The following is a 71,084-nucleotide window of genomic DNA, read 5'->3' as shown; positions in this document are numbered from 1 at the left end:
TGTACAAATTCCCCACTGTGAAAGAGAGAAAGGAAGAGGGAATCTATGCTTGTCCTTGCAACTTTCTGCTCAGTTTATGACCTGTTTAGCATAGTATTTCTTGCTCCTTTTTGCTGTTATTTTAACTGCTATGCTATTGAAATCTTTCAGAGTGACTAAATTGTGCATCAAGGAATCACTGATTGTTAATCCTTTCAAGGTGACTACTGTTATTTCTAGAATGTAGTTCTTATACTGCCATAGGAAAAGCTGTGTGAGAGTGAATGGAATTTCATTGGAATGCTGTATATGGAGATAAACTGTTAGCCTCACTCTCTTATGAAATAGGAACTACTTTAGTATTGTTTTTTGGGGAATATGTTAGAGAATTTTCTTACTCTTGACCCTTGGAAGATATTTAAGTTATACTGCATTAGAAATCTGAGTGTTATACAGTTATCTGTGTAGAATATATTTCCTTATTTAGAATTTCTAAATATATGAGTTCTATAAGGACTAATATATTCTTTTTCTATAAATTTAGACATTTGATGTCTTCCTAGTATGGCATAATGTCATGACTGACTCATTAAACCTTTGATTTTATATGGTATTTATTAGCTATTTTATTAGGAGTATTATATTTCTAGCCACTAAGTATGTATTTTGGATTAATAAAGAAGCTAGGAACTAGGTAAATTCCTTATTTCTAGTTTTTATAGAAATACATCCCTTTAGTTTTTTTAAGAGTAAAGGCAATCTTAACAATGATCTGTATTTTGAAAGTTCTAAAAGCATATTCAAGATCTTTGAATATAAACTCATTATGTAATTTTTAAAAAATGCACAGTCTTGCTAAAATTTGCAGACACATATACTGTATTTTTTAAGTGTTTGACCATTTTGCTATAAAGAATTACATATGCATCACAATTACTATGTTAAAATTCTACTTTTAAATGTATCTCAATGGTTTATAGTGCTTCTTTTGTTCTTTGGAAAAATAAAATAAAAGATTTATAAAATTTACTCAAGTTCATAGTTTATTGTACTGTTACAGAAATGTCATTTCTCCTTAATCTACATTGCACTTGTGCTTGCTAAGTCACTTCAGTCATGTCTGACTTTTTGAGACCCTTTGGACTGTAGCCTGCCAGGCTTCTCTGTCCGTGGGATTCTCCAGGCAAGAATACTGGAGTGGTTGCCATGCCCTCCTCCAAGGGTTGTCCCAACCCAGGGATCAAACCTGCATCTCCTGTGTCTCCTGCCTTGCAGGTGGATTCTTTACCTGCCAAGCCACTGGGGAAGTTCCCAGTTCTACATTACCAAATTGTAAAAATTAACCATGCTCCTCTCTAACTAGCAGACAGGATCCTCATTTCCCAATGTCCTTGTGTTAGTTCAACCTATCTCCAAGCTCACTTCCCTTCCAGTTCCTCCTTCACAGCACCAACAACTTTTGGGCTCTTTAGAAAACACAAATATGTAAGACTTCCTTACCTTAAATCCATTACTGACTCCCTATTTCCTAAACATGAAATACAAGTTCAAAGCATGACAAATCAGGTTCTGTCTTATGACTCCTGATTACTACTTCAAAGTCATTTTTCCATAGCATAATTGCAGTCAAGAATTTAGTTTCCCTATTGGGCATGTTCCTTCCAGGTCTATGACTTTGGTAGGACCTCTATCTGGAAAGGCCTTCATATTTTTCTGTCTATGGAAGGAAGCTTATTCACCCTTCAACGCTCTATTCAAACAATACTTCCTTCATGAAGTTTTCCTTGGTACTACCAGCAGAATTTATGGTTTCCATTTTGATGTTCCCATAGTGTCTTCTAAGTATTTGAATTCACGGGAATAGTCAATATTGCATTGCTTTTAGTAGCTTAAAAGGATTTTTACCCTACTCTACTAGAGTTCTCCCAGAGCATCTGCCACATTTCATTCATCTCTATATCTTCAATACCTGATACAGATTGACTTAATTAAGCTATCTTGAAACTCAGGTTGTAGATAGTATTCTAAAATCAATCACCTGGCTCATTGTAAATGCTGAATAAATTATAATTCCTTTACCCTTTTTCCTTTCTTGTCTACGTATAATCCAACAAGAGATTTGGTAAGCATAGTCCCTGCAACCTACACAGAACCCTCCCTTTCACCTGACGAACTCCCATCCTTCTTGCAAAGGCAGTTTACCTGTCCCTTACGGCCTCTCTGACCCTTCTGTCTCACTAGATTATATCCTGTCATATGACTGTTCTTTTCCTTCATAACATTTTGTCACCAACATGACTGTAGAGCCTATGGAGACTATGCACATGTGGTCATTTATTTAGTGTCTATTCCAACTTCACTGTAAACTTCATAAGGGGAGGACTATATTTATCATATTCACTTCTGTTCTTAAGACAGTGATTAACACATAGTAACACATAGGGCTTAAACAGGTTAGTGACCTAAGCAAATCCCACTGTCTCACTGGTATTGAAATAGCAATTTAACGTAAATAGCTCATTCTGGGGAAAAGCAAGAAAACAAAAGGAGAGCAACTGATCCGATTAGTATACATACACACAAACTCCAATTGGATTAATTTGTTATACATGCTTACATTAACATGTATGTACATTTAATAGTGTATACTAATATATTACTAACATACCCATATTTCACCTAAGTAATTCTATATCTTTTCATCTCTTTCCACATATATACAATATCAATTAGATTAACAGATGTTCTATGATTACATATGAATGTATCTATACAATAGAGAGAGTGTCTGTAAGAGACACGCAGAGATACAAAGATATGATAGCACCTAGAGTAGATTCAAAGAAATGAGTTTGCTGACATTTTTTTCAGCAATATAAAAATGTACAAAATACCTCAAATTAAAAAAAAATTAAATTTCTGTAGTATTTTATTGCTCTCTCAAATAGCATTTTTTTCCTTTGAACCCATGAATTATATTGTTATCCTAAGGAAACGCTAAAAACTCAAACCAAGTTACTATAAAATTTCGAATTATAAATTTCAGTGTTTTAAACAATCCCTCATTTATTATATCAGCTCCAAAATACTCATTAGGTGCTTGATAATGGCCAATGAAAGTGTTTTAAATGCCTTTTGAATGGATAAAACACAAGCTACGTGAAGAAATAAACATTACTAATTATTTCTTTATCATAATTCAAGACCTTTTTTCCCCAGAAGCAAGATTTAAAAGTTTAGTTTGCTTTATAGATCATAGACTAACACCTCATTGCAATGTTCTTGAAGTTGTATTTGTTATGGGCATGCCGTAACTGGCCATTCTACAAATAAAATTGATCACAGTGTATTACCAAAGTATAATCTACACAAGAACCTCAGTGACAGCTGCTACTCATCAACCCTGCTGCTACTATTGATCCTGCCACCAGCAAAATCAAAGACAAAGACAATCAAAGACACTAACAAAATCAAAAACAACATGTGCACATGCTAAGTCGCTTAGTCGCTTCCGACTCTTTGCAATCCTGTGGACTAGAGCCCTCCAGGCTCCTCTGTCCATTGGATTCTCCAGGCAAGAATACTGGAACAGATCCAGGGGAAATTAATCTCATATATGTCTTCCAAGGATATACCTTATATTTTCCTCCAAGTCTCTACATACTGTGTTCACTCTGTTATCCCTCTGAAATTCACTTTCATATATGAAATCACTGGGAATTGAACAAATGCTCAGCTAAAATGTACTGTATGTTACTCCCCCAATCCAGACAATTTTCAGTGTACAATCAATGCTCTTCATTCTACCAGATTTTCTTGTTTGCCTCTGGGTGTGTCACATTCACATAATCCTTCAATTCCTGAAGATATGACAAGATCTATGATAAAATATGACTAGTAGTTTAGTTTTTCTATCATAGTTTTAATTCTTGCATAAGGAAAAGAGTTGTTGTGGTTAATTCTCATGTTGTTCATAACTTCTAACTCTTTCCTGGATGTTACAAACTGAGAAATTTACCAGGCAGCAGAAACATCTGGGGATTTCAACTTGCTTCACTGACTAAGTCACGGAAGACAAGCAGCACTCATGTGATTCTGATTTTGACTGATGGTCCTTCGTGGCTTTTAGTCAGCAAAATTAATAATATATCCCTGAGAAGGATTGCTCATACTTCAAATATGTAGAGTGAAATAATGACACATAAAAAGAGTTTAGTTTCAAAACTTTGCTTCTACAGAGCCTATAGATTCCAATTTCTTAAATATTGAGAAATTGGAAGAACATCCCCCACCCTCTGAAAAATCCATTTTCTTAATGGATGTGTTTCCACTACCACAGAAATGTATGATGATTATTTCTGACCCACTTCTCAGGTTTGACAAAGAGAAAAATAGTTGATTTGATTCACTCCCAGTAAGAGGACCACTGATATTTCTTTGTAGTTTGTGATGAAGAGCAAAGTCAAAACAATTGCATCTCAAGTCTAGTTTGTATTTTTAGCTATGTGACTTTGGCAATTTATTTAACCTCTGCAGCCCTCAGTCTTCTCATCTGTAAAATCAGTACAATAATATCTATCTCTCAGGCAATAAAGACTAACCTGGAACAAAGTAGTTTTTTGATAAATGTTAGTTCCTTTCTCAAGTCTCCTAATTCAAATTCCTCTTTAAATGAGAAAACTGAAAGCTCAATTTTTAATTTTTTTTTCATATTTATTGCTATTCTTTCTACCTGTGTGTGAATTATTAATTTTTAGTGCTTCTAAGAATTTTTTTTCCCCACCAGTCTTTCTCAGAAAGCCTCTGAAAACAATGCTACATATTTCCTGTCAATGATGTGACATTAAAAAAATGTATGATGTTATTTCCCTTCTATAAGCATTCATCCGTAGTGAATGTTTATCCATGTTTATCATTGACAAATCAATGAAACATCAGTATTGACATTTATGGATAATCTTGTTTCATACCAAACCTTGTACGGGATCCTTATGATACCAGGATTACGAAGATGAGAAACTCTCAAACTTAGTTAAAGTCCTTTGGCAGCAAAGATCCTGTTTTCTCTGACAGAGCTTCTCTTGAAAGTTGCGTGAAAAGGAACTAGATTTTTTTAAAGAGAAAAGTAGCATCTTAGGTGGCATTGCCTAGAATCAAACTCTGCGAGGAGATCTGCCTGCAGGAAATGTATTGAAGACTGCTCTAAAAATTAACATATCTCAGGAAGTAAGGAAGCAGCAGTGGGTAGATGGAGAACTGCTGCTGTAACAGAAGATTCAGGGGGGAGCTTATGAGAAGTTCTGGAGCTGGGATGGCCTTGTAGAGTTATTCTGAATTGTGGCAGGAAGACAGACTGCTGAATCCCCCCATTGGCCAGCCATTTGGTGTGGGCTACCTGCGGCGAGTGGCCATAGCTTTAGGCAAGACAATGCACTCAGGTGGTGAGATGAACCCAGAGACGATGTTTGTTCAGTGCTATCTGGAGCTGCCACAGATATGGAAAAAAGCCATGGTGCGCCATTCAGAGGATCCTGAAAAGGCATGCTGGAGGTACTTTATGAGGAAGGAGCAGGAGGAGGAGGTGAAAGGAGAGGGAATGGGAAGGGGAGGAGAGTGGAAGGCTCTTGTCCTTTTTCTTTGTTTTTTGGCTGTGCTGGGTCTTCCCTGAGGTGCACTGGCTTCTCTTGTTGAAACACACGGACTCAGTAGTTCCAGCATGTGGGCTTAGTTATCCCTTGGCATCTGGGCTCCTAACTCCTCCATCAGGAATTGAACTCAAGTTCCCTGCATTGGAAGGTGGATTCCACCAAGGAAGTTGCATTCTTGTCTTTTATTTCCTTGTCTCTCCTTCCTCTCCCTTTCCTACTCTTCTCTTCTCTCCTTTCTCCTGCCCCCTTCCCTCCTTCTTCCTTCATTTCTTCCTGAGAAATATCATGATACTACTTATAGGAGGAGAAACAGGAAGACCCAGGTGCTGAAGCAGAAATGTCAGTCAGTCGCCAGGACGAACCACCTCCCAGGTGAATGAGGCCATTTTGGACTTTTCAGCCCTTCCGGTTGCTCTCTGACCACCCCCACTCAAGTGTACTCAGGCAAGATGAAAGCAGAAGCACTTCTTATTGTTGTTGTTCAGTCCCTAGGTCATGTCAGACTCTGGATCCCATGGACTGAAGCGTTCCAGGTTTTGCTGTCCTCCACTAATCTCCTGGACTTTGCTCAAGTTCACGTCCATCGAGTTGGTGTAGCATGCAAGCATGCGCCATCGTGTCAGGCTCTGCAATGCTATGGACTGTAGCTTGCCAGGTTCCTCTGTCCATTGGATTTTTCAGGTAAAAATACTGGATTGGGTTGCCATCTTCCTCCAGGGGATCTTCCCAACCAAGGGATTGAACCCACATCTCTGTGTCTCCTGCACTGAGCAGGCAGAGTCTTTACCAACTGCACCACCTGGGAAGCCATTGAGTTAGTGATGCTATCTAACCATCTTATCCTCTGCCACCCCCTTCCTCTTTTGTCTTTCCCAGCATCTTTTGTCTTTCTCTCTTTCTTCCACAGTCTTTCCCAGCAGCAGGTTCTTTTCCAATGAGTTAGCTCTTTGACCTCTCATTAGCACACAGCATTATCAGAAATGCCCGACTTGTGGTAAGCCACTAAGTTTGCGAATGGCTGGTTATGCAGCAAAAGAGGATTGGAAAATGATCATCATGCATCTAATGTTCAATAAATGGCAGCAATCAACATCATTAAAAATCCACATGCCCCCAGAACTTTGCAATGTTCTTGTGTAATAGCACCCAGGAAGATATTCTGCCCCCAACTTTTTCACCCTCCCCTCCTACCCCATGCCTCACCACCTCTGGGTAGGATATAGCCTCAATTAAACTAGTGCCAGAGTATTTGAAGTCAAGGCTTCCCTGGTGGCTCAGTGGTTAAAAAAAAAAAAAATCCACTTGCCAGTGTAGGAGATGTGGGTTTGATTCCTGGGCTAGGAAGATCCCCTGGAGAAGGAAATGGCAACCCACTGTAGTATTCTTGCCTGGAAAGTCCCACGGAGAGAGGAGCCTGTTAAGCTATAGTCCATGCGGTTGCAAAAGAGTCAGACCTAACTTAGTTGACTAAAACAACGACATTTGAGGTCTGGATCACTTTTGTTCACTTAAAGTTATACAGAAAACATATTAGATTTCAGCACTTATAGGAAATATTTTGTTGGCTAGTATTTCAACTTATTGATTAAAGTGCTTTAACAGACTGACTCTCCATTTTATCATTTCTAGGATCTTCTGTATCAATTGTTTGATTATTAATTTGTAGGTGATAGCTTATTCCCTTCATACTTGGGAGATATCAGTTTAAAACAGTCTACATAAAGCAGAATTGACATACATCTTAATTTTAAAGGCTAATGTTTCTCCAGTGTCTTTAGATACTTTCTTTTAAAATGGCTAACAGATAAGTTCTGTTTTGAGTCCTAGAAAGCTTGCTAATTTCCTGAATGACACTGCTATTTATAATGCAATGACTTAAAGGAAAAAGAGATAAAGTAAGTTTACCACACACACACACACACACACACACACACACACAAAACCAGGGTGACAAAGTAAGTTTCATAAAAAGCTGTCAAGTTATTTTTAAACACAAGAACCTCTGACACTAATTTTCTGGCATTCTTTTAAATTGTAACTTTGTATAAGCTAATTTCTTTTGCTTAAACAACTGATTTAAAATATTTTTTTACCCATTTCTGTACAGTCCACTTATTAGTGTCAGTATTATGTTTCTCTTCATGGAAATCAAAAAAGTTATGCACACGACAGTAAGGACAGTTAGCAATAATAGCAGTAGGAGTGTATAGTAGTAGTAGTAAATTAGTATTTACATCCCATTGCTTTGCACAAATATTTGAGATCTCATTTTTTGCCTGGCACATAGCAGATACTTAATATTTATTGAATAAATGAAAACTAGCAAAGAGCATTTTACCTCAAACACTGACTAATACCCTTGTGAAATATTAGTGACTCAAGAAATATGTTCATCCTGCCTCACAAACCTTGCTGACGATGTGTCTTTTGTGACAAAATACACTTGTTGATTACGACAATGAGTTGATGATCCTCTGCTACGTGCTACCTCTTTCCTGGTGTCAACTAACTTAAGCCGCATTGTTAGCTCAGAAGACATTCCATATAGTTTCCCCCAAAGGATTAGGAACTTGTGACTAATTGAAGTGAACCAGGAAGGAAATGTGGTTAGTATCTGTAAGAGGGGGAAAAGAAAAAAAGAAAATGAAGTCGCTCAGTTGTGTCTGACTCTTTGCGACCCCAGGAACCATAGCCCACCAGGCTCCTCCATCCATGGGATTCTCCAGGCAAGAATACTGGAGTGAGTTGCCATTTCCTCCTTTAGGGGATCTTCCCTACCCAGGGATCAAATCCAGATATCCCGTACTTCAGGCAGACTCTTTACCCTCTGAGCCAACAGGGAAACACTAAAGCTAATAAGAAGAGTAAACAGCATGTGTTGTAGAGGGAAGAGGTGAGAAGGACAGCAAAAGAGAGATTATGAATAATGCCAAAACCTTTTATGTCTTACTCTGGAAATGGTTTTGAATTTACATTTGAATACAGATCTGATTTGTGAGTCACTGCAGACACATTGATGCGTGAGCCTCTCTTGACTGTACTATAGAAATACATTGTTAAGTAATTCATTGAAAACATACTTCCTTGCTGGTGCTTTAACAGTTTAGATCGGATAATGAATCCTCTTAGAAGCATTATACTCTGTGTTCTCTGTTGCTTTGTGTTTATTTTTAATTCACAGTATTTGTGGATATTGCAACATTTTAATCACAATAATGGGGAAAGGTTATGCAGTCATCACTCAGGAAGAACTAGAAGGAAATTCATTCCCCTGGTCCTGTTTCCTGTTGAAATTCTCTCTGTAATTCCTTCACATGGTCCCTCTTAGAAGAATACTTATTTTCAGTTTAAGATTTTCCTTGAGTTTACCTGCTAGACTATGAATTTTGGGGTTGGAAAGGGGGGAAATCATGTTAATTTAATATGTTCTACATCTAGACTGCAAGTTATAAGACGAAAACTATTAGGGTGGAGAAAAATAAGGAATACATTGTAAAGCAGGAACTAAGAACTTTAAGTAGACATAGTCAGGAACTGATAAACAGGAAAAAATGACTTAAAATTTTTTTTAAAAGTTGGAAAAATTATTTACACAGTCATTCTTATGATAAAAGGTAATTTTATACACTTAACATTTTAAGAGTTTCTTCTAGAATTTTGAAAGTATAAATAAATAAGCAAAAAGGAAAATAGGAAGCTTGAATATTGTGTAAGATTTGTACAAAGCTGTAAGAGGAAGATGACCTGTGTCTGGGGGCCCATCCTTTCTTCCCAGCCTCCCAAATCACTTTTTTATACCACTTGCACTTTGGGTTCATGTGAAGTCTAGTTTGAGAATTGTGAATGATTAGAAAGGAAAGAGAAACTTTCCTTTAATGAGAATAGTTGATTTATTCACTAACGCTGTTTAGCTATGACCTACTGTACATTGCATTATCCTACACACTACAGGCAGGATACATGAGGCATTCAAAGAAATCTTCCACATGCCTCTGCATTCAAAAGTGGATAGAGCTCCAACTAATAAAAAAATTAAAAAAAAAAAAATAAAAAAAAAAAGTGGATAGAGAAGGGTCAGTCAGTGCTCACGAGTCACACACATTCAGATTATGTAATCACTGTTCTACTTGTGCGTTTTAGTTAATGCTACTGTGAATTAAAAAATAAGTAAGCCCTAATGCCCAAAGCATATTAAAAGCAGAGGTAGTAAAATAACCCCTTAACTGATACCTTTCCCTTAGTTTCTAGGAAGGACTGTGTTTTCTGGGAGTGAAAGTGAAAGCCACTCAGTCATGTCTGACTCTTTGTAACCCCATGGACTATACAGTCCATGGAATTCTCCAGGTCAGAATACAGAAGTGGATAGCCATGCCCTTCTCCAGGGGATCTTCCTGACCCAGGAATTGAACCAGGGTCTCCTGCACTGCAGGCAAATTCTTTACCAGCTGAGTTACCAGGGAAGCCCAAGTTTTCTGGGAGTGTCTCTGTTAATCACCTCTTGGAGCTAGATGTAGTGCTGTCCCCCAGAATGCTGGAGGAGGGGTAAGAGAAAAGGTGAAGGGAAGGGCTCCTGGCTAACGTTTCCATATCTTGAAGACAGTTTTAGGTTGTAACCGTAGATATATATGTTCATTTTTGTAAAGTACCTATGTTTATTGTGGACAAGGTTCATTATTTTGCAACAACTAAGATTTTTAGATGTCCTGAGGTGACAGTGTATGATAAAAAGTAGAGCTAATGAATTAACCAATTTGTAAATATCTTTGTTTCTTGCCTGTAGAATTACCATGGACAGAGGAGCCTGGTGGGCTGCAGTCCATGTGGTCACAGAGTCAGACACAACTCAGCGACTAAACAACAAAATATATATGTATATATATTTATATATATTAAATATATAATGTATATTATATATAATGTATAATTATATATATAATGTATATTATATATACATATATATAGGCTTCCCTGGTAGCTCAGCTGGTAAAGAATCACCTGCAATGCAGAAGACCTGGGTTTGATCCCAGGGTGGGAAAGATCCCCTGAAGGAGGGAATGGCTTCCCACCCCAGTATTCTGGCCTGGAGAATTTCATGGACTGTATAGTTCATGGGATCACAAAGAATCGGACATGACTGAGTGACTTTCATTTCATATATATATATATATATATGTATGTATGTATGTATATATATACACACACACATGTTAAGTTGCTTTAGTCATGTCCGACTCTGTTGGACCCCCATAGATTGTAGCCTGCCAGGCTCCACTGCCTATGGTGAATCTCCAGGAAAGAATACTGGAGTGGGTTGCCATGCCCTCCTCCAGGGGATCTTCCTGACCCAGGGATTGAACCCCTGTCTGTTACACCTCCTGCATTGGCAGGCAGATTCTTTACCACTAGCGCCACCCGGGAAGCCCACGTATATATACATATAAATATAAATATATATATATATTTGGGATGCCATGAGGCATGCAAGATCTTCCTTGACCAGGGATTGAACCCTTGGCCCCTACGTTTGGAGAGCAGAATCTTAACCTCTGGGCCACCAGGGAAGTCCAAATACTGTTGCTATAATTGATAAAAATAAATCATCTTGGATACGGAATGGTTAAACCATCTCTGAGAAATATACGTCAGGACTTGTTCATTAGGTTGGCAGCAGATGAGCATTAGGAAGTATAAAAGGAGGGATGTATATGGGTGTGTCATACTTGTATTTAGATGCTAACCACTGATGCATGTACATATCTAGGCTGTATCACAGGAACATTTTGTTAAGAAATTCAATGGAAACATACTTCCTCGCTAATACTTTAATAGTTTAGCTTGGATAATGAATCCTCTTAGAAGCATTATACTTCGTGTACTCTGTTGCTCTATGCCCCATTTTTAATCGAGCACTAAGGGAATGTAGTGTTTTAATCATAACGCTACCAATATCTTTATCTAGAGAGCTGTTGCCATTTTTGTCTCTTATGAAATATTTGTTGCCAAGGCAGGATTACATTATTTTTTCTTGCATTGAGCTGGTATAGTATATTCTTGGCTATCAAAATACTCACATAGCTGTGGGATAGTGAAAGTGGGTAAGTATTCATGACGTGTGAGAAAGGATGATACATAACTGCATGATCTTATTTACATAAAAATGGATACTTAGTATCAAATGGTAAACTGCTTGTGATTATGGCTTGTGTTTTTCAGTTTCCTCTTATGCACATGTTAACTTTTAAGAAATGTGTGGACCTAACAGAAGCAGAAGATATTAAGAAGAGGTGGCAAGAATACACAGAAGAACTATACAAAAAAGATCTTCATGACCCAGATAACCATGATGGAGTGATCACTCATCTAGAGCCAGGCATCCTGGAATGCAAAGCCAAGTGGGCCTCAGGAAGCATCACTATGAACAAAGCTAGTGGAGGTGATGGAATTTCAGTTGAGCTATTTTGAATCCTAAAAGACGATGCTGTGAAAGTGGTGCACTCAATGTGCCAGCAAACTTGGAAAACTCAGCAGTGGCCACAGGACTGGAAAAGGTCAATATTCTTTCCAATCGCAAAGAAAGGCAATGCCAAAGAATGCTCAGACTACCACACAACTGCACTCATCTCACAGACTAGCAAAGTAATATTCAAAATTCTCCAAGCCAGGCTTCAGCAGTACGGGAACTGTGAACTTCCAGGTGTTCAAGCTGGATTTAGAAAAGTCAGAGGAACAAGATCAAATTGCCAACATCTGTTGGATCATCAAAAAAGCAAGAGAGTTCCAGAAAAACATTTACTTCTGCTTCATTGACTACGCTAAATACTTTGACTGTGTGGATCACAACAAACTGTGTAAAATTCTTAAAGAGATGGGAATACCAGACCACCTGACCTGCCTCCTGAGAAATCTATATGAAAGTCAAGAAGCAACAGTTAGAACTGTACATGGAACAACAGACTAGTTCCAAAACAGGAAAGGAGTACATCAAGACTGTATATTGTCACCCTGCTTATTTAACTTATATGCAGAGTACATCATGAGAAATGCTGGGCTGGATGAAGCCCAAGCTGGAGTCAAGATTGGCGGAAGAAATATCAATAACCTCAGATATGCAGATGACACCACCCTTATGGCAGAAAGCGAAGAAGAACTAAAGAGCCTCTTGATGAAAGTAAAAGAAGAGAGTAAAAAAGCTGGCTTAAAACTCAACATTCAAAAAATGAAAATCACGGCATCCGGTCCCATCACTTCATAGCAAATAGATGGGGAAAGAAAGGAAACAGTGAGAAACTTTATTTTCTTGGGCTCCAAAATCACTGCAGATAGTGCCTGCAGCAATGAAATTAAAAGACGCTTGCTCCTTGGAAGAAAAGCCATGACCAAATTAGACAGCATATTAAAAAGCAGAGACATTACTTTGCCAACGAAGGTCTGTCTAGTCAAAGCTGTGGTTTTTCCAGTAGTCATGTATGGATGTGAGAGTTGGGCCATAAAGAAAGCTCAGAGCCAAATAATTGATGTTTTTTAACTGTGGTGTTGGAGAAAACTCCTGAGAGTCCCTTGGACAGCAAGGAGATCCAACCAGTCCATCCTAAAGGAAATCAGTCCTGAATATTCACTGGAAGGACTGATGCTGAAGCTGAAGCTGAAGCTCCAATACTTTGGCCACCTGATGGGAGGAACTGACTCTTTGGAAAAGACCCTGATGCTGTGAAAGATTGAAGGTGGGAGGAGAAGGGGACGACAGAGGATGAGATAATTGGATGGCATCACCGATTGAATGGACATGAGTTTGAGTAAACTCCAGGAGTTGGTGATGGACAGGGAGGCCTTGCGTGCTACAATCTATGGGGTCGAAAAGAGTCAGGCACAACTGAGGGACTGAACTGAACTGAACTTTTAAGAAATGTCATTTTTTAAAATCTTGGGAAAAAAAAAACCCAAAACCAAAAGCCAGTATATGATATAGGGGCCTCCTTCTGTACACCTGCCAGGCTTTGTCCATATCACGTGGGGTTTGAAATCAAGACCCTTAATTAGAGTTTGAGACTTTAATAAAGATCTTAGTGCAATCCATAAGTGCAAAACTGGAACACCTACAAGGTTGCCAGTAGGACAAGTTTGGATGACAATTGCCTATCTATAGGATATTATGCAGACATTGAAAAGAATGGAGAAAAATGACATTGAAGTAACATGAAAGGATGCTGAAGACATAGTTTTAAAGAAAAAAAGCTGTATAATAAGTCCACTTGTATAAAAAATGATCTATGTCTATCTCTCTTTATATATGTATATCTTTATGTATTATATATGTGGTTCTATGGATATGTGTATATATAAATGTAGATAGAATAGAAAACTAATGCCAAATTTTTACCAGTCATTACCATTGGAGACCCAGAATGTGGAGCAATGATGAAGAGGAACTTGCATGTTTTATCTGCAGTTTATAAATCTTTTACAGTGAATTGTTTCATACATTTCTCTGTTAGATTAATAATAAAAGGAAAAATAAAACTATTGGGTCTTATTTTCTAAAGTGGACTCAGATGACAGAAAAAAGTAAAAAGTAGTTTATTTTATAATACAGAGGAGGATGAGTTTGCTTCTAGTTTCTGGATGAAATTGTAAAAGATAATACATTTGGAAGACAGAAAGGAGTCCATAAACTAATACATGAAGTTAAGTTTTGATGATAATTGGCTCCTATTTTATTCACATACTCCAAACGAATCCCAGCACTTATCAACAACCAAGATAGGAACATCTGCTTTCCTTGGCAACTGGAAAGGGAAGATAACTCTCTCTTCCAAGGGCCACACATTTATGCTTTCAGATACAGCTAAAATGTCTATAAGGCCTCTAAATTGCATTATAGGAAAGGCAGGGCATATTACATAATTATTCAAAGAAAATATATGTAATATTTCAGTCTAGTTCTTGCCTAAACATGTGAAAGGCAGATGGATATTGAGAAAAGGGGAGCGAGCATGTGCAGGGATGAAGCAAATGAAATTTAGCAGGAATTTGACTTGCCTGGCATTTATCTGGGTTGGGCACAAGTTGACCACTCTTACACTTGTGTTACCACACACCCTCACTTCCCCCATCCCTATCCTTCTTCTCCTTACTGGCCTTGAGGCAGGGTGTATAAAAGACATCAGGCGACTGTGAAAACCACTTAGCTGTAGACTCCTGAGCAGCAGTTCACCCTCCTGGGAACAGCTCTAACTCAAGTCTTTTCCACCATGAGCCTCAGACCTGACGCCACCTCCTCATATACCGCGCCCAGCCCACTTCCTGGCCTACAGGTGTTGCTACTGATGTCACTGCTTCTGACGATGCTGGTTCCCTCCACCACTGGAAAACGTAAGAGAAACTTTAGGGAGAGGTGAATAGTAGACTCTCTGCTTCTCCTAACCTGAGGCTGCTTCTGCTGCAGCTGTGTCTGGGGGAGAGACTGCCTTGGTGCCCCTGGGACTAGAGAAGGGCACTATATGAATAATTACAAATGGAGACGCTGTACTTTGTGGGCACTTGACCTGTGCCAGGAATTCTGCTAGGTGCTTTAGTAAAGGGTGACAGGTCGATCGTATTCACAAATGGCCTTGTGAGGGAGGTACTCATCAATAGCTAAGATCTAGGAGATAATCATGACCACTAATAGAATCATATCTTCTGCCCTAGTTAGCGGTAAGGCGAGATTGCTACATATTGAACTTCGCTGCTTGTGTGTGAAGACCACCTCTGGCATTCATCCCAGTAACATCCAAAGTTTGGAGGTCAACAGGGCAGGACCCCACTGTGCCAAAGTCGAAGTAATGTGAGTCTCTGCTTCTCTAGTATTGCCTCCCTAAGGAAGCCCTCCACCTCCCTCCCTACCACCACTGCTGGATCCCTTCTGATGCTGTGCCAGGATGCTCACAGATAATTCTACTCTCTCTTGCAGAGCCACGCTGAAGAATGGGAAGAAAATCTGCCTGGATCCGGAAGCCCCCAGAATCAAGAAAATAGTCCAGAAAATATTGGAAGATGGTGGGTCAGCTGCTTAATCTTTTTCATTTTCTGTCAAACCTTTTTATCTCCCAAGAAGAACAGAAGTTGAAATCTTGGCTTTCTAGAGTTCTTATTTATCCAGAATACCTAGTCATACTGTATTAAACTTTGGATATGTTTTCCATTCTGTCTCAAAAAGTCACAATTTGCTCTGAGATGGCTGGTTAATAGATGACAGGGAGAAGATAAAAGTAAGCATGGCTGTAAGACAGTCTCAAGGATATATTGTATAACAGGAGGAATATAACCAATATTTTGTAATAACTGTAAATGGAACGTAACCTTTCAAAATAGTGTAAATATTTTAAAAATTAATAAAAAAAAGAAAGTAACCAAGGCTTGTTTCAAAATACAATATATGATTTACTCCCTTACTCTTGGCTAAATGTGGTAATGTGTTTAGCATTTCTTTCTTTAAAAGTTTCTTTCCAAATACATTTGTCTTAACTTATCGTGCTCCACTGTACTGATAGACTAGACATGACCACGAGGATTCCATAATGGTCAGTGATATTAGAAACCATACAGAGCCCAGCATGGAGCACTTGCTCAATAAATGTTTATTAATACATTTAGGGATTTAATAGATTTTTCACGGTGTTAGTCCTAGGGTGTCTTGTTTCAAAACATCATCTGAAAGATTTTTCCTGTGTTTACTTTAGCCTTCAAACCCTAATAATAATAAAATTGTAGAATGTGAGTCTTGTGAGCAGTGGTTATTTACTTTAAAGTAGACACATTTAATACCAGTAGAGCAAACAATAAGTGATGGCATATGATATCATATATATCTTCAATGATACAGTATTTTTAATAATAACAACAGATTCTCCTTGGTGTTGAAGATTTTACCCCAACATGTTTGTACATTTTTGCTTACTTAATATCTACATGGTTACATTTTTTGTATTAGAATCAGCCTTGCAAATAAGGACAAAAGAGAATTTAAACTTTACCAGACTACTAATTATTATCTTATAGTCAACAGAATTTCTTTCACTCTAATCCCTTAAAATATACCCATAATATTCTTACAGAAGTATTAACATAAAATCAAACTTATTATTGCTTTGTTGTCATATATTATTACTTTTAACAGAATTATTAGGGGAAAAGCCTTAATTATCTTTTTATTTCTTAGAAACTTTGGTATTTAACAATATGGACAACAAAATTCACTAGTTGATGATTTGTACTGTTTTTAATGTACTATAGGAATAGCTAAACTTTATTAATAACTATTGATATTATTATATTAATAACAATATTAATATACTAGAGAAAATAATTGTTCTGCATGCATTATAATTAAATGGTTGTAAAGAATTAAATTCTTACAAGATAGCTATGATGTGGTTAAGAGCACATCCTCTAAAGAGAGAAAAACTGGGTAACTTAGTCCACCACTTACGAGCAGTGTAACTTTGGTCAGGTTGCATAAACTGTGCCTTATTTCTTCATTTCTAAAATGGCATAATAATATTGCTTATCTTATGGAGTTGATGTGAAAATTAAGAGCTAATAAATTCAAAGTGCTGAAAATAATCCATGTCACACAATAATCCATAGGCCAATGTTAGTATTTATTATTATTATAATTAGCATCCCCAGTGCTACAAGGAGAAGGCAATGGCACCCCACTCTGGTACTCTTGCCTGGAAAATCCCACGGACGGAGGAGCCTGGTGGCCTGCAGGCCATGGGGTCACTAAGAGTTGGACATGACTGAGCGACTTCACTTTCACTTTTCACTTTCATGCATTGAAGAAGGAAATGGCAACCCACTCTGTGTTCTTGCCTGGAGAATCCCAGGGACGGGGGAGCCTGGTGGGCTCCCGTCTATGGGGTCGCACAGAGTCGGACATGACTGAAGCGACTTAGCAGCAGCAGCAACAGCAGTGCTACGGAGAAGAAAATCGAAGTTCAGAGAAATTAGGAAATTTGCCTCAGAATCAAATAACTAAGTAGGTGACAGGGGGATGATTTGAAACTGTGCTAGTAACTACAACATCTTATCACTTTGCTTGATTTTTCTTTCTCTAATGAAGAGATTATATTATGTTTCACATAATGTTATTGATACAGAAAATAAGACTTGATACATAAATAGCATACTAAACATCCTATGATGATTATAGGAGACATCAGTTCATCTACCCCAACCTGCACATAGTTTAAGGAGCGCTCATGTATGACGCATTTAGTTCACAATCTATGCATTATTAGGTTTCTTTTTATTATGTTCTCATCATTATAGATTTAATGTCTTGAATGTTTTGTGTACAAAATAAACACATTTATGAAGTAATAAGTAAGTAACTTATTAAGTAATAGTTAACAAATAATACACGTAAATAAACATATAATAAATAAAGCACTCAGGGTCATCAGTTCTTCACCAATAATTTAAAATAGCTCAGCATCTCATTCATCTCATTCATTTCTCTAGGATCTCCTACTGAAATCCAGGAAGGCCACCTCCTGAGACATGACATAGTTTTTACACTATGCTAATACCTCCTTCATTATGCATATGTCTTTTACTTTTGTGTGCACATATTGAATTATTCTATTTAGATGCAGAGAGAGAATGAATTGACTAACACTACTCCATGGGTTTCTTTACACTGCAAATATTGAAATCTGAGGGTCAGATTGTACAAATCCAGTATGTTGCCCACCCATACGCTAAACCACTCTTCTATCCATTCCCTCTGTGCTAACTCAAATGGCATCTCAAGTTGCAGTTCCGTAAATACATATGACTTACACCACACGCTGTACTGGCCATTGTGAAGATGCTGGGTAGTCAGACTATAAGTCATGGAGAATTGCCCTTGAAGAGATAACTGTCTGGTGGGAGATGCAGACAGGCTGACAAATAATTACAACCACATGAGTATAGAGGTATGCTCCTACTGCACAAAGAAACAGGCAGTTGAACATGTCAAAGCCTCATCATTATCATTTTCAACATTCATCATCTTCACTAATGTAGTGCTTTATATTGAGTCCCTACCAGGGAGCTGGAGAAGCCAATGGCAACCCACTCTAGTATGCTTGCCTGGAGAATCCCATGGACAGAGGAGCCTGGTGGACTACAGTCCAGGGGGTCTCAAAGAGTTTGACATGACTGAGCGACTAACACTTTACTTTTCCTTTTAGCAGGGAGTTAGAATAGTGATAGACAATACTATCTCACAGCTCATGGAGCTTTTCATTTAGGAAGAAAAACCATTTTAAATACATTTATATATATATGCATGTCTTGTGTGAGTATCATGTGCGTGAGTTTATATGAGCTGTGGCAAACAGGAGAAGCAGTGGGTCTACATGACAACAAAAGGGAACATGAGTTGCTTTAGCTGTCAGGGAAGATGCCTAGGGGGAGGTAAGATTTCAGCTGACACCAGAAATATGAGTAGGACTTAGCTAGATGAAAGGACAGGTGGTGAGAGGTAAGAAAGCACATTCCAGGTCTAGGAATTCAACCGCACATCCCTGCAGAGGTCAGGTCCTGCCGAGCCTTAAGAGGTCCGCTTGGTCCATGCAGTGGGCTTCCAAGGCCCTTCACCACAGTTAATCAGTATGACAGAGAGTCTCTGGCTTTGAGATGAGGGTGTATTTTTCCCTAATCAAAACCAAACTCATTCTTTCTAAGGGAAGCGAAGATGGTCTTGAGGCAGGAGATAGAAGGGCCCCAGAGCAAAGAGCTAGAGTCTGTTTTCTATGGACTGATACCCCAAGACAGAAATAGCAAGAACACTGAAGGGAGGAGGCTGGGCCCTGCCCACATAGAAGATGAGAGGCCACATATTTCTCATTCTTTAAGTCAGGAGCACTCTCTGAACTCAGTTCAGTTCAGTCGCTCAGTCGTGTCTTTGCAGCCCCATGGACTGCAGCACGCCAGGCTTCCCTGTCCATCACCAACTCCCGGAGCTTGCTTAAACTCATGTCGTTGAGTCGGTGATGCCACCCAACTGTCTCCTCCTCTGTCATCTGCTTCTCCTCCTGCCTTCAATCTTTCCCAGCATCAGGGTCTTTTCAAATGAGTCGTTCTTTGCATCAAATGGCCAAAGTATTGGACCTTCAGCTTCAACATCAGTCCTTCCAATGAATATTCAGGACTGATTTCCTTTAGGATGAACTGGTTTGATCTCCTTGCTGCCGAACGGACTTTCAAGAGTCTTCTCCAATACCACAATTCAAAAGTATCAATTCTTTGGTGCTCAGCTTTCTTTATGGTCCAACTTTCACATCCATACATGACTACTGGAAAAACCATAGCTTTGACTAGACAGACCTTTGTCGGCAGAGTAATGTCTCTGCTTTTTAATATGCTGTCTAAGTCGGTCATAGCTTTTCTTCCAAGGAGCAAGCGTCTTTTAATTTCATTGCTGCAGGCACTATCTGCAGTGATTTTGGAGCCCAAGAAAATAAAGTCTCTCACTGTTTCCATTTTCTTCCCCATCTATTTGCCATGAAGTGATGGGACTGGATGCCGTGATTTTCATTTTTTGAATGTTGAATTTTTTAAGCCAGCTTTTTCACTCTCCTCTTTTATTTTCATCAAGAGGCCTTTTAGTTCCACTCCTCTTTCTGTCATAAGGGTAGTGTCATGTGCATGTCTGAGATTATTGATATTTCTCCCGGCAATCTTGATCCCAGCTTGTGTTTCATCTAGTCTGGCATTTCTCATGATGTACTCTGCATATAAGTTAAATAAGCAGTGTGACAACATACAGCTTTGACGAACTCCTTCCCCAATTTGAAACCAGTCTGTTGTTCTATGTCCGGTTCTAACTGTTGCTTCTTGACCTGTATACAGATGTCCCAAGCAGCAAGTAAGGTGGTCTGATATTCCCATCTCTTGAAGAATTTTCCACAGTTTGTTGTGATCCACACAGTCAAAGTCTTTAGCGTAGTCAATGAAGTAGAAATAGATGTTTTTCTGGAATTCTCTTGCTTTTTCTATGATCCAATGGATATTGGCAATTTGATCTCTGGTTCCTCTGCCTTTTCTAAATCCAGCTTGTACAGCTGGGAGTTTTCAGTTCTCATACTGTTGAAACCTCACTTGGAGAATTTTGAGCATTACTTTGCTAGCATGTGAAATGAGCTCAATTGTGCAGTAGTCTGAACATTCTTTGGGATTGCCTTTCTTTAGGATTGGAAAGAAAACTGACCTCTTCCTGTCCTGTGGCCCCTGCTGAGTTTTCCAAATTTGCTGGTGTATTGAGTACAGCAATCTCACAACATCATCTTCTAGGATTTGAAATAGCTCAACTGGAATTCCATCACCTCCACTAGCTTTGTTCGTATTGATGCTTCCTAAGGCCCATTTGACTTCACATTCCAGGATGTCTAACTCTAGGTGAGTGGTCACAGCATCATGGCTCTCTGGGTCATGAAGATCTTATTTTGTATAATTCTATGTATTCTTGCTACCTCTTCTTAATATCTTCTGCTTTTGTTAGGTCCATACCGTTTCTGTCCTTTATTGTATCCATCTTTGCATGAAATGTCCCCTTGGTATCTCTAATTTTCATGAAAAGATCTCTTATCTTTCCCATTCTATTGTTTTCCTCTATTTCTTTGCGTTGTTCACTTAGGAAGTTTTTCTTATCTCTCCTTGCTGTTCTTTGGAACTCTGCATTCAGATGGATATATCTTTCCTTTTCTCCTTTGCCTTTCACTTCTCTTCTTTTGTCAGCTATTTGTAAGTCTTCCTCAAACAACTATTTTGCCTTTTTGCATTTCTTTTTCTTGAGGATGATTTTGATCACCGCCTCCTGGACAATGTTATGAACCTCCATCCATAGTTCTTCAGACACTGTGTCTAATCCCTTGAATCTATTTGTTACTTCCATTGTATAATCATAAGAGATTTGATTTAGGTCATACCTGAATGGTCTGGTGGTTTTCCCTACTTTCTTCAATTTCAGTCTGAATTTTGCAATAAGGAGTTCATGATCTGAGCCACAGTCATATACAGAAAGGCTCCTTGGAAGTCAAAAAGGGAGGAGGTGCCCTTCCATATTAAGTGATGCTAACTACCCATAGACATCTTCAGCAGAATCCATCTTGGTTAAGTGATGCATGCATACACTTGGGAGGATTCTGAGATATACCAAATACAGACTCTGAACCAGGAAAATAAAAATGATTGGCCAAAAGAAAACTGGAAGAAATGCCCTGTGTAAGTGATTTAAACTACCATGAGAGCAAGACTCTCTCATTGAGTCCATCTGTGTGTCTATCCACACATTCTCTACTCTTTTTTTTTCCTCCTAAGAAACACTTCACTTGTTTCACTACTTTTCTTCTTTGTGGAAATTTTTTTGTGCAAAGCTGAAAAGCCAGTGCCTTGTCACTGACCACCTGTCTAGTGGCTAATATTTGGTGCTCTCCCCACCACCACCAGACATTAATCTCTGGCCGGGAACTGAAACCCTACTTCTGAGGCCAGCAGAGATCAGTCCACATTGATCCCTGAACGTTTTTGTGCAGGATTCTGGTGCATCTTTTCCACAGTGAGCTCCCAGAGGCTCTGTGTCCTCCTGAGATCACCACTGTTCCTGCCAATGGTGCAGCCCACCTCACCCTGTCCCCTGGTGGCAGCAGGGGCTGGAAGACCTGATCTCTCTCCTTGGTCTCTCTTCCAGGGTGAGCAAAATGAAGAAATACCTGGGCAGTAAAGTTCTTACAGAAAGAATGCATCCAAATATTCATGTTACAATTCTTCTTAGAATGAGAGGACTTATGAGGACAACAGATTTTGCTTCCTAGGATGTGTTGGTTGATGGTTGATAGAGCTGGGGAGATCCCATTCAAGAGACTGAGGAAGCTTTCCACATTCACCTAACTTCTGGAACCAAGTCCTCACCTAGAGACCCAAGTCAACTTTTTAGCAGCAGAACAAAACGCACATCTTGAAGACACACAGCTGCCAGTTTCAACTCAATGGTCATCCACAAGAAACAGAAGTGAAGGAGCAGTTCTTGAGGCAGTGAGGAGGCAGTTGGGAGAAGGAAACAGAAACTGCTGCTCACAAATTGTGAAACAGTGACTGCAGAGTGAGTCTACTATTGCACATAACAAAGACAACAGACACTTTTAGGGACTTCCCTGGTGATCCAGCAGTTAAGAATCCACCTGCCAATGCAGGGGGTTACAGGTTCGACCCATGATCCAGGAAGATTCCACATGCTGCAGGGCAACTACCCACAACGCACTGCAACTACTCAAGCCCCTGTGTCTAGGGCTGGTGCTTTCCAACAAGAGAAGCCACTGTAATGAGAGGTTCCCCCAGACCTGCAAGGAAGAGTAGCCCCTGCTTGCAATTGGCGAAAGCCCCTACATAGCAAGGGAAGATCTAGCACAGCCAATAAATAAATGAATAATAAAGACATTTTTATAAGGTTGAAGTACTGTTTCTAACTGTACCAATGGATGTGAATTCAAGGTGGGGGTTGGATCCTGCCACCAGCTCCCAGTAAGACTGCGGATCTCTGGGTTTTTTTCTTTTTTTCTCCCCTAATCTTGTCTGCCCAGAGCCCAGTTCTGCAGAAGTGTCCGTTTCCGCACCGCGGTTCCCCATCCTCCACCCCAAGCTTCCGAAGAAGCGGACGGACGGCGGGGATAAAATGGGTCTGGAGAGGGTGGGGAACCACGAGTCTGCGGAGCCCCAGTCCTGCTGCCCGCGCGCTGGCTCTCGGCTCCGGCGGGCACTCCTGAGAGCGATGAACCCGGCAGTCGGATCCCGCGCCTCCCGCCCGCGGTCCAGCCCGGGGCTGCTTCTCCTGGGGCTGCTGCTCCTGCCGGCCATCGCCCTCGCCCAAGGTGAGCGCTGACGGAAGCAGGGCGGGGAGAGGTCGGGGCTGCAGAGAGGCCGGGAAGTCCCGGGAACGGAGTCCGTAATCTCCGGACCCCAGCTAGGATTTCCCGAGCGTTCGCTCCGTGTGCCGGCGCGGTGCCACCTGCTGCCGGCTGCGCTTGATCACCTAGCCGGCAATGCTCTTTCAGAGGGATGTGGTTTGTGGATGAGGAAATGAAGGTCCAAGGCAGTGAGAAGATCCCCGAGGTCTCTCTGACTATTCACAGAGTCGTCATTCCCTGCCACCTTTGTCCCGCCCCCAGTGGACTCTGAAGGTGGAGAGGAGGATCTGCAATGCGTGTGCCTGAAGACCACTTCGGGGATTCACCCCAGGCACATCTCCAGCCTGGAAGTGATCGGGGCCGGGCTTCACTGCCCCAGCCCCCAACTGATGTGAGTCCTGGAATTTGCTGCTTTCGTGCCCACCCTCTGCTCCCCCCTTGCCCACCATCCCTCTAAGCCCTGCCGCCTCCCCGCCAGCCTAATTCTAAATCCAAACCCCGAGGACTGAAACGCACCCCTCTTCTTTCTCTGGCAGAGCTACGCTGAAGACGGGGAGGAAAATTTGCCTGGACCAACAGAATCCTCTGTATAAGAAAATCATCAAGAGGCTTTTGAAGAGTTAGCTGCCTAAATCTCTACTTTTGCTATAGAAAATGTTCTTTTTTTAAAAATTTTCAATCTACTTTTGGAAAACAAATCATCTGATGTTTTTATTATCCTTGAAACTCTACAAAAATAAAAGCAATGAAGTTTTGATAGTCAGTATGCCTCAATAAAGCAAAGAAATAACGTTGACATATCACAATTTCATATGAAGAAAAATCTCCAGAATTTTAAGCAAAAATATATTTTGAAAAGATTTGGTTTAATAAAAACTGGTTTTACTTAATATATGTTGGCTGATATAATTTGCATATTTCTGTGATTATATTTCTTAATAACTACTTATTTGCTTATTAATGTCACATTAACTTTACCAATAAATAATAATTGCACTTAAACTTTCTGGGCTGCACGTCTAAAAAAAATTAAATATCGTGGACTCTGCTTTTATCTCCTTAAAATTTAAACTGCACCCGAGGATAGAAAATTGATAAAAATGAAACTAGAATTCCCTACTACTTAATGGAAATATATTCCAGAGCATGACATTAAAATATTTTACTCATTATTGGTCCTTTGATAATGTTGACATTTCACAAAAATGAAATGCTAAAAACAGTTCTTGGGGTCTTCCCTCGGAACCCAGTGGTTAAAACTCCACACTTCCAATGCAGGAGGCACTAGTTCAACCCTGGGTCAGGAAACTAAGATCCCACCTGTCGTGGGGCATGGCCCAAAAAAAGAAAATCAGTTCTTGTGCTCATGTTAATACTCGTAATAAATCCCACATCTGGCAAGCTTACAGAACTGGTTCTTATTACACTCCATTTAGATACCACGAGTTTTGCTCTGAGCAGGAAAATGTTTTTAATAGACATTTTCCTAAATATTCGCAGGTTCAGCAAAACCTTACTTGCAGTTTGTCACTGGCCCATGAGTCATATTGGAGGTATTGAGGTTGTGTGTTAAACAGTTGTGGAAATTAAGAGAGATACAGATGGTATTTTCATTTATTCTTTGAGAAGACACTACTATACTAAGGGAAGAAAAGATGGTGTTGAAAGATGGGTGCATTACCTTGCACCCATGTATGCAATATAATGGGTGCATTACAGAAGCAAGTTACCTTGCTTCTGTAACAAAGTACCAAAAAGACTCTAGTTTAAACAACACGGATTTGTTATCATACAGTTCTAGATGTCACAAGCCAAAAATGGGGCTTACAGGCTAATGGGAAAGTGTCCTCAGAGCTAAATTCCTTCTGGAGGTTCTAGGCAACAATCCATTTCCTCGACTTTCTCAGCTTCAAGAAGACACCTACATTCCACAACTCCTGGCACCTACCTCTGTCTTCAAACTACATCACTCGAACTTCTGCTTTTATTGTCCCCTCTGACCCTTCTACTTACACCCTGCTTGCCTCTTGAAAGGACCCTGTGAAATATTTTTTTTTTTTGCTCTATAAGGTGACATGTTCACAAGGTTCTAGATGTTAGGATATGGAAATCCTACCATAATGGGCAAGGAAGCAGCATTGGTTGAAGCAGGAGAAAGCTACAGACCTTTACCCATGACCTAATGCCATTTCAGCCTAAGGTGGCAGGCAGTGTTTGAGCTAAGAGGCAGGCTTAGACCGCTAAGAGAAAATGGAGAATGCCCCATTCAGTCTTCTTGAGGTGGGGGAAGTGAGGAGGCTTTGAAATATCAAACTCCTTAAACAGACCCTGGGCTTCCTAGGTGGCGCAAGGGGTAAAGAACCCACCTGCCAATTCAGGAGAAGCAAGAGACTTGGGTTCAATCCCTGGGTTGGGAAGATCCCCTGGAGGAGGGCATGGCAACCCACTCCATATTCTTGCCCGGAGAAGCCTATGGACAGAGGAGCCTGGCAGGCTACCGGCTCGCAAAGAGTCAGACACGACTGAAGCAATTTAGCACAAATAGATACTGTTTACAGAGGTTTATAAAGTATTTCAGAGAATCCTCTAAATTTCCATATCCACTTTGCATGCTAGGTAATATTATTCCCATTGTAGAGTTGTGGTAATAGTCTCAGAAAGACTGAGTCTCTCAAGACGACTTTGCTGAAGGCTGAGCAGGTCAGACTTCCAACTCTGTGCTCTTGCTTTCTGGTGGGCTGCCTCTCACAGAAGCATATTTTTCTGAGAGGAACTGACCCCAAAACCAGCTCTTGGAGGTGGTATAGGTATTTGACAAGGGGAAAAAGGAAGAATGAAATGTCACAAGATGACAAAATAAAAAGACACATGACCATTAGGTCCTCAGCATGTTTATCATTCGGCAGAACTAGAGTCTCCACAGGGAGACTAGTTTCACTAGTCTCTTCCAACTAGTTTCACTCATTTGGTGCTTTTCACTTTTGGTCCACCTTGTACACCTTCACCCAAATTATCTTCAAGGTCCAAAGTCCTTAGCATGGTCCACAAGGATGTGCTATACTCATTTCCCCTCTATGCCTTAGTTTCCTCATTTATGAAATGGGGATGAATGTCAATTCATAGATTATTGTGGGGACTAAATAGATGATGTATGTGAACACTTGGCATAACTCCTCTTATATAGTCTGTACTTAAAAATTAGCAACTATTATAAATAACTATAATTATTTCTCTCAATATTGATCTTAACACACAATTCCAGTCAGCTTGGAGTGCTGAGTAAGGCATTTAACAGAGTGATTCTTGGTGATAATTATCAAAAACAAACAAACAAAACAGTTGTAAGAGCAACATGTTTCTCAAGCTAAATGAACTTTGGGAGAGAATACACTGCAAATGAGGTGTTCATGGTAAAATACTTTTTTTTTTGCCTGTTTTTCTTTTACTGCCTGCTTCAAAAAACATATATAGTTGGATTCAGTAATTCCTAAGTATGACTCAAAGGGCCAAAGGACCAAAACAAATTTTACAAAGGCCTCCAGTGCTGGGGCCTTGTAAATCCTCCCTTCAGAATTATCATGGCTAACCAGCCTGAGAATACTTTCAAGCTGCCGCCTTTATCAGCAATGGTGCTGAGAGGGCTTTCCTGGAAGGAAGTCTCAATCAGGTAACAATTTACTGTAGCTGCCTGCTCTTCAAACATTCATGGAGTGATAAAGAGTGAATAGACTTGAACTTTTTTCTTTCTTTCTTTCTTTTTTTTCTGACAGGAATTAGTCAGCAGAAAATGTCACAAACTAAGCACTTACTACAGTCATAGACCCTATCAACAAACAAAACCACCAAAGGGTATTTTGCTCTGGGATAGTCTTTTGTATTTTTTTTCCCTTTTAAGGCCTTTGTGGTGAAAAATACTTCCTTTTGAGTGCATGGAGTATTGAGGTCTTAGTTGGTTATAGAGACATCCTCATATTTTTTATCATTATAAAAGGCAATGAATGCATGCCCACTGTAGATAACATAGAAATACAGAGGAAATAAAGAGAAAAAAATTTTTTAATGTAATTTCACTACTCAAAGATGTTCTTTCTATTTTTCAAAATATTAGTTATTTGATATTGTTATGAGGTAAAATGCTAATTTTCAGTAAAATACTATTGTACACAATCATAAAAGGAACACAGTTATTACTTCATCATGTTGAAATTTGTTAGGAAGTATTCTTATTTCAATTTGGGGTAATAAAATAAGTTTTTACATGGCCAGGGAAATAATAAACCTATGTGATCTGGCATCCATTTATATATAAGTGGGGCAACCCTTGTGGCTCAGACAATAGGTAAAGAGTCTGCCTGCAAAGCGGGAGACCTGGGTTCCATTCTTGGGTCAGGGGGATCCCCAGAGAAGAGAATGGCAACCCATTCCAGTATTCTTGCCTGAAGTATTCCATGCACAGAGGACAGGGCTGCAGTCCATGGGTGTGCAAAGAGGAGGACACAACCAAGTGACTAGCACTTTCACTTTCACTATATATACATACATGCAGACTGTGTATGTATGTACTCAGTGTTAGACACATGTTCCTAAAATAAGTTTACATTACAATACTTATACTTGTTTTGTACGAGTATTGTATTTTGACGTTTTATTTTCTATCAGCTCAGTTCAGTTGCTCAGTCGTGTCCGACTCTGTGACCCCGTGAATTGCAGCACGTCAGGCCTCCCTGTCCATCACAAACTCCCGGAGTTTACTCAAACTCATGCCCATTGAGTCGGTGATGCCATCCAGCCATCTCGTCCTCTGTCGTCCCCTTCTCCTCCTGCCCCCAATCCCTCCCAGCATAAGGGTCTTTTCCAATGAGTCAACTCTTCACATCAGGTGGCCAAAGTATTGGAGTTTCAGCTTCAGCATCAGTCCTTCCAATGAACACCTAGGACTTATCTCCTTCAGGATGGACTGGTTGGATCTCCTTGCAGTCCAAAGGACTCTCAAGAGTCTTCTCCAACACCACAGTTCAAAAGCATCAATTTTTCGGTGCTCAGCTTTCTTCACAGTCCAACTCTCACATCCATACATGACCACTGGAAAAACCATAGCCTTGACCAGATGGGCCTTTGTTGGCAAAGTAATGTCTCTGTTTTTTAATATGCTATCTAGGTTGGTCATAACTTTCCTTCCAAGGAGTAAGCATCTTTTAATTTCATGGCTACAGTCACCATCTGCAGTGATTTTGGAGCCCCCAAAAATAAAGTCTGACACTATTTCCACTCTCTCCCCATCTATTTCCCATGAGGTGATTGGACCAGATGCCACGATCTTAATTTTCTGAATGTTGAGCTTTAAGCCAACTTTTTCACTCTCCTCTTTCACTTTCATCAAGAGGCTTTTTAGTTCCTCTTCACTTTCTGCCGTAAGGGTGGTGTCATCTGCATATCTGAGGTTATTGATATTTCTCCTGGCAATCTTGATTCCAGCTTGTGCTTCATCCAGTCCAGCGTTTCTCATAATGTACTCTGCATATAAGTTAAATAAGCAGGGTGACAATATACAGCCTTGACGTACTCCTTTTCCTATTTGGAACCAATCTGTTGTTCCAGTCCAGTTCTAACTGTTGCTTCCTGACCTGCGTACAGGTACTTCACTAAACTCAGGTTTGGCTGCTTACTGCTCAAAAGCCAATATTTGAGAGTCGAGTGTTGGTTGGAAAAGGAAAGGTTGCTTCATTCAAGAGTCTGGCAACCTGCGGAGAAGGTGAACTTGTGTTCAAAAACCAGCTCTGAAGATTCTGAAGGGAGGAGGAATATCATTTGAGGAAGGGGGTCAAAGTCTTTATTATCTTCCCCTGTGTGCAGACTTTCTTCCGATTGGTCAGTGGTGAGTTAGCATGGTGGTGTTCCAGGAATCTTGTGTTCGGTGTGAAGTTACCATCCTCTGCCTGGGTGGGGGCCTTAGTTCCCGCAGAACTCAAAGGTTATTTATATATATATATTACTTGAAGAGGAACAGGGACCCTCCCCCATGACTGCACTATTGTTTCTTGACTGCTCCTCCTTTGTTTCTGCATCCTCTCCCATCCCCATAAACACTTGTTTGAATCTGACCTTTGGAACTTAGGGAAGGTCTCGGAGGCTGAATGAAACCTATATCCTACAAACAAGAATCAGGGGCACAGAAAGGATCTGTACTTTGGAGGGCCCCGTTATGTCTTGCTCTTTCAAATCCCTATCCTATTTTATCTACTTAAAAAAATGTTGATCACAAGTCTATAAAGTGATTTCATAATCCAGTGATGGATCATAGCTTGTAGTTTAAAAACATTGTTTAGATCTTTGATTAAACAGTCAAGTTTTAACATTCCACACTCTAATTTGTGCTTCTCAAGATGCTTGGCAAGTCAGTAGGGTCAAGAAAGCTCAGAATCAGCAGGACTGTTAAATCTCCTTGCCTTGTCTGCCTTCAATCTCTGTCTGCAGGTCTGATCTGGTAATGAAGTCTTTGGGAATGCCATGAAAGTGAAAGTATTAGTCTAGTCATTCAGTCATGTCTGACTCTTTGCAACCGCATGGACTGTAGCCCGCTAGGCTCCTTTGTCTAGGGAATTCTCCAGGCAAGGATGTTGGAGTGGGTTGCATCCCTTCTCCATGGGATCTTACCAACCCAGGGATCAAACATGGGTCTCCTGCATTGCAGGCAGACACTTTACCATCTGATCCACCAGAGAAGCCTATGAGAATGCCAGTATTTGAGGGGAAGATTAACACCAAGTAAGTCATTTTCTGATTGTAGAGATTCTATGTCCTTTACAGCTTCTACTTATATTCCTTGCCCATTCTGCTTCAGCCACATGCATCTTGGTTTAGGGGTCTAATGCAAACTGAATTGAGGGCCAAAAGTACCTGCTTTCTAGAACATGTTGGGAAAGAAGCAAAGACATTCACTGAATTTAATTAGTGGTTTCATATTTATTTCTTCATCCTGTGTGATTCTTCTTTTATCCTTGTGGTTGATGGTTTTAACCCAGCAAGCTTCTGAATAAGACAGTCTGGGTTACATCTTTTGACTCTGTGTGACCCCGAATCTCCTCAGTCTTCTCATCTGCCAAACAAGGGCAGTAATGTCCACCCCACAGGACTCTGGAAAGGGTCAAATCTCACTTATAATAGAAACTATCCCAGGCCTGAGTCAAAATGGGAACTTAATAAGTAAAAGCTACTTTTCTTCCCTTTCTTTGGAATTTTACCCCCAGAGCACATATCATTTGCAGAGTGGTGGCCATAATCCTTGAACTAAGAAGCAACCCATTAAGCATGTGGTCAACAAGCTGTAACTGCCCCCCAGCCCCCTGCTAAAGAACCATAACCCCAAATTTGACTGCAGATAACCTGTTAACATGATAGGCACAAGTTGTATTTTCCCTTCATGGTAACAACTAAAAGAGAAAGAGAATCAAATAATAAAACTACAATGTTTATCAACCAACATATCTACAAGATTATAAAATCCACAGGCCATCTGATGATTGGGAATCTGGCTTAACTGTCTATTTAGTAAAGAAAGCAAGGTGAAGGAATAAACTTTGGATATAACCTTGTCAGATATTTATTTCTTTGCTGAGGCAGACATAACAAAGAGATTATGGAATTACCAGCCTGTGCTGTGGTAAGGTAGTAAACTTGAAATGAGGGCGGTAAATGAGCTGCGTGGGGACAATCAGCTGTTACTTATCAGCTGTTTGGGGAAAGAGTCATCTTTTTCTGGTAATTCTAGGGATGATGATAGGATCTTCTGGGCATAAAGGACTAAAGCAATTTATGTACACTCCCATTAGAATTACAACCAGACTGCACTGTGATTATTTATCTGTTTTCCTTTTTTAGATTAAGGAGTAAGGATCATGCCTATTAACCTCTCTTCATTCCCACTTCCAGAAAAATGCCTCACTGTGTTGGTGCTAAATAAATGATTGTCAGATATTAATTACATGGAGGAAATAACGCAGTTAGTACTACTGTGTAATGGTGCTGCTGGGAGCTGGACAAGGCACCTTGCCAGTAGAGAATTGGCTGAATGTTAAAGACTCTCTTCCCAACTCCTGACCTTGTTAACCTCAGAGATTTCACCAAACTATCCACAGACATCATAACACACTCATGCATTTGCCCAGTAAATGATTTATAAAATTTTTTTGTTAGTCGCATTTATAACTATTAGAGAATCTGTTAAGAGTTCCCCTCATCTGTCCATCTACATGGTTCAATAACACACAGATGCTATGATATGTGCTCATTAGACATTGTTGACTGTCAATATTCACATTTGATGCATAACATGAACATATGTAACATACATATATGTAATATACACATATTTAAAATGCAGCAAAGCCATACTTTCTCTACATCGGCCATAATTTCCACCATACCTAGTTGGGTCTCATATTTCTTTAATACAGTCAACCACTTCAGAAATGTCAGTCAATGAACTAGCTAGATCATACAGTAGCAGAGTCACCTCTTTGAAATAAGTATCATTCAGAATCCTCTGTCTCCAAGATTACCTGAGTATATGGAAGAAGCCTGGAAAGGAAAAATAAAAGCAAAAATATTTCTGGCTAAAAAATTGGAAAATAATGAACACTGGAAAATACCATGGACATTATTCTCAATGTCAAATTTTTATGATGAGTCATAATTTTCCTAGTTGAAATCTTTTTGCTATGCGTGCTATTTTCTTTTGCAACTTATTTATGTTCATCTTCTGACTTCCTAAGTTTTGTTCCCATTAATACCTTAATGTCATAATGATGGTTTCATTTCCAAAATAAATTTGTTATGTGATTCTTTCTAAGAAAAGTTTTCTCATTTCCTTATTCTTTTGCAATTTTGGCAATCCTATTGTCATTTATTTAGTGAGTACTACTTTCAGAAAGCTCAGGAAACAATTTTAAGAAAATAGAGATAAAAAGAAATTTACAAAAGCAGTCTTAAAAACCAATAAACCTCAAAAAAAAAAAAAAAACCCTGCCAAAAGTTAATATATTGAATAGTTTTCAGTGTTAACGAATCATTTTAAATATTTATAGACTGATCATAACATCAGATAATCATGCCACTGACAGAAAAATTAATGATCTACCATTGCAGACTTTGACTGTGGACCAAAACAAACTCTGGAAAAGTCTTAAAGAGATAGGAATACCAGACCACCTGACCTGCCTCTTGAGAAATCTGTATGTGGGTCAGAAGGCAACAGTTAGAACTGGACATGGAACAACAGACTGGTTCCATATCAGGAAAGGAGTACTCAAGGCTGTATATTGTCACCCTGGTTATTTAACTTATATGCAGAGTACATCATGAGAAACACTGGGCTGGATGAAGCATAAGCTGGGATCAAGATTGCCGGGAGAAATACCAATAACCTCAGATATGTAGATGACACCACACTTATGGCAGAAAGAGAAGAAGAACTAAAGAGTCCATTGATGAAAGTGAAAGAGGAGAGTGAAAAAGCTGGCTTAAAACTCAGCATTCAGAAAACTAAGATCATGGCATCTAGTTCCATCACTGCAGGGCAAATAGATGGGGAGATAGTATAAAAAGTGATAGATTTTATTTTTCTGGGCTCCAAAATCACTGCAGATGGTGATAGCAGCCATGAAATTAAAAGACACTTGCTCCTTGGAAGAAAAGCTATGACCAAACTAGACAGCATATTAAAAAGCAGAGACATTACTTTGCCAACAAAAGTCCATCTAGTCAAGGCTATTGTTTTTCCAGTAGTCATGTATGGATGTGAGAATTGGACTGTGAAGAAAGCTGAGCACTGAAGAATTGATGCTTTTGAACTGTGGTGTTGGAGAAGACTCTTAAGGGTCCCTTGGACTGCAAGGATATCCAACCAGTCCATCCTAAAGGAGATCAGTCCTGAGTATTCATTGGAGGACTGATGCTAAAGCTGAAACTCCAATACTTGGGCCACCTGATGCCAAGAATTCACTCCTTGGAAAATACCCTGATGCTGGGAAAGATTGAAGGCAGGAGGAGGAGGGGATGACAGAGGATGAGATGGTTGGATGGCATCACTGACTCAATGGACATGAGTTTGAATAAGCTCCGGGAGTTGGTGATGGACAGGGAGGCCTGGCATGCTGCAGTCCATGGGGTTGCAAAGAGTCATAAACGACTGAGTGATTGAATTGAACTGAACTGAACCATTGCAGAAGAAAATAGACAAGCTATAAAAAGAATTTTATGATAGAAGTTGGACTTTATCCAGCTTTACATCTCCTACTACACCTATCACCATCTTATAAACAAATTGTACAAGAAAGTACATGGAATAAATAGCTATTATCCACTCACTTCCTTCCCAGACCTTGTAATTTTAAGTACCTGGATCCTCCCATTTACCATCAGGCCAATGGTCCATAAAGGCCAAGCATACTCCACTTCCATTTGCAGCAATTAATCAGGACCTCCCTTGCTGTATTCTTTTTTTTTTTTTTTTTTTGGTCATACTGTGCTTCATGAGGGATCTTCCCTGACCAGGAGAACCCATGCCCCTCCACCTCTGGAACATGGAATCTTAACCACTGCACTGCCAGGGAAGTCTTTTTGCTATATTCTTGACATTGCTCCCATTTTGTTCCAGATCTGAGTAGCTCAGGCCCTCTGACTTTGAACATACTGATGGGTCTTACTTGTGTTCTTTGGACTTGATGGCAGACCGTGGGCTCAGGACTTTCTTCAGTCTTTGGTTCAGACTCATTTCTCTGGCTGCCCCAGCTCTTTCCCTGGAATACAAACTTTGGCCCATCCTGGTTTGCCAAATGTCCAGAGTGGTGAAACTCAAAGGCTGAGTGGTCAAATGCTGAGTGAACAAAACAGGCAAAAGCAAGTAAGAACATCTAGGCTGTTGCAATCATTTAAGGACAGTTTCCTGGTGTCCTGCTCTCAGGGATAGTGGCCTGAAACCTTTTGTTCATGCATTATTTTAGCAAACATTTACTGAAGGTTTAGTATTAGCATGGACCCTACTCACGTTGGAGATGGGGATAGAAAGAGAAAAAGGTATGAGAGTTTTATTGGAGAGCACAGATCCCAGCATGGGAGCATGTGAAACAGTGGTCCCCACAATGTGATCTGTATCCAGGGCCAAGGTAAACACTTAAATGAACTGTGAGATTTCTGATGCAGAGGTCACTTGAAATGGCTCCTGAGTGACTGGTGTCTAGGCCATGCCTGTCCTCCTGCTCTCTATGCATCCCTGCCTTGATGATAAACTCCAGGTTACAACAAAGATCTGGCACAACAAAGTAAATAAATAAATATTAAAGAAAATAAGGGGAGTCAGATACTCCCTCCTCTGAGTTCCTATAAAGCTCTATACAGTGCTAACTATCACAGACCCCCAGGCAACTCTTTGTTATACTCCCAAAGACTGAGTTTGGTAGTGGGAGAGTACTGTTTTTGGTAGTGGGAGTGTCTGCTTTTGGTTTTTTTTTTTTGTTTGTTTGTTTGTTTTCCTCCTCTTTGCAAACTAACTTAGAACCTAGTTTAGTTCCTAGGGGGTACTGTTGGTAAAGAACATGCTTGCCAATGCAGGAGATGCAAGAGACATGGGTTGGATCTCTGGGTTGGGAAGATTCCCTGGAGGAGGAAATGGCAACCCACTCCAGTTTTCTCTTTTAGAAAATTTCACAGACAGAGGAGCTTCAGGCTGCAGTCCATGGGATCATGAAAGAGTCAGACATAACTGATCATACATATACTTATTAGTGAAAGACAAATGTTGAAGAGATAAATGAATAGATGGGATAAATGCAGTGAAGAGAAAAATGCAATGAATAGAATAGAACTGTAATGAGTTCATAGTGCTCAGCAGACTAGCATCTATTTAGGCAAATTTGCTGTGGGTCCCCTATGTAAAAAGCAATGAGGTTTTCCTTTCATTTTGTTCTTCTTCTTGCCAGAGAACGTGGCTTTGTGACCATGGAGAGTGTGGTCTCTGACCTCTGCCATCCAGAAGGTACATATACCAGTGTGCATCCCAGACTGGGATTCTACGACATGAAGTCACAAGCAGCATTCTCTTCGTCTGGCCATTCTAGCTGTGAGGAGCTTGTCTTAAGGTGTCCCAGTCCATAAGCGGCCTTTGTTGTCTCAATCTTCATTGCTTTGTCAAGTACTGGAAAAGTCCCATTCCAGTAGCACTTGCCCCCGTCACAGATTAACACATCTATAGTTGAAGGCATCTCACGTTCCCATGAATGACCAGAGAAACTGTTTTCATTACACAATTAATATATATATATATATATATTTGGCTGTGACTTGTCTTAACTGTGGCATGCCGGGTCTTTTGTTGAAGCATGCAGGTTTCTCTCTAGTTGCTGTGCACAGTCTTAGTTACCCCTCAGTATGTGGGATCTTAGGTCTCTGACTGGGGATGGAATCTCTGTCCTCTGCATTGCAAGACAGATTTTTAACCACTGGACCACCAGGGAAGTCCCTTCACTACATAGTTCTTACCACCTGTGACAAGGAAGGCCTTCTCTTTCTTAGGCTAACTGGGAATTAATTTTCTGGATCTTGTGAAGGCTGCAACTTTTTTTCCCCACTATATTGTGGGATGCCTCTTGTTTCCTTGGTTAAGCCATATAAAGGGTTATTGGTCTGAGTCTCTATTGAGATTATTATATCCCACTCATCAATAGCCAGATGATGAATCTTTTGAATTGGAAAAGCTTCCATATTTGAAAAAAGAATTTTTTGAGTGCTCTCATCCTAAGCAATTGTCTTACTCTATAGAGACCATACTATAAATGGATATGAAGAAGTGCAATATAATGACTAGCCTTAAGACCCCTTTAACAAGATGAAAGAAAAGAAAAAAAAAAAAAAACCACAAAAAACAGAAAATGGAATATTACTCAGCCATAAAAAAGAAATCAAATTGTGCAATTTGCAGAGATGTGGAGGGACCTAGAGACTGTCATACAGAATGAAATAAGTCTGAGAGAGAAAAGCAAGTAACATATAATATTGCTTATATGTGGCATCTGGAAAAATGATAAAGATGAACTTATTTGCAAAGCCAAAAGAGAGACATAGAGAATGGGTGTATGGATACTGGGTGTGGGGGGAGGACTGGTGGGATGAATTGGGAGATTGGAATTGACATATTCACACTACTAAGTATAAAATAGATAATTAATGAGGACCTACTATATAGCACAGGGAACTCTGCTTAGTGCTTTTGGGTGGCCTAAATGGGAAGGAAATACAAAAAAGAGGGGATATATGTGTACATATGGATGATTCACTTTGCTGTACAGAGAAACTCACACAACATTGTAAAGCGACTGCACTCCAATAAAAATTAATAAAAAAAAGAAAGTTTTGCTAGGTTAAATTGAATGATGAAATTTTACTGACTATCGAGATCATTTCCAAATAAGATAAAATATAAAAACACTGATTATTAAACCTAAGTTTGTCCACTTTTGGCTTCTCATTACAGAAAAACTAAAGATATTTAGTTTTTAATGACCATATCTTCTGCTACATTTTAAAACATTGTTATATTGTGAGGACATGCATCCTACTAAAAAAATGTAAAACATATTTGCAAATTTGCCAAACTAAAGAATGCTGGTATTGCTTTTGTTGTTCAGTTCCTCAGTCATGTCCAACGCTTTGTAATCCCTTGGACGGCAGCATGCCAGGCTTCCCTGTCCTTCACCATCTCCCGGAGCTTGCTCAAACTCACATCCATTGAGTCAGTGATGCCATCCAACCATCTCATCCTCCATCGTCCCATTCTTCTCCTGCCTTCAATCCTTCCCAGCATCAGGGTCTTTTCCAATGAGTCAGCTCTTTGCCTCAGGTGACCAAAGTATTGGAGCTTCAGCCTCAGCATCAGTCCCTCCAATGAATATTCAGAATTGATTTCCTTTAGGGTTGACTGGCTAGATTTCCTTACAATCCAAAGGACTCTCAGGAATCTTCTCTAACATCACAGTTCAAAAGCATCAAATTCTTTGACTCTCAGCTTTGCTTATGGTCCAACTCTCATATCCATACATGACTACTGGAAAAATCATAGCTTTGACTATATGGACCTATACTGACATAACAGTTCACAATTGCTTACTTCTTAGTTTTAACTAGAAATCAAGTTAGCTAAATGTTAAGAATTCTAATTAATATATATAATTAAAACTACTATTAATAGAAATATTACAATAAAGGAAACACTTCTGTATACAGGAAAAATAAGATGTGTATTTTGGGTAAGAAAAGCTATGAAAACTTATGATGCATTTTGTTGAAGAAAATAAAGTAACTTTGTCCTAAAGCTGACTATTTTATAATGGGAAAGAGAACAAGAGAGAAATTAAAGTGAACGTACAAAGTTATAGAAGGTTTGTAAAAAAGAAATCTTAGGAAAGGAATTTTATGTGTGATCAAACTGGGTAAGATTAAATGGATTTATTATAAGAGTTTTAAACATAAACTTTAATATCAATAGCATATTTATGCAAAATTAGAACTTAATTTTCTTTCATTTGTTAAGAGGACAATTTTCTTTGATTATTACTCAGTTCTTATTAAGATATTATAAAAGAATTTCCTTTATCTTTTAAATTGATCTGCTTAGAAAACAAAGAATTTGTGTCTTTTCATAATAATTTCCTATGCTTCATGTTATCTTTATCATTGGTCTTTGATTACCTAAGTAAACAAAGTCTTCTCAATAGTAAAAGAGCTAAGTTTTGCTCAGAATTATGTAGCCCTCTATATTTGCCTTTGAAATCTTTTATTGTTACTTTGGTTAAATGGATAAGTAGGTACTGTTTCATAATGATTCCTTTTAATCAAGTGTTCAAAATCTTTCATATTTTTGACACACTTCCTCAAATCAAATTCTAAATAATTTTTTTGACCTCAAACTAACTTGGGATTTTCCAGAGGACCCCTGGAAAAATGTTAAAAGATTTGTTTTCTCTTCCTATAAAAATAGAGAAGGAGAATAAGAGAAAGATGTTACATTAATTAGGCTCATTTGGTACATTAAACTACATGGAAAATGTCTTAGATTATATTATATGGGTGAATGTTATTAATATGTTAATATCTGTTCTAGTAATTATATGAAATTCCAAAAAATCTGATGCATTCTGATTTAATGTTACTGTAATTCTTATTATCCTAAAATATTGTGTGTCACAGAAATAACTAAATTCCCTTGTCAATTGTATCGTAATAAACTTTCATTTGATCTTTAACCATTGTAATTTTTAAGTCTTTTGTCATCTATAGACAGTTAACTCTTTTACTCTGATTCTTCCAATGCAGGAGATACAAGAGACAAGAGTTAGATCCCTGGGTCAGGAATATCCCCTGGAGGAGGGCATAGCAGCCCACTCCAGTATTCTTGCCTAGAGAATCCAATGAAGAGAGGAACCTGGTAGGCCACAGTCCACCGGATTGCAAAGAGTCAGACAAGACTGAAGCGACTTAGCATACACACACATACACAGACTAAGATATGACCAGACAGCTCTAAGAAAATAAGGTGGACTTTACGGAGCCAATAAACCTCCTTGGAAAAATCTGTCTGGCACTTTCTTGAAGGGTTCATAGCAGCTTTACCAGGTAAGTAAGGTACCTGCCTCCTGAAAAATCTGTATGCAGGTCAAGAAGCAACAATTAGGACCAGACATGGAACAACAGCCTAGTTCTAAATTGGAATTGGGAAAGGAGTACGTCAAGGCTGTATATTGTCACCCTGCCTATTTAACTTATATGCAGAGTACATCGTGCAAAATGTCGGGCTGGATGAAGCACAAGCTAGAATCAGGATTGCCAGGAGAAATATCAATAACCTCAGATATGCAGATGACACCATGGCTATGGCAGAAAGCAAAGAGCCTCTTGATGATAATGAAAGAGGAGAGGGAAAAAGTTGGCTTAAAACTCAGCCTCAAAAAACTAAGATCATGGTATCTGGTCCCATCACTGCATGGCAAATAGATAGGGAAACAATGGAAACAATGAGCGACTTTATTTTGGGGGGCTCCAAAATCACTGCAGATGGTGATAGCAGCCATGAAATTAAAAGATGCTTACTCCTTGGAAGGAAAGTTATGACCAACCTAGATAGCATATTAAAAAGCAGAGACATTACTTTGCCAACAAAGGTCTGTCTAGTCAAGGCTATGGTTTTTCCAGTGGTCATGTATGGATGTGAGAGTTGGACTATAAAGAAAGCTGAGCACCAAAGAATTGATGCTTTTGAACTGTGGTGTGGGAAAAGACTCTTGAGAGTCCCTTGGACTGCAAGGAGATCCAACCAGTCCATCCTAAAGGAAATCAGTCCTGAATATTCATTGGAAGGACTGATGCTGAAGCAGAAACTCCAATAGTTTGGCTACCTGATAGGAAGAACTGACTCATTTGAAAAGACCCTGAAGCTGGGGAAGATCAAAGGCAAGAGGAGAAGGGGACGAGAAAGGATGAGATGGTTGGATGGCATCACCAACTCAACGGACATGAGTTTGAGCAAGCTCCAGGAGCTGGTGATGGAGCTGGTGATCGAGGGAGGCCTGGCGTGCTGCAGTCCATGGGGTCAGACATGACTGAGTGACTGAACTGAACTGAAGGAAGGACACTCCCTGGCAGGTGCAGGAACCTCAGGATATTTTGGGGACCTACATAAAAGAGGAGTAGGCATTGAAACTTGATAGCAACTCTTTGACTTGACTTCCTAGCCTCAAAAGGATTTCTAAAGGTCTAGTCTGAGATTCCTCATGAAAAGTTCCAGCAAAGTGAACATAAAAGAGCCTATATGGCTAATTACTACTCTTGCTGAACTTATGTAATAATCAGGTCAAATGTATTGAGACTAGACTTACTTTGCAAACAAATAAGTCTTATTGTTGTTATCTTTGATAAAAAAAAGTGGAATGTTTACAGAGAGAAAGATTATGTTTCAGCGATACACCTTTATGGATATTAGATTCTAGAGCTGTTAATTACCTTTGAGATTTTGTTTTCTACCTGTGAACTAACTGGATCCTGAATTCTTCTATTAATAGTTTCCTCCAATACCTGGCTTCAGCTGTCTAAACTAGCATTTCCAGCTTTTCTCACAAACTTATGACTTGAAATCATTAAGAAATAAAATCGCCCTTTTTCCAAAGCTGTGCAAGGGAGTTTCCCAGTGGTCCAGTGGTTAGGACTCAGGGCTTTGACTGCCATGACCCAAGTTCCATCTTTGGTTGGGGTGGTAAGATCCTAAAAGCCTCATGGCACAACTGGGAGAAAAAAAATACAAAGCCATGAGAACTGAAGTTGGATAACTTGACATAAACTTCATAGAAATCACAACAGCTCACAAATAAATAGTCTTCGTGCCTGTTGCTATGTGTGCCACTTAGAAAGATCACCACTGACATTCAAACTGTAAACCAGGGAAATCTGTCATGTTGTCACTGCCTTTCCCCAATCTATCTGAAGATGCTTTGAGCCTGGCATCTAGAAATATTCTCAACTGGCTATTGTCAAAACTCAGAGATGGGTTTACAATTTGCTGCAATCATAACTGTTGTTTATTTCTTTTGTTTCCATATTAATGCCTTACTAATTAACCTGTTTTCTCACACAATATAGACATAACTTTGGGAGCCCAGCTGCCATCACCACCTCCTAAAATGAGACATATATTTGATTGAACTGATGCATTTTCAAGACTAGGAGATTAACTGGCACATTGATTATTTTAAATTAAAGTTCCTTAAGAAATAGGTGGTGCTGGAAGAACACTCTGACCCTCCTTTGCCCTTGTGAAAGCAGGAAATAAATTTCCCATGTGAACGGTACCCTTCCTGTACCAGGAGAAAAAAAGGGACATCCTTGACATGAGAGACAGAGAATTCAGGGCCAAGAAAGATGAATAAATAAACTTCTACTTCTTCACTAATACACTACCCCATGCCCAAACCCCTTTGTCTTGTCAATTCTTCACAAATGGGTTTTTATTTTGCCTAAAAGTTATAAACTGAGCTTTTCTGGTTTCTCAGTGCTAAAGAATCTGCTTGTTGATACAAGAGACTCAGGTTCAATCCCAGGCTTGGGAAGATCCCTTGGAGAAGGAAATGGCAAGTCACTCCAGTACTCTTGCCTGGGAGATCTCATGGAGAGGAACTTAGTGGGCTACTCCAGTCCATGGGACCTCGAAGAGTCAGATATGACTTAATGACTAAACAAAGACAAAAAACTGCCTGTTTTGGTCACTTCTTTGAGTCATATTTTTGTGGGACTCCTGTATGTATTAAATTAAATTTGTTTTTCTCCTGTTAATCTATCTTATGTCAACTTAATTATTAGGCCAACCAAAGAACCAGGAAGAGAAGACAGGATACATCCTCCTCCCCTACACCTTGATGCTGGTACACACTAATGTCATTGGCCTGTAGAGACAGATGGATCCAGAAATTTAATGCCATGTTCAGACGTCTTTGTTTTTCTCCCCCCAGAGCCAGAGTCATTACATCAGACGAGATCACTGTAGGATACACGGAGACAGAAGTTGAGAGGGAATAAGTTCTCACAGCAAGCTAGGGGTAGAGTAAAGTGACACTGCCCTTATCTTCCTGGCAGTTAGTTTTCAGGATGGAGCAGCGTCTTAGCCAAGGTATTCCCACCAAAAAGCTGAACCTGAGTCATCAGCCTACAATGTAAGCAGATTTATTTGGGGAAATATTCCTTATGTATGGAACTGGAGAATCTGAAAAAGTAAAATAGGAAAGGAGAGTGTGGGCAAATGGGGTTCAATCCTGTTGGGGAACCTTTGAGAAGTCATGCAGAATATCTGCCTGAAACATGAGAAAGGGGAAAATATTTATTGACTGCCTACTGTTCCCTATTGGGCAAGAGATTTTTTTCATTGCGGTGATAAAGAAACCTTGGTGCAGAAAGTAGAGCAGAAGTGAGGGGATGTAAGCTTATACCTGCTTGCAGCCGGTTGCTGCAGCAATGACTGGGGTAGAACAGTGGACCTCCAAGATGTGAGCATTCTGAATTTTACTAATGGTAAGTTTCAAAAGGTTCATAACAACTGCAGGGTTGGTAGAATGTCACCGTTGAAGCTTCCAGTTTAAAATTAATTTCATTGATTTAAGAGTCATGGCTTTCACGGGTTTAAAGACTGTGCATAAAAACCTGGTCTTCAACTTTTGCAAAAGTTAATTGGCTTAAAGAGGCACTTGTTCAAACAAGAAAATGAATTTGTTTATTGTACTAGACTAAGCATTCCTTTCCTTATAAATATTTCTGTATTTGGGTTGATAAGGATCTCATGAATTCAAGTGGCATATGAAGGAGAAAATAATAACAACCACAAAAGAAATCTTTTTGCTTCATTTCCAAAAACAATGATTTTGATTGTCATTCCCAGAAGTCAAATTCTATATGATTTATAATTGCTGGCTACCTCTTGACGTGCTTCACTTGCTTTACCCCTTTATTTTTGGCAGCTCCTATAGATAAACTGGAGTCCCACTTTCCCTGAACATATTCATTTACGTCAGTTCTGGGTTGGGTCCAGAGACCATTACAGCAAACACTTACTGGTTTTCATCAGTTACAAGAAATAGATGAGAGATTTGGACAGCATGATTAATGCTGAAGACAAACTTTTTAAGTCAATGAAACATGATGAAGCGTCCAAAATGGGACAGCAGATATTCTGGATTTCCACATTTAAGCAAATATGAACTCAGCAAAAAATTTAATTTCCTTTCTAGGAAGCTATCAGGTAAAGTATGCATATCTACTGATTTCATTATAGTGGTATTCTAACTTGATTTAGAAAGATAAGCTTAAAACTAACCTTTTGATTTTCAAACAATTTTGAATTATAAAAGTTGCAAAGATAATACAGCTTTGGGGTACCCTTCATTCATTTTTCCCCTGTTGTACCATTTTACATCCTTGTGGTACATTGGTCAAAGCTAAGAAACCGACTTTGGCACACTACTACTAATGTATTTGAATTTCAACAGTTTTCTCACTTATTGTCCTCTTTTTATCCTAGGAGTCAATCCAGGTTACCACATTGCATTTAGTTGTCACATCCCTATGTTTTCCTCTGGCCTGTGACAGTTTCTCAGTCTTTCCCAATGCTCATGATCTTGAAATTTATCGAGAATGCTAGTCTGCTATTTAAGAATCCTCAATTTAGGTTTGAAAAATGTTTTCCTTATGACTGAAAACCACGTGAACTTTTGGAACGAATACCAAAGAGATGACGTGCCCTTCTCATCACATCATATCAGGGAGTCCATGATATCCACATGACATCACACTGATGATATTAACCTTCAACATAATTGTTTAGATAAGAAAATGTTTGCCAGATTTCTCTATGGTAAAGTTACTATTTTTACCAGAATTGGACACTTTAAGAAAATATTTCAGGCTAGATCAACGCCACAGGAGACAGTTATGCTGTTAGTGAAACCAAACTGTGGAGGAGTCTTGTCATATACTGTGTTTGCATTTTAGAATAAGTAAATTTGAAACATTCAGCTAGTGGAATTATAAACAGATTTTTAAAAATCACTCCTCTCTGGAATTTTTTTTTTTTTCGTTGCGCTGATTCTTTATTGCTGCATGCAGACTTTCTGAAGTTGCAACAAGAGGGAAGAGGCTACTCTCTAGTTGTGGTGTGTGGGCTTCTCATTTCAGGGGCTTCTCTTGTGGAGCACAGGCTTAGTTACCCCATAGCATGTGGAATCCTACGGGACCAGAGGTCGAAGCCATGCCCCCTGCATTGACAGGCATATTCTTAACCACTAGACCACCAAGGAAGTCCAAAAAATTATTTAATTAATTAAATAACTTTTTTTTGGCCACACCACTCAGCATGCAGGATCCTAGTTTCCCAATCAGGGATGGAAGCCATGTCCCCTGCATTGGAAGTGAGGCATTTTCACCCCTGAACCACCAGGGAAATCCCCTGACAATTTTAAATCATATATCACAGAGCATTGTTATAGTAACACAATGGTTAAAAGTCATTTCCTCTGGGTTAGAGTCCCAAGTTTCAATATCTGATGAATTTGGGGAAGTTCCTTAATCTCTTTGCACTTGTTTCCTTACTTGTAACCTTAAAAAGTACCACAAAGATAATAACAAATACATTCACAGAGATGCTTGAAAGATTGAATGAGTCAATATTTGTATAACTCTTAGAAGAGAGCCTGGAATTTGGCACCAAATCATTGTGCTGCATCTTGAGGTGGGTACAGAGCTTAGTAACTTGCCAATGGTATGCGACAACTAAATAAATTAAACAGCATCTTTCGTATTCACCCAGAACCCTGTGTACTTTTACAACTTGTCAGCTACCATGTTTGCTGAAGAAAAAAAGCAAATTTTCAGTGACTTGTTAACTTTGTGCTGTAGACAAAAGTTAAGAGAGATTAGAGGAAAAATAGTCTCTTCATGCCTTTCTGACTTTTATAAACCTTAGAAACTAAGCCTGCATTACTTATAATTAGAAAACAAAACAACACATTTTACAACTTTTAAAGACTAACTTTTGTATACCTGGCCTGTTTCCCATGAAATCCCCCAAAATAATTGATAACAAGGGAAGAAATAACACAAATTCTCAATTATTCCTGAGCTTGTCACCATATTTTATAGTCTTTATATTGTTTTTTCATTTCTATTGCTTAATACAAATATTATGACTCAGACAATAAAGAATCTGCCCCAAATGCGGGAGACCTGAGTTCAGTCCCTGTGTTGGGAAGATCCCCTGGAGGAGGGCATGGCTATCCACTCTAGTATTCTTGCTGGAGAATTCCATGGGCAGAGGAACCTGGAAGGTTACAGTCCATGGGGTTGTAAAGAGTTGGACAGACTAAACAACTTTCACTTTCAATACAAATGTTAATACTCCTTTAATGTCCCAGGTTTTTCTTTCAGGATCATACTGAAAAAAACTAGAATATTTTTAAAGATAGTTGTTCATTTTAATAAGACTTTTCCAATAAATAAGGTGAAGAATCTTGAATTCAAACTCCTTTCTAACAAATGAGGTGATTGAAAGTAAGGCCACAAAATAAATCAATGATAGGTCTGAAAAGTAACAACAAAAAGTAAACAAGCAAACCCACCCAAATCCCATGTAAGTACATCTCCTAGTAGAGTGTAACTGTGCATACTTTTCGAAAAAACTAATACAGAAATTTTTTAAATATAAAAAGAAAAATAGAGAGGTGAACATTCCCATCACTTTTTTTTTTCTTTATCATGAGATTCATAACAGATAGTGTTTGTGTTTAGGTTATGTTGAAAAAAGCTATTTCTATTTTATCTGTTTAACAAACATTTATAAGGCATTTATTCCCAGTCAACTCTCACACATGTTAACTCACTTCTCATAACCACTGTGAGGTGAGCAAGGAAACGTTTAACAGCATGTAGGTTCAGTTCAGTCGCTTAGTCGTGTCCGATTCTTTGTGACCCCATGGACTGCAGCACGCCAGGCTTCCCTGTCCATCACCATCTCCCAGAGTTTGCTCCAATACCACAGTTCAAAAGCATCAATTCTTTGGTGCTCAGCTTTCTTTACAGTCCAACTCTCACATCCATACATAACTACTGGAAAAAATACAGCTTTGACTATACAAACCTTTGTTGACAAAGTAATGTCTCTGCTTTTTAATATGCTGTCTAGGTTGGTCAGAGCTTTCCTTCCAAGGAGTAAGCGTCTTTCAATTTCATGACTGCAGTCACCATCTGCGTGATTTTGGAGCCCCCCAAAATAAAGTCTGTCACTGTTTCCATTGTTCCCCCATCTGTTTGCCATGAAGTGACAGGATCGGATGCCATGATCTTAGTTTTCTGAATGTTGAGTTTTAAGCCAACTTCTTCCCTCTCCTCTTTCAGTTTCATCAAGAGGCTCTTTAGTTCTTCTTTGCTTTCTGCCATAAGGGTGGTGTCATCTGTGTATCGGAGGTTATTGATATTTTTCCTGGCAATCTTGATTCCAGCTTGTGCTTCCTCCAGCATTTCACATGATGTACTCTGCATAGAAGTTAAATAAGCACAATATACAGCCTTGTGTGTAGGTTAACAGATAGCAATGAAAGTGGCACCGCTGTAGGCTGGCTGCCTGTGGGATGTGAGTTATCACCCACTGAGTTGGGCTGCCCAGAGCCCTGTTCCTAGATGCCTGTCCCTAGGCCAGGGGCCATTTTTTTCTTCTTTTCCCACTCCCATAATATTCCACATCTCCAGGAGGTCTGAATCCAACCTGGAGTTTTTGTTCAGTTGCTAAGTTGTGTCTAACTCTTTGCAATCCCATAGACTGCAGCGCGCCAGGCTTCCCTGTCTTTCACCATTTCCTGGAGTTTGCTCAAACTCATGTCCATTGAATCTAAGATGCCAACCAACCATCTTATCCTCTAGCGCCCCTTCTCCTCCTGCCCTCAATCTTTCCCAGCATGAGTCTTTTCCAATGAGTCGGCTTTTTACATCAGGTGACCAAAGTATTGGAGCTTCAGCATCAGTCCTTCCAGTGAATATTCAGGATTGATTTTCCTTAGAATTGACTGGTTTGATTTTGCTGTCCAAGGGACTCTCAAGAGTCTTCTCCAACACTATAGTTTGAAAGCATCTTCAGCCAACCTGGATAACTACACTTAAACCTCTAGACTTCATGTTGAGTCAATGCAAGAACCCTAAAACGTCTGATGAAAAACTAGTAAAGGCATCAGGTGAAAAAACTGAAATTTCTGGTCAGAAAAGAGAGACATCAATATTTCAAGAAAAAGGAGGACCAACACTGACGGTCCCCCAGCAGTGAATGGAACAGGATTTTATGTGTGTTTTCATCTTTATTTCATCAGCACACATCCGTGCAAGGGTGCTATGCTGCTGAAAGCACTCTTTAGTGTCCACGTGCTATTTTGTCCAAAGACAGACCAGCTCGCCCACAGCTTCAGAGTGACCACCAATCCCATATTTTCAGACCAACTCTGAACCCTCCTTACCTGGAAAAGGAGATCTGTCTCGAATTTGAAAGTTCCAGTGTTGCTAAGAGAATATTGAGTTGAGCAGGACCCAAAACGGTAGGTCCTTTTACAGCCCTCAACTTTCACTGAAATTAACCCAGAATTCAGCTTTTGACATTGATCCCCTTTCTCATGTATGAAATAAGCAAAACTGAATGTAGAGAGGCAGAGGATAGATAACTAAACAAAATCTACCTGCTTACTTATCTTTAATTTCCCCGGTAAAGTAAAGAAAACTGAGTCTCTCTCTAAGACGGTCTCCCCAGCCCTGTGGGGGTCTCTCCCCAGTGTCCCCAGAGCTCTCCCCTCTCCCTGCCCCGCGACCAGGGTGGCCTGAGACGCACAGCCCCCATCCGGGCTGGAGCCCCAGCGTGGCGGCGACTCACCGTCGCGTGGGGATTTGGGTACGGGGATGACACCCCAAGTGCGCTGATTACGCGTGAGACGGGCGGGGCCGCCCCTTCCTTCCGGACCTGGGATTTCCCTGACCCCGGTGCTAGCAACTCCCATCCGATCAGGATAAAAGGAGTTCACCCGGCTTGGGGAGCCACAGAGCCCGCTCAGCCAGCGCTCCCGCCAGCCTTCCCGCAACAGACACAGACCCTCCGAGCTGAGACCCATGGCCCGAGCCGCGACCGCCGCCGCCCCCCGGCTCCTCCGCGCCGCGATGCTGCTCCTGCTCCTGGTGGCCGCCAGCCGGCGCGCGGCAGGTGAGACGCGGATCCCCAGGGCGGGACGGGGGTGGGTGGGTGCCCGTGAGGACAGCCCCTAACACACCCTGTCCTTCCCGCAGGGGCGCCCGTGGTCAACGAACTGCGATGCCAGTGCCTGCAGACCTTGCAGGGGATTCACTTCAAGAACATCCAGAGCGTGAAGGTGACGCCCCCCGGCCCCCACTGCGACCAAACCGAAGTCATGTAAGTGTCACTTCTGCTGCTGTCCTCCTTATACCACCCCCCGTCCCGATGCCCTCACCCCGTCCCCCAAATGGACCTCCCATCTCACGTGGATTCTCCCTTCTCTCTGCAGAGCCACTCTCAAGACTAGTCAGGAAGTGTGTCTCAACCCCGCCGCCCCCATGGTTAAGAAAATCATCGATAAGATGCTAAACAAGTGAGTTGTAGTTTTTATTCGTCGTGTGACTGGAGTCGTTCTGCCTGCTGAAAGCTCTATCAGAGAAACCTAGGATTTAGCTGAAGGAATGAAAAAATCACAATTTCAGAATTAAATTTGCCATTTAGGTCATTAATCTGCTCCGATGCCAGAAAGACATTGCCAGTGCTTTCCATCATGGCCCCTGATTCTCCGCATTAAAATGAATGTGGGTTAAACCGCTTTCATTAAAATTCACACTGGTGTTGGCTAGTTCAGTTCAGTCGCTCAGTGGTGTCCAACTCTTTGTGACCCCATGGACTGCAGCACACCAGGCCCTCCTGTCCATCACCAATTTCCAGAGTTTACCCAAACTCATGTCCCTTGAGTCTGTGATGCCATCCAACCATCTCATCCTTTGTCATCCCCTTCTGCCTTCAATCTTTCCCAGCCTCAGGGCCTTTTCAAATGAGTCAGCTCTTCCCATCAGGTGGCGGAAGGATTGGAGCTTCAACTTCAGCATCAAATAGAATTGGTTATTTGTAGCCAATAATACCTTGAATACTGCAGGCTCCACCTCCGTTCCTGAATAAGAGTATCAGAGAGCCTAGAGGCATCTGCCACACAGGTGGCAGGCAGTAACCACCTGATGCCAGGCTGGGAGGACTGGACTCAGAAATCTCTGGAACCCAGGGAGAGGGAAAGGAGAAGGGTGCTGCTTCAGTCTTCTGGAGCAACTACTAAGGAAGACCTTTTCTTCTTGCAGGGCCACCTCCAACTGACCAGGTGGAAAACGGAGGCTCTTGGATGGCTGTTCCAGAAGTAGGCCCTGCCCCTACAGAAATCAAAGAGGGAAAAGAGGAATCACCAGCTCCTAAGGCCACCTGGATCAGGCTTAATATGTTCGAACATCTCTTAGGAGGGTTCTTCTACTTATTTATTTACTTATTTATTTATTTATGTGTTGCTTGGGTTTCAAAGATTCTATGTTAATATTTACATGTGACATGATTAAGGATGTGATCACATCTATTTGCACATCCTATCATTATTGGCATTATTTATTTTCTGAAAAAAAAAGTTTATTTAGTCCTGATTCTTACTGAGTTTGAAGTAGAAGGTTTGCAAATGTTTGCCAGTCATTAAATTAATATTTCTGAGGAGCCCGCATTATGCTGGCCCTTGTGTCAGAAGCTGGAGGGTGGAAACAGATAGTGAACTCATTGTCGGGTGGGGGGATGCATGTTTTTGTAAATGTTTTTGTAAATGCATGTGTTTGTAAATGTTTAAAAGAATGTTTGTTATTTATTGAAATGATTTCACAGTATGTGGTCAGCATTTCTCATGTTGAAACCTTAAGAGCTGCAATGTTCTAAATACCCTTTGGACATTTTATGTCTTTCTTGTAAGGCACAATGCCTTGTTTCATGTTAATTATGCAGTGCTTTTCTATGTCTGAGAAAAGAGAAGTTTAAATATTTATTGATGTTTTTACAAAGAACATGAAAATAAAATATTTCAAACTAAACACTGTTTATTTCATTTTTTTCTGAGGAAAAAATTCTACCTTTACTGGATAAATCTGATTATTTACATCAACGTTTCTTAGCTTCTTTTTCTCCTCTTGGACATTCATTTGCTACACAGATAAATCAATCTATAAGTTATATTTAATTTCATCTGCTGATAGCTGTCACTCCCCTTGGCTCTCACCAACCCAAGAATGTGCTTTTCCAAACTGTGCACTGGCCCCTTCCCCTTAGTGTGAGAGTCGCTATAATATTATGAGAGCAATAATAATATATTGCTGTTTTTTATAAGGAGCTTCTTGCTCCCTTGCTACTCAAGTATACCTCTTTAAAAATTTCTTTTTTTTAAAATTCTTGTAGCTATCTTTTAAAAAAATGTTACCTGTTCTTTATTTAAAAAAAAAAATTATTATTTATTTATTTGGCTGTCTTGGGTCTTAGTTTTGGCATGCAGGATCTTTTGTCTTCACTGCGGCATGTGGGCTCCAGTTCCCTGACCAGGGATGGAACCCTGGTCCCCCTTGGAGTGCAGAGTTTTAGCCACTAGACCACCCAGGAAGTTTCTCTTGTAGCTATCTTAAAAACAAACCTCATTTCATTGTTTTGGCTAAAGGATTTTTCAAACAACTATTAACAATTTAATGAAACTGGCAGTGAAATGATAATAAAGAGGATTTTTTTCTTCAAGACTCAAATATTTTGTGTCATCAATAGAAGCACAAAAAGTGAGTGGCTGATTAATCTATAAAAGATCTAATTGACATTTGGGTTCAGTTTTCTAACTTTCATTTATAAGTATCTCTGAGTTTGGGTTTCCTTGGTGGCTCAGATGGTAAAAAAAATGTCACCAAAGAGTTTAAGGTTATCCCAATCCTTTACATCAGTTTATCAAATGCAGTAAATTGGTTTTAAGATTTGAATGTTAGTTACCACCTTTCAGCATGTTTTCCTCTCCTTATACTAGAGTAGGATCTCCAGTCAGTCAAGAGAACAGGTTTTTATGTCAGTTTATCTCCATTTAGCTATCTCCATGCCTCTAGAGCTTCCCCAGTGGCTCAGAGGTAAAGAATTCATCTGCCAATGCAAGAGACAGAAGAGATGTGAGTTCGATCCCTGGGTCGACGATGCCCTGGAGTAAGAAATGGCAACCAGCTCCAGTATTCTTGCCTGGAGAAGTCCATGGACAGAGGAGCCTGGCAAGCTACAGTCCATGGGGTTGCAAAGAGTCCTACATGACTGAGCACAGCTCACACACACAGGTAGCAAGAAACAGCCTCTGTGAGGTTTGTTTCACACTTACAAAAGTTAAAAAATGATCATCTCTCCATAATTCCAATGTACTGATTATGAGATGAGAAGAAAGAAACTGTGAACTACAGAATAAATTAAAACCAATTGTCTAGATGCTCCATAAATGCTAGCATTTGTTCCCTAATCCTAAGTCAGAGGACAGGGGAAAATGTTTACAAGTGTGACCCACTTGAGAGAGAGTTCAGTTAAGCCCTCACCCTTAAGACCAGTCCTTACCCTCAAACATGGACCTTGCTATACTGGCCACTTAGCACTTGTCGATACAGAACACAGCTCCGAAAAAGCAAAAAAGATGTTGCTATTCATGCGGTGAATAAAGACAACCATTTCAAAGACTCATATTTACTTCAGAGTAAATTCCAGCTCTATCAGTTGTAGACAGTGTGCTCTAGGGTAAGTTCCTGACCTAACCTTAATTTCCCTTCTACCCAGTAAAGGTAAAGACAGAACACTCTTTCTGAAGTTGTACCAGGATTTAAATGTTATCAGCGTCTCCAGGAATCTGCCATTGGTCCTCAAGGCCAACTCTGTGGGCATCATCTCAGCTTCAGGGCTGGATCAGGTGGATAGGCAGTGTAGTTTTGACATTGAATTTCCCGGGCAGTTCCCGTTGGAAGTGTCACAGCAGGAAGTGAAGCGCAAAGCATGTGAGGCTGTGGTCACAGCATGAAGGAAGTGGGAAAAGAATATTACGTGCTATGTCACAACGTGGAGGGATCATCAGCCGGAAACAGCAATGGCAGCACTGACTGAGATCTCCTGAGCAGTGTTACTAAATGAACTAGAGCTAGAGAGGAGACAGTATGGCGTATCCCATTTTGTTATTGCGAATCTTTCTTTGTGAGTTTGTATCAAGAGATGTCCTCTCAGGACTTCCAGAAGTAACTGGAGAAACACTGGGAGATGGCAGAGGTGGCAGACCTATGATGGCACAATGGCGCCCATCCAGAATCACAGATGATGCTATTTATTTCTCCTTTCTGGGACTCTTCATACAAATAACAAGGGGAAGGGCTTGTCCTGTCTTTACTGTTGATGCCCCACTTGTATCCCCTCTGTTTACTGATGAGTTCTGAAGTCACAATGGGCAACATCTATACTTTTCTGGTGGCTTCCCAACTCAAGCTCCTCTCTCCTGCTTCTTTCTTGAGACTTTTCTCTGCTTGGGAGTATGGGGGCAGGGGGCGGAATGGCAGAGGAGTTTGCTCAGCTCACAGGTTGGATGGCCTGTCATGAGACAACTCTCACTGAGGGTCAGGAGTTAGTGGATGTATATTCTATTTTCTAGTTGGACATTTTTAGAAGTTGCACTACTTATATATATATATATATATATATATATATATATTTTCTATTTATCTATTCATTATGTCTACATTTTCTTTTAAATTTTTTAGCATATTTATAATAGGTATTTTAATATCCTTATATATTAATTCTATAATTCTGTCCTTTCTGAGTCTATTTCTATTGCTTGAATTTTCCTCCTGGTATGGGTTATGATTTTCTACTTCCTGGCATGTGTAGTAATTTTTGATGGGATGCAGGAAAAATTGTATGTTATGTTGTGGAGCATCAAGATTTTGTTTTCTTCTTTTGGAGTCTTAGCCTCTGTTCTGGTGGGCAGCTAAGTTACTGGAGCATCAGCTTGATCTTTTTGAGGCTTGTTTTTCAGGTTAGTTAGGGTGGTCTAGAGAGAGTTCTTTGCTTTGGAGTTAATTTAATTGTACTGCTGAGTCATATCTCTTTTGTGTCTCTGCTGAGTGCTCACAAACTCTCTAACAGGTCGGACCTCAAGCGTCTCCCCACTCCACGAGAGTTCTGGGAACTGCTCAGCCTGAACATCTATGGATGTCCTTTCCCCGAACTTGTGGAGTTTCACCCTATGCATTTGTGACTTAGTATTGATCAAAGAGAACCAATGGAAGGTCAATGCCAATTTCTAGAGCTCTCTTTTCTTTAGCCAACTCCTTCATAACTATCATGATGTCCTGAGCCTTTTTTTTTTTTTCTGAGCCTATTTTTTAAGCCTTGAAAAACTAAATACTTTGAGTCTTTGAACACTTGGTTATTTTATCTTTGTATCCTTTCCTGTTATCATCATAATATCTAAACACCTTATAACACAGTATTTTGTGATTTTAGTGTGGAAGAAAAATGAGACTCAAAGAAATTAAGGTTATGTCTGAGTAGTGTTTCTAACTTATTTTTAACTTTTTGGTTTGTAAAAAGGCCAAGGTCTGACCATGTTGTCAAGTTATTGCAACTTATTTTGATATTGAAATAGCATTTTTTTTTTCCATTTTCTCAACATGCCAAAACTGTTGTCTTAGTCCATTTGGGCAGCTATAACAAAATAGCACAGACTGGGTGGTTTATAAACAAAAGATAGTTATTTCACACAGTTCTTGAGGTTGGAAGTCCAAGGTCAGGAAGTCCAAACCAGCATAGCTGGGTGAAGTACCTCTTCTGGATTGTATCCTCACAAGATATAAGGGATGAGAGAACCCTCTGGGGTCACTTTTATGAGGGTACTAACCCCATTCTTGAGGGTCCCACACTTATAACCTGATCACCTCCCAAAGACTTCCACGTCCTAACACCATTACATTAGGGGTTAGGATTCCAACATGTGAATTGTAGGGGAGACACAAGCATTCAGACCACAGCAACCCTTCACAAATATGTGTTAATATGCGCTTCCTTTCATCTGTAATAATGCCAGTGTTGCCTCTACTGTAAAGTCTTTCCTGGCTCTGAGGGGGAGGTCCTCCCTCCACTGCCTCCAGGGTACCTATATAACACAGATCACCATCTTTAATCTGTTTACATGTCTGCCTCTCCCTATAGTCCATGAACTTCTCAAGAGCAAAGACTCAATTTTTACTCTTTAAATACTTCATGTCCAGCAAAAGTCCTTCAGGTAACAGTTGTTCAATGAGAATTAGCCAAAAAAACAAACATTCTTATTAGACTATGTTTATCTTCAGGCTATATTAGCCCTCGGTAATCACCGATTCTTCACTTAAGTGTTGCTACAGGTTGAATTGCATCCTCTATTCCCACCTTCCAAATTCATAGATTAAGATTCTAACCCCCAATACCTCACTTGGAGATAAGGTTTTTACAGAAGTAATCAAACTAAAGTCAGGTCATTGGGGTGGGTTATCCAATGTGACCGGTGTCCTCACAAGAAGGGAAAACTTAGAGATGGACACACACACAAGGAGAACAGCATGTGAAGAAGAAGATGACCATCCCCAAGCCAAGGAAAGACACTGGAAACAGCTTTTCCCCTCCCAGATCTAGGAAAGAACCAACCTTACCAACACCATGATTTTTGACTTATAGGCTCCAAAATGGTGAGATAAAGATTTATGTTTTCTAAGCAACATAGTATGTGGTACTTTTTTATGGCAGCCCCAGGAAACTGAAACAAATGCTTTGGTATTGGGTTTGTTAACGCAAATATATATATGTGTGTGTGTGTGTGTGTGTGTGTGTGTGTGTGTGTGTGTGTATACACACATAAATAAATAAATAAATGAGCTGTATCGGATAATGAAAGTCATTTATAAAACTGTTTAAGAAAAAAAAATTAAGTTCATAATACACTGAGTTAATTCAGCTTCAAGTGTTTTGAAACTGCTGCCTTTAAACCATAAGTAAACCATAATTTGCTGTTCTTGACAGGACAAGCGTTGCTGTAATCTGAACTTTATTCAGTATCTTTGTGAAAGTGCAAGTCACTCCATCATGTCTGATTGTTTACGACCCCATGCACTATAGCCTGCCAGGCTCCTCTCTCTGTGGAATTCTCCAGGTTAGAGTACTGGAGTGGGTAGCTGTCCCCTTCTCCAGGGGATCTTCCCAACCCAGGGATGGAACCCAGGTCTCCCACACTGCAGGCAGATTCTTTACCACTTGAGCCACAAGCAGAGCCCTCAGTATCTTTAGAGGTTACCCATGCTTTAAGTTTGGGGCTTCTCAGGTGGCGCTAGTGGTGAAGAATCCACCTGCCAATGCAGGAGACATAAGAGACACAGGATCCATCCTTAGGTCGAAAAGATCCCCTGGAGAAGGGTATGGCAACCCACTCCAGGATTCTTGCCTGGAGAATGCAATGGACAGAGGAGCCTGGTGGGCTACAGTCCATAGGGTCAGAGTTGGACAAGACTGAGGCGACTTAGCACACACGCATGCACACATTAAGAGTATAGTTCGAGCTTGCAAGAGTCTATTATAACCTTGAATGGATTTACGCAAATAGGCACAAAAGCCAAAAGTAAATACTTGAGGAAGAAAAGCATTTTCATTTCCTACTTTATACAAACATGACCTTTGAAAAGATGTACAGACATCTTTTATTATTCCATTCTGTAAGTTACTAATTTTAACTGGCACTGAACCCGTCACAATCATGCAGTTTCCCTCCCAGGGAATAATGGGTTCATTTTTCTATTCGATAAATTCATCTCCTCATGCCTGAAACCCCTCAGTTAAACCAAAGCTTGAAAAACAAACCCAGCTTCCTCATTGACTTGTAAGTGACAGACATGCCACTTGAATAAACTGCTCCTTCTATTCTTCGTGGAAAGAGAGTGCAAGAACAACAAAAAACTTCCATGGTTACAGAGAGCGCATAAAAGAGGCTGCAATATTGACACTACCATTCAGACAAGGATCAAGATCAAGCACAGACATGGCTACTGAGAGCTCACAGATGTTCCTCCTGTTGGCCGTCTTTGTCCTGGGCATCTTTGGTAAGGAGCTATGGCTTTCATCTTTTCCTTCTTGGCTTTGGAAAAATTCGAAGCCCAAATGTTTCCAAATCAAATGAGATTGAATCTGGTGTTAGGACAAAATGTAGAAACTATAAAATTAAAACCTAAGCAGCATATACACTTAGATTGTGGAATATCAAAGAAGTTCCTGTTGAGGTAAATTTTTTAAATCTGTTGACTTAATTAATTAATATTGAGAATGTTAGGAATACCCACATACACGTGTGTGCATGCAAAGTCGTCGCTTCAATTGTGTCTGACTCTTTGCAACACTATGGACTGTAGCCCACCAGCCTCCTCTGTCCAAGGGATTCTCCAGGCAAGAATGGGGGAGTGGGTTGCCATTTCCTTCTCCAGGGGACTTTCCCGACCCAGGGATAGAATGCATGTCTCTCATGTCTCCTGCATTGGCAAACGGGTACACTGTAAGGGTCTGCGCTTTTCTTATTAAAGATGATAGCAGCAGCGTGGGCTTCCCTGGAGGCTCAGTGGTAAAGAATCCACCTGCTGATGCAGGAGACACAGGTTCGGTCCCTGGGTCAGGAAGATCCCCTGAAGAAGGGAATGGCTACCCACTCCAATATTCTTGCTGGGAAAACCCCACGGACAGAGGAGGCTGGAGGGCTACAGTCCATGGGGTTACAAAGAGTCAGACAGGACTTAAAGACTGGACAACAGGAAGCAGCAGCACACTGTAAAAAGGTTTAGGGTGTTTACTTTAATAGTGGAAATTGCCACCTTCAACTGATAGAATTCACATGAAATTTTGGTATTTAAAATATTTTATAGAAGGCAATGAAGTTGACTTTTACCATTAAACATTTCTTGTTGACCAGATATGCCTTCAGGCAATAAATTATTGGTCTGGTACATTTACCCATTTCTCAAATGCAGTAGATATTCAATAGTTTCATTGATCATAACAATAGCAAATGATTATGTTTATGTGATTGTTTCCCTAAAGATTTCTGATAGTATTTGGTGAGTTAAGTATCTTGCTGCAATGACCTCAGATTTCACAAGTAAAGAATTAAGCATCATGGCTGTCTTTATTTCTTAGTGTTTCACTAGTATTTTCTCACACAGCTGATCCCTGTGAGAGCCAAGAGCTGAGATGCCAGTGTATTCAGACACAATCTGACTTTATTCCTCCCAAATTCATTGCAAAATTCCAGATAATCCCTGAAGGTGCTCACTGCAACAGAAAAGAAATCATGTAAGTAGTGAATATGTGGAGGGAGAAGTCTTTTTTTTTTTTTTACTGTTCCCCAAGTTTTATTGAAACATAATTAGCGTACATCACTATAAGTTTAAGGTGTATTGCATAATGGTTTGAATTATATATATTGTGAAATGATTACTACAATAAGTTTAGTTAGCCTCCATCATTTCATACATAAATTAAAAATAGTTTCTTCTTTGTGATGAGAACTCTCCAGATCTACTGTCTTAATAACTTTATCAGTAACCTTTTCTTTATTGCCTCACAGGTGTTCTTTACACATTCTAGATATTAAACCCTCATCAGATTTATGGATAGAAAAGCTCATTTTCCAATTTGTGGTTCATGTTTTTATTCTTTCTGTGGTGTCCTTTCAATTAGTATAAATTTATTTTTAATATGCTTGAGATTAGCAATGTTCTCTTTTCTGGTTAGCACTTTTAGTGATTTAGTTCAAAAAAACTTTCCTTCACAGCGTTCATAAAAATATTCTTCTGTATAGTCCGCTAAACTTTTTTTACAGTCTTTTCCTTTGTATTTAAAACTTTAATCCACCTGGAATTGATTTTTGCATATGGTGTGAGGAAATTATCCATTTTAATTTTTATGGTTCATCAACTGTTCCAGCACCACTTAATAAATTATCATTATTTTCCCACTAATCTGCAATGCTGTTTCTTTTTGATCCATTTGTAAAGGATAGCTTTATAAAATTTCACATTTTAGTTGTTATTTGCATTCAGATATAAAATATTGCATTGATTTTGCAACCGTCAACACTTTACTCGTGTTGTTGTTCAGTCGCTCAGTCGTGTCTGACTCTTTGCAACCCTGTGGACTGCAGCACACCAGGCTTCCCTGTCCTTCACCATCTCCAGAGCTTGCTCAAACTCACGTCCATTTTGTCAGTGATGCCATCCAACCATCTCGTCCACGTCTCCTCCTACCTTCAATCTTTCCCAGCATTAGGATCTTTCCTAAGGAGTCGGCTCTTCGCATCCGGCAGCCAAAGTATTTGAGTTTCAGCTTCAGCATCAATCCTGCCAATGGCTATTCAGGATTGATTTCCTTTAGAATTGACTAGTTAGATCTCCTTGCAGTCCAAGCGACTCTCAAGAGTCTTCTCCAACACCACAGTTCAAAAGCATCAATTCTTCAGTGTTCAACCTTCTTTACAGTCCAGCTCTCACATCCATACATGACTACTTGAAAAATCATAGCTTTGACTATACATATCTTTGTCGGCAAAGTAATGTGTCTGCTCTTTAATATGCTGTCTAGGTTTGTCATAGCTTTTCTTCCAAGGAGCCAGCATCTTTTAATTTCATGGCTGCAGTTACCATCTGCAGTGATTTTGGAGCCCAAGAAAATAAAGTCTGTCATTGTCATATGGGAATAATGGCAGTTTAGTTTCCCCTTTGGAGATCTTATGACTCTTTCTAGTTTTGTTGAGATGGCTGTGGTGATGGCAGGCACCCTTGTCCTGGAGAAGGGTATGGCAAACCACTCCAGTATTCTTGCCTGGAGAATTCCATGGACTGAGTAGCCTGACGGGCTACAGTCCATGGAGTCTCAAAGAGCTGGCCAAGACTGAACGACTAATACTTTCTCTTGTCTTGGAAATACAATACTTTCAAGTTTTCACTATCGTGTGTGATGTTTTGTGACTATCCTTTTATTAGTACTTTACTGTAGAGTTATTATTATGTTATTATCATTATAATTTTTATTATGATCTGGTCCTCCTGTTGCTGTTGGTGTTCAGTCCCTAAGTTGTGTCCGACTCTTTGTGACGCATGGATTACAGCAGGCCATGCTCTGTTTTCTTCTATTGTCTCCCAGAGTTTGCTCAAATTCATGTCCATCGAGTCAGTGATGCTATCTAACCACTTCATCCTCTGCTGCCCATTTCTCCTTTTGCTTTCAATTTTTCCTACCATCCGGGTCTTTTCCAATGACTCAGCTCTTTGCATCAGGTGGCCAAAGTATTGAAGCCTCAGCTTAGCATCAGTCCCTCCAATGAATATTCGGGGTTGCTTTTAGGACTGACTGGTTTAACTGGTCCTCATGTAATGAACCTCAAAGGGATGGAGCTTTGCTGTTCTGTTAAGTGCAGTTGGAAACTACAGAATAAATTTAAATAACTAGTTTAGGGTATGCTCCTCTCTCCCAATAATAAATGAGGCTTTAATGAAGCCTTAAAATCTAATGAAATTTGCAGAGGTATAGTGATAAAGAGTACATGGTAAGTGGTTGATAACTGGCAGCCTGGAAGATACCCTCTATATGCAGGTTTTCCAGAGTCTGACACTATACCCTGTGCATTTTAAGTCTAGTAAATGTTCACTGATTATCAGCTGATATCTCAAAAGACTCTAGGAAATTTATCTTCTAGTTGATTTAAAAAAATTGTTAAAAAAATTGTTATGTACACTGATATGATTAAAACTCACATTCTAATAATATAATTAGTTTAAAATATTTGTGTGTTCATTTTAAGCATATGAATTTCATGTTACAGAAATTGTAACGAATACATTTCAAGTGTTATTAAATTATATACAATTATAATTTAACCAAAATATTCTTTTCTTTTCAGAGTCACATTGAAAGATGGAAAATTAATTTGTTTGGATCCTGAGGCTGAATGGGTGATGAATATTATCAAAAAGATTGTGTAGGTATAATTAATTTCAATGACTCTCATATTAATATTCTCTCATTTCTTTTAATTAAAGACATATTTAGAAATGCATGCAGATTCTGCTACATATCAGAATAAAATTACAATAAGACTAAAATAAGTCTATATCAGAAAACCCCAAAATATGGTTCCAAGGCCAGCAGAATTATCATCACCTGGCATTTTCATAGAAATCCCAGTTCTCAGTCTCATTTCAAAGGTTCTGGGGATGAGCCCAAGAGGCCGTATCTAACAAGTCCTCCAGGTGATTTTGAGCTTCCCAGGTGATTATGGGCTTCCCTGGTAGTTCAGTTGGTAAAAATCTGACTGCAATACAGGAGACCCAGTTTCAATCCCTGGGTTGGGAAGATCCCCTGGAGAAGGAAATAGCAAGCCATTCCAGTATTCTTGCCTGGAAAATTGCATGGACAGAGGAGCCTGGCAGGCTACAGTCCATGAGGTCGCAAAGAGCTGGACATGACTTAGCCACTAAACCACCCGTTTGAGAACCATGAGTTCAAACAGATTTAACATGATATCCAAGTTGACCTATTCATAAATATCTCCACTGAATATAAAAGTGATTAAAATTGCTAGAAGCTCTCTTACAGAAATCAATCAGAAGCAACAGAACTATTTGATAAGAAATTTTAAGAAAAAAATTTCTCCCTCTTTGAAAAAAAAATTACTTGAGGCACAGCATTTCTAGAAGCTAAACTCCAAATAATTTGTAAAAACTGGTGAATGGAGAAGATACAGGCAGGTGGTAATGGGAGTGTATTTGGATTCACTTCTGAAAAAAGAAAAACTCAAACTAGCTTTTGGGGGTGTTTTGGTTTTGTTTTGTTTTGTTTTGTCTAAGTCATAACAGTAGGTAAGACTACTTATCCTGGAAAAACTTATAATGGTAACCACTTACAATGGAAAAACTAAATTTTGTGGATTTTTAATTTAAAAAATGAAAATAAAATAGAGAAATGTGAAGGTTGTGATCCACCTGAGGGTCACCTTGGCAGTTGAACTTGAGTTTTTTTTAATCCTACAGATATGATATAATGTTCCCGAACCATCTAGCTATAAGTGATGTCATTTTGGATAATTCATTTAACATTGAGGATTGACATGCTTTCATTTGCTCTTACTTTATAATTGGAGAAGTAGATAATACATGTAAAGTGTTTCATTATGACCATTAATAATTTTTAACTTACTAAATACTTGGGCTTTTATCTTTAGAGGTTTGTTTTTTTTTTCCCCCTCACAAGAGACTACAAATGGATAGTCCTATGTATGTGTATAATTGCATGTCACTCTCCTTGTATTGTAGACGCCTTAACTGATCACCACACAAAAGCAGCACGTTCTATGGATCTCAAGAGCCCTTTGTGTCATCACAAATTTGGACATCGTCCAGAGTTTTCTTTGAAAGTAGCACCGATTTATGCTAATTTAGGGCCAAGTTGAACTGCTTTCTCTACTCATTCTGATGATTTAAACATTATTTTCAGGCCAGGGATTGGCTACTTGTGGGAGGAGTAATGGGAAGAGAGGTAGTACAATTTCCATTATGTAGGAAGGATAATCCTGAACTCATAGAGCAGGTGAGAGATTTCCCCGTTGGACTCAACACCTCTTAACAGATCCTACCTCCTCCATGATGGCCCCTGCCATAGACAGAAAAAACGACAACAACAACAACAAAACACTTCCTCAGGAGAACCTTGCTCTTTAGAGAGGTGATTCACCCATCTTGAAAACGCCCTAGGCCAAAAGTCCAGGGGCCAGGGTGCCGCGTTCCAAGCAAGGGTCTGAACTTCTGTATACTCTTATAAATGTGAAAACCTGGCAAAAACAAAGCAAAGTATCTCTATCACTTGCAAAATAGTTGAGAGGAAATAAAATTAAAGTTGCTTTGAAAGTAAGCATGAAGAATCACAGTGTTATCCTTATTAAATTTGTAAAATCACTTCCCAATTAGTATTGAATAAAGCTAGTTTCACAGTACCTATTCACATTGTTTTAGGCACAATTATATACTGCATCTCCAAACTGTTTATGGCTGCAGATCTTGGCAAAAATAATAATCATATTATTAAGCTGTGTACTAACAACTAGCTCTGAGACTGAGCTTGTTAAAAGAACTATCTCAGGATCATGAGGGCAAGACTAACAGCAGTTTGGAATATAAAATTCAAAATTTCAAGAGAAAGAAACCTAGTCGGTATAGTTTGAGTACACCCACTCACAGTCCAGGCTTCCCTGGTGGCTCAATGGTAGAAGAATCTGCCTGCGATGCAGGAGACACAGATTTGATCCTGGGGTCAGGAAGATCCCCTGGAGAAGGAAATGGCAACCCGCTCCAGTGTTCTTGCCTGGGAAATCCCATGTACAGAGGAGCCTGGTGGGCTACAGTCCATGGGGTCGCAAAAGAGTCAGACTACACAAGAAATCATTGTCCAGCCACCCATGGACAGGAGTGTGAGAACACATCACAGGAGCTGCCCCAGGGCAACACAGTTCATTTCCAGAGTAGCTGGCACATGACTCAGTAGAGTCTCTCTACAACCCAGAGAGCACTCTTCTCAAAACTAAGGGAAGAGTAAAGGTTTTCTGTTTTGCTGTGGTTTTTTATTTGTTTGTTTTTACAAAAGAGCCTAAAATCCTTATTCTACAAACTACTTGGAAATCCTGAAGATTTGAAAGAATCCTTCCAAATGAATAGCTCAGTTGGCCAGAGAAAAACCCAAAGATCTTCCTCTCAAAAAAGGAAACAGAAACTAGGAAAGGAAATTTCCTAGGTATATACTGTGGATTGTTCTGAGTGAGGCTTAAAGCTGGTTGCTCTATCAAGATTTGAATGCTAACATTTTAATTTCTCATTAAGACTGATGACATGATTGTGGATCCTTATAAGAAAGAGAGTTGTGACAAAGATCTCTGTATAAAATCAAAACCATCACTGGAAATAAATCCACTAAAAAAACATAGGTTTGTGATAAGGAAGCATGTCTGCCTCAACAAGGACAATGGGTGGAAAAAAAATTTTTTTTTGGCTCCTGAAAGTCTGTACCAATAGTCTGCCCTCAGGTAAGTTTGGGATTTCATTATAGCCCTTGTATGGTCTGGAAACTCCCAGGTAGCATAGAAGGAGGCCCAGATCAATATCTGGCAGAAATGCAAGTCAAACTGTCCTACTAAGACATGTCTTCAACATGGACCCCAACAGACTCTCAGAGATAGAGTCTCATGCAGCTGGTGAGTCTAAGTCCAAATTTATAAAACTCTGGAGGAACCATCCACACTAAACAGGAGTCAAGACCCACAATATAGAACATCCCTAAACTTGAAAGTGTTAAAATCAATGAGAGACCATAATGAATAAGCATGTTTCAGATGATTAGACATTAAAGAAGGCTCTGGAACTTGAGAAAATAATATAATATTAGGAAACTAAGCAGATTCAAGAGTGGAGGGGGGTGACAGACAAATAGATAATAGGGAAAGGAACAGAAATTTTTAAAAAATTCAAGAAATAAAAATATGATTATATAAAGTAAAATCTCATTGGACAACTTAAACAATAGATGAGCTTGAGCTAGAGGGACAATTATTTTTATATTCATCTAGGGCACAACAGAGAGATGAAAATATAGAATATACAAAAAGGAAGTTAAGAGACTTTAAGCATAGTATGAGAATATGTAACTTATTTCTGAAAGGAACTGCAGACTATGAGAAGAGGGAGAATACATAAAAAAGTAATATTTGAATGAACAAAAACTGAAAATTTTCTAGGATAGACTAAGCCACCAAAATCAAGGAGCCCAGTAGATTCTAAGCAAGATAGAAGTGCAAAAATCACACCCAACTACATTGCAGTGAACCTGCAAGATCCAGAACACACAGAAAAGACCTTAGGATAAGTAAGCATGACCCACTGTGTCCCAAGTGGTCTTGGAGGAGGACTCTAGGAGGCTCAAATCTATGATGGGTTGTTGGAAATACATGGTTTTTGAAAATGGAATTGCTCTGGATGAATTAGTTATAGAAGAGTATTAATTTGCTGTGGCTTTTTTCTTTACATTTGTTGTGAGGAATCAAGGTCACCAAATCTGGCCTGTGTTCATTATGCCTAAAAGTGAGATGGCTTCTACAGGATATAGTGAACTAGTACGAAGAACACAGGGTTAGTGATTCACATATTTATTTGACTAATTCTAATAGAATTAGGAAGTTTTTCACTTCCTTATGCTTGTGGTTCAAACACTACCTAATGACTCACACATTTTACATCTTTTTCACTATGATTTTTTCTTTAGATTCAAAGAGTCTTTCAAACTATAACCTGTGGGACCGAGAAAAGTATGCCTTCATTACTGCCTCCCCCAATCCCACCATCTTAATATGTTAATGTGGGGACGTGGTGGGCTTCCCTGGTGGCTTAGTGGTAAACAACCTGCCTGCCCATGCAGGAGATGAGGGTTTGATCCCTGGGTCGGGAAGATCCACTGGAGAAGGAAATGGCAACCCACTCTAGTATTCTTGCCTGGGAAACTCCATGGACATAGGAGCCTTGCGGGCTCTAGTCCACAGGGTCTCAAAGAGTTGGACGAGACTTACTGACTGAGCACGCATGCACAGAGATGTGGTCAAAGTTGTTCAAACAGGATTTGCAGCAGACTCACTAGCTCTACCACTTATGAGGTTACGAGATTTTAGGCAAGAAACTATTTCGAATTTCAGTTTCTCATTCCATAAAATGTCAGCATTAGTATCTACTTTGCTGCTACTGCTGCTAAGTCGCTTCAGTCGTGTCCGACTCTGTGCGACCCCATAGACGGCAGCCCAGCAGGCTGGGATTCTCCAGGCAAGAACACTGGAGCGGGTTGCCATTTCCTTCTCCAATGCATGAAAGTGAAAAGTGAAAGTGAAGTCGCTCAGTCGTGTCCAACTCTTCGCGACTCCATGGACTACAGCCTACCAGGCTCCTCCGTCCATGGGATTTTCCAGGCAAGAGTACTGGAGTGGGGTGCCATTGCCTCCTCCGGAAGAATCTACTTTAGGAGGTGATTAAAAGGATGAAATAAGTGAATGCCTTTTGCTTATTTTATTATAATCTAGAGGTCATATCAAATTACTCATAGTCTTTCTGAAGATTCTATTTCATTTCCTGGCTTAAAACTTTTATTCATACTGTTACCTCTGCTTGGGCCATGCCTCTTTACCCTTCCCCTGACCTAACATTTAAAGGAACTAAAATCTGAAGAATGATCTTGGTTAGTATATAACTTCCTCCAAAAGGCCTCCTCAAACTCTTCAAGGCTGGGTGCTCTTTGTCTATATAAGCTATTAAAATTACAATTGCTTCACATTTTACCTCATTTCACAGAGGAAGCTTTTAAATCAGCACAAACTTAAATGACTTGCCAAGGATGACAAAACCAGCTAGTGGCAGAGCCCAGGCATGAAGCCAAAAATCCTGATTTTTTTATCCCCAGTTACCACCATTGCTTCTGTTTAAGCTAGCAGGGCCAGCTCCACCCTGGTTACACCCAGATTCTGTGGGATGCTGAGACATAAAACCTCCAGAAAGAGACCCTCTGTATATCTCTGGGTGAGGTGCATTTCCTCCCCATGACATGGTCACTCCTCAGTTCCTCCAAGACATCCTGACTTCTACTCCTTGCCAACTCTACCAGTCTCCTTTAATCAGATACTATAATCTTGGTCTGGACCAATGCCTTTCTTCATTTTCTTCTTAGTGCCAACAAAATATGCTATCATTTTAATTTAGCCAAATCTCCTTCCAGAACTCGTCATTCACATACAGCTTTTTCTCTCCACTTGAGACTCAGTCATTCCCACTGCTGAAACAAATCCTCCATCTCTCACCAACAGCCTGCACCCTGAAAAACACATTTACGTATGACTGTGCCTAATCCCATAGGTGAGGGAGCTCAAGGAGAAGGTGCATTTATTATCATCCTCAAATCTGCTGTCTTCCTGTTTTCTGTTTTATTATACCACAGTTTATCCAGCTGCCTAAGCCAAGACTGGGGCTTCCCGGGAGGTACTGGTGGTAAGGAACCCACCTGCCAATGCAGGAGATATAAGAGGCTCAAGTTCTATCCCTTGGTCAGGAAGATCCCCTGCAGGAGGACATGGACACCCACTCCAGTATTCTTGCCTGGAGAATCCCACGGACAGAGGATCCTGGTGGGCGACAGCACATGGGATTGCAAAGAGTCAGACAGGACTGAATGACTGAGGTCGCACACCCACAAGCCTGGACTGAGGGTCATCATTTGCTGTTCTTCTCTCTCTGCCTCGCATCCAGCCAGGCTCTAGGTACTGCTGTTTCTACACCTTTTCTAGCCTTCATGTAGCCCTCTTTTCTCTTCCTTCTGTGACTGCCTTAGTCCTGGATATCTCATATTTTCACCAGTAACCCTAAAAATACCCTCCAAACTGGTCTCCATGACTCTTTGATGTCCCTGTTCCAGTCACACTTATTCCCTGCAAAGAGATTGTTTTAACTTGCAATTCTCACCAAATGGGATAGATTCCTCACCTATAAGGCAGGCCAATAATTAGGAAGGACCATTAACCAGATTCTTGATGAAAGCTATCTATCATCCTTCATTTTCATCTCAAAACACATTAAATGGACACAGTTCTGACCCAGTTCTCTTGGAGTTATTCAAATCATGATAACTCTGGGTAACTAGGTAACTCATGATAACTCTACCCTATGCCATACTTCTACTGCAGTATCATTTTATTCAATTTGCTATTTCCAATCCATGGGCGAAATTTACATCAACAAATAGGGACGTGTGCTACATTTACTGAAAGAAAACATTTACATGGTAAAAATTCAAGTAGGGTAAGGAATTAGTCTTTTTTAAAGGGAAGATATTAATTTTTCTGTATTGCCTGGTTTCCAACCCTAGAAGCATTGATTTTTAGCAATTTTGTGGGTATATATATTCTCAGAAATGTTCTCTGCATGCATCATCATATTTGATGACCAAACTGGAAGCATTGTTTCATTTCAGGGCATCTATTTACTGATTTCCTCAGGGTGGGGAGAAGAGGCAGTATGTTTTACTGCAGGTATGTGACATTGCAAGTTTTCCAATCCATCCTGATGGACATTCAGGAGTTTCCAGAATTTTTTAATATAGCAAATCATATTATAGTGAACACTTATGTACTGCGTGTGCATACAGGAAGTTTATCTGTAGGATAAATTCATAGAACAGGAATTTCTGAGTCAAAGGATCTGCGCATTTCACATTTTGATAAACAGTGCCAAAACACTTCCAAAGAATTTGCAGTAGTAAACTCCCTCTTAAACTAAGAAAATGCTTACGTCACAACAATCTGGTAATCATGCTCATATCAAACTTTTTGACCTTTACCAGATTGATAGGTGAAAATTGCCATTTCATTGTTTGAGTTTGTATTTCTTTAATTTTGAGTGGTATTGGGGTTCTTCACATTTCTTTCTTTCCTTTTTCCCCCCAGCTGTTTATATTTTGCTATCTGGGATTTTTTATTCTGTTGGTTATAGGCCTTATAAAATTTTAAAAGAGATGTTTATACATTTAGAAAATACCATTTTTCTGCAAATAAATTGCAAAATATTTATTTTGTACTTTTCATTTGTATTTTCATTTTATTTCAATTTTCCTTATGGAGAAACTATTATTTTAGTATGGTTAATTCATTAAATGTTTTCTTAGTAGAGTCTGTGTGTGTCTTTCTGTATGTATATATAGTTGGTAAGAACTTTATATGTTGATATTCATAAATATAAATATAAATATCTACTTTTACATATTTATATACCTGTATTCCCTAGTGGCTCAGACAGTGAAGAATATGCCCACAATGTGGGAGACCTGACTTCAGTCCCTGGGTTGGGAAGATTCCCTGGAGAAGGAAATGGCAACCCACTCCAGTATTCTTGCCTGGAGAATTCCACAGACAGAGGAGCCTGGCGGATTCCAGTCCATGGGGTCACAAAGAGTCAGACACAACTGTAACACTATGTCTATATACATACATTTAAGACAAAAATACTGTATAGATATGCATGTATACATATTTATATACAAAATGCTATATACATATAGTTTTTAACTGAAAAAGATATTTAACCACATTATAATGTATTTTGGATAATAGATGAGGAAGTTATTACCCAAGTCTCTCTATGTTAATATAATTACTGCTATCATTTTGGTTTTCCAGGTGGCTCCGTGGGTAAGAATCTGCCTGCAATGCAGGAGACACAGATTCGATCCCTGGGTCAGGAAGATCCTCTGGAGAAGGACATGGCAACCCACTTCAGTATTCTGGCCTGGAGAATCCCATGGACAAAGAAGCCTGGAGGGCTACAGTCCATAGGGTCACAAAGAGTCAGGCATGACTGAAATGATTGAGTATGCATCATTATAGTATATTTCCTTTCAGTCTGTTTTCCTATTTTAGTTATAAGTCTAATGGCATAAGTCATCTTTAAGGGACACTATAAACATGTCTCCTATTAGATCAAGGTAACAAAAGCAGGAGGAAGCCGAAGGAACAGTGCCTTGGAAGCAGAAGTCAGAGGGAGGAGTTTATAAAAAGTTGGGTGGGGTCTGCATCCCATCCAATCCCACTCCACCCCAGTCAGGAAGTGGAAAAATGCATGGTATTTTGTGTAAGTGTACTTAGAGAACTAACCAACATACCCATAAAAAGGTAACATGTATATAAAAATATTATGCTAAAAAATAATGTATGATCAGTCAGTGTCAGCCAAAAACTACTGCATATAGTACCAGCTAAACAAACAAAAAATTTGACCTTTTCCATTATATCCCTCTATCCCTGCTCTGACCCTAGAAAATGCAGAAGCCACAGAATGAGTAGAGGATGTAAAGAGGAAATTGAAAGTAGAGGAAGAGAAAAAGAACAGACCTCCATGATTTCATCCAGTCTTATGACTTTTGATGTCATCTATATGCCAATGACTCTCAAACTTATAGCCCCAACCTTGAAGCACTCCTGAACATTACTTGCATATTGGAAATCCCACTGAACACCTCCACGTTATAGATGCCTCAGAGTTAACATGTCCAAAACTGAACACTTGATCACCCCGAAAGAACTGATCTATCTGCAAACTCTATGGTGAAGTTGATGGCAGCTTCACCCTTCCAACTGTTCTGACCAAAATCTTGGAGTTTTACTTGACTTTTTTTTATCCCCACATGGCATATTAATTTTTGGTCAGAAAATCTTGTGGAATCTAACTTTAAAACATATATATGGAATCTGACCATTTCTCACCACTTCACTACTACCTGTCTGATTAGAGTTAGCATCATCTTTCACTTGGAGATGCCCTGAACTCCAAACAGACCTCCTGCTTCTATACTTGCCACTGTCACTTGCATCATCTATTTCAAAATAGCAACAATAACTGTGTTCGAAAAGCACAAATCAGATTGGTATCCTTTTTCCTTTTATTAAATTAATTTTTATTGAAGTATAGTTGCTTTGCAATGTTGTGTTCGTTTCTTCTGTACAGCAAAGTAAACCAGCTATGAAAGTGAAAGTCACCCAGTCACGTCTGAGTCTCTGTGACCTAATGGACTGTAGCCCACCAGACTTCTGTGTCCATGGGATTCTCCAGGCAAGAGTACTGGACTAGGTTGCCATTCTCTTCTCCAACGGATCTTCCGAACCCAGGGATCGAACCTGGGTCTCCTACACTGCAGGTAGACTCACTGTCTGAACCGCCAGGGAAGCTGCTATATGTTTACATATATCCCTTCTCTTTTGGATTTCCTTCCCATTTTGGTCACCATGGAGCATTGAGTAGAGCTTGCTGTGCTGTATAGGAGGATCTCATTAGTTATCTATTTTATACATAGTATCAATACTGTGTATATGTCAGTCCAAATCTCCCTGTTCATCCCACCCCTCCCCACCCAGTGTCCATATGCTTGTTCTTTTTGTCTGTGTCTCTATTTCTGCTTTGAAAATAAAATTTTATCATTTTTTCTAGATTCCACATATATGCCTTAACATGCAATATTTGCTTTTCTTTCTTTAAATCAAAACTTTCCAGTCATTTCCCATCTTACTTTGAGAAAAGCCAAAGTTCTTACAAGGGCCAGCAAGGCCTTATGCTACCTTCCCCCTCTCATTTCCTCCACCTCATCCTTTCAAGTCTACCATAACAAAATGCCATAGACTGGTGGCTCAAACCACAGAAGTTATTTTCTCACAGTTCTGGATGCTGGATCAGAGTGCCAGCATAGTCAGATTCTGGTGAGAGTGCCCTTGCTGACTTGCTGATGGTCACCTTCTTGCTGTATCCTCACATGGCAGGAGAGAGAGAGACAAATGAGCTCTCTGGTGTCTCTTTGTATGGAGACACTAACTCTATTGGATCAGAGTCCTACCCTTATGACCTCAATTAACTTTAGTTACTTCCACAAAGATACTGTCTCCAAATACAGTCACATCAGGGGTTAGGGATTCAGCATGAATTTTTTTTGGGGGGTGGACCACACACTTTTAGTCCATAATACCTTTACTAACAATAAGACCCTATCTCCTGCTAAGTGCCCCTTACTCTCTCCATCCTCATTGACTGGTTGATGACCTTGAACAATCCATACACATGCCTGCTTTTAGAGCCTTTGCACAGGCTTCTTTCTCTCCCTGGAGCATATGGCCTTTAGCTAGCCCCATGGAAAACTCCCTCACTCTACACGTCTTTGTTCAAATGCCAACTTCTCAAT

At 39.7% G+C, this 71,084-nt stretch overlaps 5 protein-coding genes across 6 annotated transcripts in view; all 5 read left to right on the top strand.

Moving 5' to 3' along the window:
- CXCL6 (C-X-C motif chemokine ligand 6) overlaps nucleotides 1-1,008 on the top strand; it is a 2,247-nt gene extending 1,239 nt beyond the window's left edge. Inside the window, exon 4 of the mRNA XM_043906484.1 lies at nucleotides 1-1,008. This exon is cut by the window's left edge and continues 131 nt beyond it. The gene's annotated coding sequence lies outside the window, so the exon portion shown is untranslated.
- A 13,795-nt stretch (nucleotides 1,009-14,803) lies between these two features.
- LOC122696171 (platelet basic protein-like) lies at nucleotides 14,804-16,019 on the top strand. Its single transcript, XM_043905851.1, has 3 exons — nucleotides 14,804-14,996; nucleotides 15,315-15,450; nucleotides 15,577-16,019. The coding sequence occupies exons 1-3, from the start codon at nucleotides 14,876-14,878 to the stop codon at nucleotides 15,677-15,679; spliced, it is 360 nt and encodes a 119-aa protein (XP_043761786.1). The 5' UTR covers nucleotides 14,804-14,875; the 3' UTR covers nucleotides 15,680-16,019.
- Nucleotides 16,020-23,260: 7,241 nt separating this feature from the next.
- LOC122696170 (platelet factor 4-like) lies at nucleotides 23,261-24,450 on the top strand. Its single transcript, XM_043905850.1, has 3 exons — nucleotides 23,261-23,524; nucleotides 23,786-23,951; nucleotides 24,097-24,450. Exons 1-3 carry the CDS (start codon nucleotides 23,329-23,331, stop codon nucleotides 24,182-24,184), a joined length of 450 nt encoding a protein of 149 aa, XP_043761785.1. The 5' UTR covers nucleotides 23,261-23,328; the 3' UTR covers nucleotides 24,185-24,450.
- Nucleotides 24,451-48,192: 23,742 nt separating this feature from the next.
- Nucleotides 48,193-50,278, top strand: LOC122696169 (growth-regulated protein homolog beta-like). Its single transcript, XM_043905848.1, has 4 exons — nucleotides 48,193-48,368; nucleotides 48,452-48,575; nucleotides 48,688-48,771; nucleotides 49,517-50,278. Exons 1-4 carry the CDS (start codon nucleotides 48,278-48,280, stop codon nucleotides 49,530-49,532), a joined length of 315 nt encoding a protein of 104 aa, XP_043761783.1. The 5' UTR covers nucleotides 48,193-48,277; the 3' UTR covers nucleotides 49,533-50,278.
- A 5,982-nt stretch (nucleotides 50,279-56,260) lies between these two features.
- Nucleotides 56,261-67,377, top strand: LOC122696168 (C-X-C motif chemokine 15-like). 2 transcript variants are annotated; one of them, XM_043905846.1, is made up of 4 exons: nucleotides 56,261-56,353; nucleotides 57,461-57,590; nucleotides 60,196-60,273; nucleotides 67,338-67,377. In XM_043905846.1, the coding sequence occupies exons 1-4, from the start codon at nucleotides 56,293-56,295 to the stop codon at nucleotides 67,351-67,353; spliced, it is 285 nt and encodes a 94-aa protein (XP_043761781.1). In that variant the 5' UTR covers nucleotides 56,261-56,292; the 3' UTR covers nucleotides 67,354-67,377. The 2 variants fall into 2 exon arrangements, with proteins under 2 accessions (XP_043761781.1, XP_043761782.1); XM_043905847.1 differs by lacking the exon at nucleotides 67,338-67,377 and adding an exon at nucleotides 61,607-62,231.
- The last annotated feature ends 3,707 nt before the right edge of the window (nucleotides 67,378-71,084 follow it).

The sequence above is a fragment of the Cervus elaphus genome, chromosome 6 (assembly GCF_910594005.1).
Source record: "Cervus elaphus chromosome 6, mCerEla1.1, whole genome shotgun sequence".
NCBI lineage: Eukaryota > Metazoa > Chordata > Mammalia > Artiodactyla > Cervidae > Cervus > Cervus elaphus.
The sequence above is the reverse complement of the archived record's forward strand: the minus strand, read 5'-3'. Positions and strand labels throughout refer to the sequence as shown.

What these genes read in the sequence shown, in the direction of transcription:
- LOC122696171 (XM_043905851.1), top strand. Translation starts at nt 14,876, where the DNA reads ATGAGCCTCAGACCTGACGCCACCTCCTCATATACCGCGCCCAGCCCA. An exon ending in TCCCTCCACCACTGGAAAAC is followed by an intron (nt 14,997 to 15,314) that starts GTAAGAGAAACT and finishes CTTCTGCCCTAG; the next exon opens with TTAGCGGTAAGGCGAGATTG. An exon ending in TGTGCCAAAGTCGAAGTAAT is followed by an intron (nt 15,451 to 15,576) that starts GTGAGTCTCTGC and finishes TCTCTCTTGCAG; the next exon opens with AGCCACGCTGAAGAATGGGA.
- LOC122696170 (XM_043905850.1), top strand. Translation starts at nt 23,329, where the DNA reads ATGGGTCTGGAGAGGGTGGGGAACCACGAGTCTGCGGAGCCCCAGTCC. An exon ending in GGCCATCGCCCTCGCCCAAG is followed by an intron (nt 23,525 to 23,785) that starts GTGAGCGCTGAC and finishes GACTATTCACAG; the next exon opens with AGTCGTCATTCCCTGCCACC. An exon ending in TGCCCCAGCCCCCAACTGAT is followed by an intron (nt 23,952 to 24,096) that starts GTGAGTCCTGGA and finishes TTTCTCTGGCAG; the next exon opens with AGCTACGCTGAAGACGGGGA.
- LOC122696169 (XM_043905848.1), top strand. Translation starts at nt 48,278, where the DNA reads ATGGCCCGAGCCGCGACCGCCGCCGCCCCCCGGCTCCTCCGCGCCGCG. An exon ending in CGCCAGCCGGCGCGCGGCAG is followed by an intron (nt 48,369 to 48,451) that starts GTGAGACGCGGA and finishes TCCTTCCCGCAG; the next exon opens with GGGCGCCCGTGGTCAACGAA. An exon ending in TGCGACCAAACCGAAGTCAT is followed by an intron (nt 48,576 to 48,687) that starts GTAAGTGTCACT and finishes TTCTCTCTGCAG; the next exon opens with AGCCACTCTCAAGACTAGTC.
- LOC122696168 (XM_043905846.1), top strand. Translation starts at nt 56,293, where the DNA reads ATGGCTACTGAGAGCTCACAGATGTTCCTCCTGTTGGCCGTCTTTGTC. An exon ending in CTTTGTCCTGGGCATCTTTG is followed by an intron (nt 56,354 to 57,460) that starts GTAAGGAGCTAT and finishes TTTCTCACACAG; the next exon opens with CTGATCCCTGTGAGAGCCAA. An exon ending in TGCAACAGAAAAGAAATCAT is followed by an intron (nt 57,591 to 60,195) that starts GTAAGTAGTGAA and finishes TTTTCTTTTCAG; the next exon opens with AGTCACATTGAAAGATGGAA.